The following is a 72,089-nucleotide window of genomic DNA, read 5'->3' as shown; positions in this document are numbered from 1 at the left end:
CCAGTCTAGCCTTTTCACCTCGATATAATATATGGGCTATCACTTACTCTTGTTTATTACTCCTTATTATTCATGACATTTATTGTCTGTTAGACAATTGCCTACCAACTTCCAAAACAAATGATCCATTAACCAGGTTGCATGTCCTCCTTATCAGTAATTCTGTTTCTCCTTGTCATCTTCACACTAACAAACAAAAACAACTATACACCTCACACACACCAGTTAAAAAGGATGAAAACTTGCCACCAAAGAACCTTTTGTTGTAGTCAAATAGCAATACAAACTGTCTTAGATGGTCTCATTACAAATTTCTTAGATCTGCTCATACAAAAAAAACCAAGCGGTTTTTGCAATGCTAAGTGAGCAGCTCACAAAGTTTGAGTGTTCTGCAAATACAAGTTTTTTTATTGTCCTCCCTTTGCTCAGAGAGATATTTCTTATTTAAATAGATGATTGAGGGACTGATTTAGAAGTTAGAAATATCCTTCACTGCTGGCTCACCAGGAGCAACAGAGTGCAATGAGGATCTCTATACTTCTGAGTTGAGTCATTCCTCTGTTCCTGTATATATCTAAAAAGACTTTTATTGTCTTCATGTTCAGAGAAGAATAGTTTATCTGCCTCTTTTCCATATTGTTAGTTTCTTTTTGTTATCAAGTTGTCTTTGTTTCCAAAAGGAATACCACAGAATCACAGAATGTTAAGGATTGGAAGGGACCTCGAAAGCTCATCCAGTCCAATCCCCCTGCCAGAGCAGGAACACCCAGATGAGGTTACACAGGAAGGCATCCAGGTGGCTTTTGAATGTCTCCAGAGTAGGAGACTCCACAACCTCCCTGGGCAGCCTGTTCCAGTGTCTGTCACCCTCACTGAGAAAAAGTTTCTTCTCAAATTTAGGTGGAAACTTGTGTTGCATTTTGAACCCATTACCCCTTGTCCTACCATTGGTTGTCACCAAGAAGAGCCTGGCTCCATCCTCATGACATTCACCCTTTACATATCTGTAAACATTAGTAAGGTCACCCCTCAGTCTCCTCTTCTCCAAACTAAAGAGCCCCAGCTCCCTCAGCCTTTCTTCATAAGGGAGATGCTCCACTCCCTTAATCATCTTTGTTGCCCTACGCTGGACTGTCTCCTGCAGTTCCCTGTCCTTCTGGAACTGAGGGGCCCAGAACTGGACACAATATTCCAGATGTGGTCTCACCAGGGCAGAGTAGAGGGGAAGGAGGACCTCTCTCAATCTACTAACCACCCCACTTCTAATACACCCCAGGATGCCATTGGCCTTCCTGGCCACAAGGAAGTCATGGCTCATGGTCATCCTGCTGTCCACCAGGACCCATAGTCCCTTTCCCCTACACTGCTCTCTAATAGGTCATTACCCAACTTATACTGGAACCAAGGGAAAGAACTTATTTCAGGCTTTTTATTCTACTAACCCCCCACAGAAAATTAAAAAAAAAGTCTGTTTTGGTAATCAGATTCAGTTTGGAAAGGCATTTTTTGAATATCACATTGTACAATCTTCAACCAGTAGAGGTCAAGAATTGCTCCACCAAAGACAGTAAGATCATGAAGATCTGGGATCAATAAACAGAAAGTCAAGACCCTGTGTTAGTACCATTTATCACAGCACATAAAAAGTCTAAGCATCGTCCCAAAATTTTATTCAGCACCACAGTTACTTTAACAGGAAATAAAGCTTTAAAAAGAAAAATCATGTTATACCATATTGGAATCCAACACTTACGCTAGTTTAGTCTCAGAACCACACAGATTTGTCTCAAATTCCAAATTAATTCTCTGTCAGAAGAAAACATTTGCAACTTCAAAACTGAGGCTCTGTACCTTCTTTGTTCTACACAGCCTAAACATATTTGCCAAAGCACCTTCTGGACAAGCTGGCAGAATGCCAAAGAGTACAAAATCATAGTGATGATCGGATTTTCACAAAACAGAGTGTTATTGTGTCCTTAAAGAACTCTTAGAGGCTGAGTGGGCCTCTGTCCTCATCACAGATTACTATCACACAGCAGCAGCAGCACCGCACACGTTGATATGCAGGTCACATCCAACCCTCCATCCGTCCAGAGACTGCAATCAGGTACCTGATAATAATGCAAGTCACATCAGCCGGACGGCTGCCGCAGTGAACTGATTCATGCTGGTGCCTTGATGCAAATAACAAGCACACCAGGGCCAGAAGATGTAGGATCTTGTCTTTATAATACAGATGCTGTTTTCGAGATGGAGCCTTCCAGTCTCTCACAGGTATGCGGTGTAGCTACATTTGCTCTCTCAGCCTCCGGCTGAAAAATGGCATTATGTGACACATTAAAAAAAAAAAAAGAATGCTGTGAAGTGGGGGTTGAGGAAACAAACAATTTAATCACTGAGCTGCTGCTCACTTTCCAGCGCTGTGGCACTATTTCTTACTGTAAGCGATGCATATTCCCGTCATCTTTGCCACCAGGTGAAAACTTGTCTAATAGCCTTGAAACACTGAATATAAATAAAAGGTTAGTCAGGCACACTTACATTGATTACTGATCAAATAAATACAACTCTCTTGTGTTAAGCAAGCATCTCTGGGTTTTTTCCTGTTTAGTTGTCTCACTACATAATTTTATAGAGATTTTGTCTGTAAGCATTTGTGTAACTCACAAAAAACACAAACTCTTAAGCCATAACAATTCTTATTCCTAAGTTTACATGTGATACTTGTTTATTGCCCTGGCACCAAACAGAAGTGTTAGTGCCAGATCATGCCACAGAATAATTCTGAATGGACGTAATCCTTCAATACACTCAGCAGAACCAACAATAAATTGAAGCAGCAGTGAACTAAGGTATTGTCAAGCTGCACTGAGCTACAAACACTGAGTGGGAAAATGCAATGATTTCGTTTCCCCATCACGCTTTATTTTGCCCAGATTTCTCTTGTGTAATTTGGCATGAAATGCATGCAATTGTAGTTTATAAGAAAGATTTTATAACTTTTTTTGCCCTGAGATGACTCCTTTCTGGCTTTTACCTTCATTCTTTCATCCATGAAGAAAAAAAAATGAGCTGAACATGAAAATAAGAAGAGGAAAATATTAAAATAATTTAAAATTGGCAACTTCAGCTAGTGAGATGCAGCAGTTCCTTCACATGCCCCTACAAATAAATACGTAACCACATCGGTTTGAAGGTATTAAGACAATATACGTTTCGAAAGCAGCCACAACACTGACACCACTACTGCTAACACATTTGATTCACAAGTCTTCCAACTGGAACCACCCAGCATGGCATCTGTGAGATCAAAATATTTACATCTCAAAGTAAGGACAGACAACAGACCTCTGTAGGAATAAACAATTGTTTTTTCCACTTAAAGTTCTAAGTAGTAAGACCTTAATCACAAATATTTTTACTGACATTACAAAACCTTCAAACAAACAAGCACACTTGAACCATGGCAGAGAACCCAGCAGTGCCTGGAAGACAGGCACTAACATCAAGGGAGTTATCACAACAACCCTTCTGGCCAAAATTAGCCCCAGGACCACAATGCAATAAACAGGTTGGTGAGCATAGAAGATGGTGTTCTGATCCCCAAGGCATTCTCAGTCCAGCATGTTAACCCAGATAACATCAGATAATATCCCATGAGCACCCTTCCATGGAAAATACATTTGAAATCTAGTTACTTCCATAACTTATAGAACCCTGCTGGACAAAATTCTGCTCCCTGGAGGGAAAAACTTTCTTTTCAGGAAGAGCAAATTTTTTAAACTTATGTCAGAGACCAGTTTACAGTAGGATCCTTCCACCACTTCAGTAAACCGGCAAATGCGCTTCACTGGTTGCTGTTTCTAAGATTAAAGGCCACACAGACTGCAGAGCAACAAGATCAACAGGCACACACAACGGCCTCTGATGGTGACTGTCCGACCATTCAAGTCCAGGAGTCAATGCCTTATGCACACAAAACAAAGAGAAATCAAACTCTCATTTTCAGACTTCAGTTTGCCTTCACACAGAGTAGGACTACCTTCCTTTTCCAAACCTATGTGCTTGAGGATGTACTTTGGCATAATGACAGCTTCATCCACTGAAGAAAATCACTACCTAGTTTCCAAGTTTGGCATCTGGGAGTCTGTTCTATGGATGTGTTTGTAAACGATCACACAGTTCTGGTTGTGCATACCTTGTGCATTCAGTCAAGAAACAGCTACAAAGCAGAAGGGTCATCCGAGATCTATTTTATATCTGTTTCTGCAAGAAGGACCATTTATTTTAAAGTGTTGTACATGACAAATATTCCACATATGCTATTCACAATGCCAAGAACAGCAGAAAGAAACACACAACACAGAATGACTGAGGTCCCTACATTTCCCATGTAGGGCTGGGAAAAGTAGCTGGAAAACACACTTCATTTACATCTTCCCAGTTACACCACACTACTGGTACTTAAGAAAGCAGTTCACTTCATGAAGCCTCTATTGTCAGAAGCCAATTCACAGCCTGCATTCAAACATCACAATTTTATTTGATGCTTTTGAAAATCTGCAGGAAATAAAAACAATAGTGAAATGGGATGGGAGGAAACAAAAACAAGAAAACCCAACAAACCAACACAACCCGCACACAAAACAGCACACACACCAGAGTAAAACTTCCTGTAAACTTTGTAGTAACAAATCCCTTCTCAGCACACCAATTCTTTTGCATCCCAGCCAAAGGTACTAGTGTACATCAAAAGATTCTTCAGTCTAGATGAAGGACACAACAAGAAGTCTATAACCACTTTGAATGTTATCCAAGTTCTGATAATATCGAATAACATGCCTAGCATAATATATACCGCAAAGTGATTAGAACATGGGAGTATGAGTGAGAATTCAGGGACTCCTCCCTAAAAGATTCAGTGAGGCAAAGCCACTAAAAACATGACTAAAGTGAATTTAGAAGCCTCAGATTACACTGGGAAGGTTGAACTACAGAAGTACTGTATACCAGTGAGCAAAGAGGTAACATTTTTCATGCAATTTTCTTTCAAAGTTGAAGCTCATCCAGCTACAGATTCAACAGGAGTTAAATTCCTAAGCCATTGTTTAAAAATGAGAGGTAAGCCTCTAATTCACATCAAACTTTTGAAACAGATGTGGTCTCTGGCTTAGCTTGGCCAACTGTAAAGTAAGTATGATTTTAGATTCAAATGCTTCATTATGTTTTAAGGTATTAATCAAGTAATCATAGATCACACAGCAAAATATTAAGAAAAACTTTTCTATGTACAAAGTTGCTCAAAAGTCATCCTGATTCAGATGTGCAGAAACATGCCTTTCTCTCAGGACCTGTGATGCGGGGAATGACCCAGCTTTCCAACTCCGGGAATCAGCTCCCATCTCTGCTGTACTCAACAGAACCACTGCTCCAACCAGAGGTTAAAGACTGTTTCATGCCCTCTTTAATCAAATGAGCTATTGAAATAGCTCCCTGATACCACCACCTTTGTGTGAGGGTTCTTGGTCTAGTATTAGCACACTGCCCACCCTGGTCCACACTATCCCTGCTGTTTCAAAATGCTATTTTTATACTCCCAAGATTCCTAGAGCATGTATTTACAACAAATGACCAGCTGGAATTCCCTTAAAACAGGAAAACCATCAAGGCAAGGTCTGTTTGAGCTGACATTGACTGCAGGAGCAGCTTCTGCCTCTCAGCCCTCCAGCTGGATCTGGAGCACAGCCCCTCGCTGCAGCACTGGCTTTTGCAGCCAGCAAGAACATATGGAGGAGGTGCTGCTCTCGGGAACCCCAGGGACTGCCATTGTGTGCCCAAGCAACAATTCCACACACAAAAAATCTGCCCTGATTTACGAAGTCATTTTATACACTGGGCTCTAATGCAACTCTCTGCCAGCCAACAGGACAATCCAATAACCTCAGAGTTGGTGGCCTGACTGTGCTGTAGCCAGGAGTGGTGTTAAAGGTACAGGGCCCACAGACAAGATGAAATTCTGCCTATTCAAACACACAAGGCATTTCCTCTCTTACCAAAGGAAACCTTGGCACACTTACTAGTTACCATGTAACACTTTTTTTTTTAAAAAAAAAAAGGAAAATTTACCCCCTCCACCCCTCCCATGTCTCCAGCAGCAGCTATTAAAAGTATCACCGAGTATTTTGATTAAAACATTGCTTCAGGAACAAAAATGGAAGTTACACAGACATCCCATGAATGGCCTTATAGGTGAAGAGACAAAGATGAAATGGATACAAACTATAGATTAGACACATTAGGAACTATGCAACAGGAATGTAGAAATGGGGTCCTTTGGGGATTGCAGGGAGGAGAATGTGAATATAGTGCTCTTGATAGTAGCACACACAGGGAGGATGCAAGACATCAGCTCAAGCAGACAGATCCATTTTTCCTTTCTGTTAACACCTTAAGATCCAGGCTGCCACTGCACTCAATTGGAAATTGCAAGAATAAGTACTGGGAGCTTTAGCTGCTGTGGATTCACTCACAACCACCTCTTAGGTATGCCAGGCTAATTCTGTCATTAGATACAGACACTATCACCCAAGTCACAATAGTAGTTGCACCAGACTTGCAAAAAAAAAAAAAAAAAAAAAACACAAAACACACGCTTTTTTTTTAATAAGGACTGAAGTTGAAGAGCAGCCTTTTCCAGTACTGTTGTGGTTTAGGTGGATAGATGAGTAACAGGAAAAGAAAGATCACACTGTTAAGCTTTATGATCGTTATATTTAACTTCCAACAAATTTGATATACTACAGTCAAAGTACAGGGAGGGGATAAAAGAAATATTTGAGTCCCCAAAGATCTTGCCTTATTGTAATTTTTGGCTGGTTTAATACAGTTTTCCCCCATATAGTAAAACAGAAGTTCCTATACCATGAATCAAAACCAGACAAAAAAGTTTTTACAAATGCTTCAAACTGAAAGAAAAGAAATTACAGACAACCAGCTACAACTTCATATATTTGGTATCATGCAAAGCGTTCTTAATGAGCTGAAGCAACACAACAATCCATAAGTACATACTGAAATAATGATTGATCCCTAGAAATCAATCACCAGACTATTTTAGACAGCATTGTACCTTTTAGTTCAAAGCATCATATATGGACAACACAACTGTGATTTGATTCACCATTTCAGGTAGCACCTTCAAATGGAAAAAGGACCATATGCTCTTTTGCTTACACAGAATGCCAATTATTTCCCTCAGTTCTACACATAAGAAGGTTCCTAATGCTAAGTTAATATTCGATTTAGCCATAAATAAACAAAGTGCCAAATTTTCCCTGGGAAAAATTTATATGTGATTTTCAGTCTTCCAACAAATCACCATCTGTACATGCCTATGCAATTACTTTGTTTGAAGCTTTTCTGTATACAAGTAGGACCTACAAGCAGGTACACACAAAGATGGTAAATCAGAGTGTCTCGTGAGTCTCATTATTCCAGCCTTGGAGTACAAATACACTTTGCCCACACCTTTTTAAGGTCCCAGACACAATGCTTCACCATACTCCAATGGGAAAACCTCTAACATGAGTTATCCGCCCTATCACACACTAGCTACAGGATATTGAGGTGGTTCTTATCTGTTAAACAGCATCAGAGCCTGACTAATCTGGCAAAGCTGGGGCTGATGCACTGCTTCCTTCTGACTGAACCTTGGTACAGTTATTACTTCCCCCTCAGTAAAATTAGTAGACCTGCAAAATAATTAAGGTCATATTCACCACACACAGTTTAGATACACCACCTTAATACAGTCCTGAAATTCTTATTTAGTTGCACAAAATCAAGACTCCAGGTGACTAAATTAAAGAAAACTGAGATGCAGTGAAGCCAAAGACCACTAATTGTGCAATACTACACCCAAGATGGGCAAATCCTCCAAACCACTGGTTTTCATGACACTTCAAGTGAGGTCTCTTGTAATCCATCCTGCAATACAGAAGTACTTCATATTTTCCATGGTTGATTTTTTTGTTTTTGTTTGGTTTGGTTTTTTTGTTCGGTTGTGGGGTTTTTTTGTGATAGGATAAAGATGACATGCTACTGCAGTTTTGCCAGAGAATTTCTGCAAAGCTCAATATTTAAAATACTTCATTTGCGCTGTTGCTGCTAGTGCATTTTCACCAATATTAAAAAAAAAAAAAAAAGTAGTGAAAAACCATGATACCAGTGCAGTTACTAGCTGCTTCATGAGATACAATATCCTTATGTGGCTAGTATTGCTGATTATCCAATAGGTACCTGTTCAGCACTTGTGGCATTAAATATCCCACACAAATTCACACGGGCAAGTGCAGGATGAAGCTGCACACAACAGCTGCCACGATGCACATGCTAAAACCCTTGCACACACCAAACCCTTGCAGAAATGCTCAGAGGTCAGCTGAAAAAACCGCACTGTCCAGAATGCTGACAAAACTCTTGTTTGCCTTGATCTTCTGACTGCAAAAGCTAGCTTTAGATGGGCAGTGGCTGAGACCTAATTCTTTGTGTACACTTCATGAACCATTTCTGCGCTGACAAGGCCAGGCAAACAGTTACACACATTTTCATTACACACATAGGAAGGACTTCAGCCCGCAGCCTTTACACTCATCATTTGCCCAAGAAATCAGAAAAATGGGCATCCTAAGAGAGGATTTGGGCAACCTATATCCTTGTGGTTTGTCTGCTTCCCAAACCATAACAAAATGGAAGTTTTCCTAAGGAGTTGTTCTGTACAACTTAAACACATTAACACACAGCATAAAAGAAGTATGGTCACACTTAATTACGCAACTGAGGAGCCTGTTTTCTCATTGTCTGCTTGACATTCTTATCAACTGCGCATTATTTACAGCACAGAAGTCCATGAAAGCCCAGGGCCCAACCCAGCCGGGAGGGGTGAGCCCAAGCAGGGCTCCAGCACAGGGCCAAGCACCCCCGGCAGACACAGCCTGCCCACTGCCCCCCAACTTGTGAGGCGACCGCAGCTTCCCCTTTGCTTTTGCCTCTAAGGTGGCGCAGCAGACATTTATTTACACAGCAGACCCTAAAGCCATCAGCCACCAGGACCCTGAGCGCCCCCACAGGGCATCCCTCACTCACCCTGTGCCCTGGAGGGACCCCCTCCTCACCTCAGCTCACGCTGCTGGGTGGGACAAGACATGTGGAGCCGGGTGGCAGAAGGTTGTGGTGGGGTTTTGTTTGTTGTTTTTTGTTCGCTTGGGTTTGCTTGTTTTCAACACACCCGTTATTTACTTAGACATCAAATATCCAAAATCACAGCCCTCTTGGTTTGGGTCCTTTGCTTCCCTCAACATCAACTTACAGAAGATCACTAAAGTGCAATACAGGTAAGTGAAATTTATCACTTGCCTGAGGAGAACATATAATTGCTCCTACTTCAGTTTTATTTAGCATGAAGGAAACAGCTCCTTTGCTGTTACCTTTCACTAACACAGGTTACAGCAAGGCAGACAAACTGTGTTTGTAACTGAGTCACTCAGAAGTTTGGAAGCAAGTTTTACAAGGGAACCTTCTTAATTTAAGAATACATAGTTTTCAATTAGAAGTTTTCTAACCGAATGAAATTCAAATTAAATCCAGTATACAACCTGCATATAATTTAGCTCAGAGCTGAAAAAGGAAGGAACTCCAGATTCATTTTTTGAAGCTCAAGTGCACTGCCACATATGAATGTTATTTCCAAGAGGTGCATGAAAGTTTACTATTGGTAAAATCAACATTTTTTTTTCCACTTCTGATGAGCAAATGACACTGCCGACCTTTAGAACAGGGACTATTCTTTGAGCAGCAGTGGAAAAGCTCCCAAAAGAAGCACTGGTGAAGTATGAATCGTATGTAAGCAGAAGTAGTGTACTCATTGCACACTTCCATCAAGTCAGAGTCAATCAAACCCTCCAAGGCCAGCATGGTGAAGCACTTTACAAAACTCAGCACAACACTGGGGACTCAAGGAAGGAGTCTTTAATAATGAGCAAATGCTATCTAGGGGTTGCATGATGAAAGCACACAAGCGGCTCCCAGCACTCCAGCAAGACAGCACAAACAGAGTTCCCCAGCATGTGAAGATTTTTGCCAGGGCCAATTCCCTTCATAAAAGGGGCTGCCATGTTCACAGCTGCCAGATAATTGTCTGCATTGCTGTGGATTTCAGATTATTTTTATCTTACAAGCAGGATAGGAAAACACAGAGGAAATCTAACTTATTCACCAGAACACAGACAAAAGGCTGAGAGGCTGACAGGCTCCTGGCTTACTTTATAAACATCCCTTGAGAATATTCTGCTCACAGATGCGTTTCAAAAGAACAGCAGTAGGTGGTAAACAAACACCATACACCTTTCTCTAAGGAGCTTCAGTCCTCTCATCCTGATCTCGAGCTATCAGATACACAAGAATCCACTGCTACAGCATAGCTTCTTGAAATGCATTTCAAAATAAACAGTATGCATGCACACACAAGACACTTTCTCTCTTAACATTACCTTTTCATGAAATAGGAACGCCTTTGCATAAAGAAATTAAGTTTTTCTTGCACAACAAAGAGCTAAATAAAAAACATTTTTATTCTCCAATCAAACTCTAATTATATGTAATTTTTAAGTGACAGAAAAACATTCTATTCTTTTTTACTCAACAGATCAGACATCTTGAAACCAAATAATGCTGTTATAGCAGAGTAATATAATTTCCTGCTTGAGGTAGCACTTGAAATTTTAACCAATTACCTGTATGTTTAAGCCAGAAACTTGTTTAATCAAATTATACTTTCTAGTCCTAACCTGAGAGAATCAAGGGAAACAGACTCCACAATTTTCTTGACACTTTGATCCAACAGTTAATCAACTTCACCTAACAAAAATTCACGTTTCATATTTAATTTGAGTTTTTCCTGGGTTCAGCTTTCAGGCATCTGTACTTACTACGTTTTTTCCTGTTAGATTAAAAAGGTATTTATAACTCTAGAATTTCCTCCAGGTGAAGGTACCATGACATAACCACCAAGGTACTGCTTAATTCTCCTAACCACCCTAACATATCACGCTCCTTAAATGCACCCTTGAAGACCAGACTTCTAATAAATCAGTTATTTTCTCCACCTTCCCCTCTACCCAGTGTCCTATTGATAATGTGGACCAAGCACAAAACATTCCTGGAATTTTGTACCAAACTGTACACAAAGACATGACGTCATCCCTAGTTGCTGTTCTCCTCTATTCCCCATTCAAGGCTCACAGTGGATGTTTTGCCACTGCAGCTCACTTGGAGCCCGCACCAAGTCACTAATCCATTGCAGAGACCACAGAATCACTGCTGTACACGGTACAGCTCCCAATTCAGTAACCATGGGTTAGGTAACCCTAGATGTCTGACCTTGCCAGCAGCATAGAGACCACAGTTATTTGAACAGACACAAGTTGCCACACAATATCAACTGCTCTCAAATGCTGTCCTTTTTCTTTACTGTTTATCACCATGCTGCTTGGCCCTCCTGTAGGTAAGTCCTTAAGCGTGTGCTTGAGGATTAGTCTAAACTACCAAGTGCCCTACAATTGAGCTTGCATTTAAGCAGCTACGTTTCTCTTTAATACCGGAAAGAAGGTTACTCTCAGCAGGTCAGATGATGCTCTGCGCTTCTGTGCCTCAATTGCTTCTAATACCCAAGCTCTCTCAGGCAAAGCTAGCAGGTTACCTCTGCTCTCCTCTACAGCCAGCAGTAATTGAATATAATAAGACTGTAAGCACGTTCCTGCATAAAGGGCACTACTTTGATCATGGGTCTAAGGAGTCCAGCTGAGGAATATAACCCTCCTCCCCAGTCATTTTCAATCTACCTGTGGGGAAATTCTGTTCAATTTTCCCCATGCTTCTGTATCTCAAGTTCTTACAGCCATTTCACATACTGCCTCAACCCCCTCTTCTTGCCATACACTTCTCTCTGAGTTCTTCAACATTATGTAAAGACATGAGAACACCTGGTGTAAAAAGCTCCCTGTTATGAGAAAAAAAAAGTATCTAAAGTAAAAAAAAAAAAAAAAAACAACACAATACCCCCCCCCCACACACACACACAAACACACAACAACAAAAAACACACCACCAAAGAAAACCCACAAACACAACCCTGCACAATGGAAGAGCAACTCAGTGAGCCAGGGATTCACTTGAACAGATGGCTGAAGGCAACCCCTGGCTAACTCCATTTAATCTCCTCACTTGTTTACTGAACCAAGTCAGAGAGGGACACTCAAAGCTGGATGTTTGGAGCCAGTGGAAAAAATGCTGGAAGAAATCTGAGCATTGATGCTGTTAATCTATCAAAGTAATTGAAGAAACATACATACTTAAGTATAAAATGCTGCCATTAGCAGAACAGAAGGCTATACCTTGCATGTAACAGCCTATATCACTATTGACAGAGAAAAGAGAAGCCCTACTAACCCAGCTAGAAAAGCACTGCAGTAGGAGCTCATGTTGAGTTACCCACCAGGCTGTACAAGCCTACAGGCTGTTGTTGCCTAGGGTACAAATCCACCTGCTACTGCTTCTGTTCTGCAAGATCTCAATGTCTTGTTTAAGAAGTATGTGTATATTTAAAAATGTAGCCTAAAGAGGGGAAAAAAAAAAAAAAACACCACACTCTCCTTCATGGCTTATCAAGTCTATCACTTTACTTCAAGAACAACAGTGTCATCACTAAATTCTGGTTCACACCCACCCACACTCAGCTTTCTCTTCCAGGGAAACAGCCTAGGCTCTCACTTCACTTCTACTGAAGAAAATTAGAGCATTATGAGAAAACAAAAAAGTATTCCAGACAAAGCAGTTACTTCCCGAAGATATGTGATGAGTATTACATTTTTAATGAGATAAACCAGCAAGTAAGCATAGTATCTACTCATCATTCTACAGCTCTCCAGTGCTTTGAAAACATTAGTCAGAGCTTCATAGCAGGGAGAAACAATCATTGCTCCCATGTTATCAAGTGTTCAAACATCAAGACATGCCTAGAACTTGAATTACTTTTGGTAAATCTAAAGACATACTGCAAGTCTAGATTATCTCAGTACCATCAGGAAGCAGCTCAAAGCACTTTGTGGCCAGTCACCTACCACCACTTTCTACTACATTTGAGATTACTTTGCAAAGCAGCAATACTCCAAACACCAGCTAAAGAAACAGGATGTACTTTTGTAATAGTTAAGTGAACAAGCTCCTCACAAAAGCTGTCCGAAGTACAAGGTGGCACAAAAAGGGTCCCATGATGAGCTGCACATAAAGGAGTTCTTAGCAGAAGCAGAGGAGGAACAAGCCATGACCTTTAACACAAACCCAGCTTTCTTCCTTCATACCAAAGGATGTCAGTAAACCGCCTTGAACAGAAAACAGAGTACTTCCAGTAGATGCTCAGCATCTGGAAGAAGGACTCGATAGGTCTTAACGGTTCCTGCATGAGGAAGCTCTCCATTGTGGAAGCTATTGTGCTTTTTCCAAAGTCAGAGCCCAGTAAGTTTTAACTGTCAACTGTGCTTCAAAATAATTAGTAGGTGGGTGTTTTTTTTAAATACATGCAGATACCTGGGTTCTTATGTTCACTGGCCCAAATTTACTGCAAAATCTGCACATTACGGGAAGAGCTGGATAGGTAGAATTTTGAGCTCATGGCAATGTGTAATGCCAAGAAAAACTCCTGTGGACAGAGGATCATCTACAGTATAGAGGGAAAAAAAACCAACACACATACCTTCCCCTTACAAGAATACATGTTCTGAATAAAGTGCATTAAGAAGTACTCCCAAGTGAAGTGTTGATTTGAAAAAGCATTCTCACTTTTCCTCTTCTCAGCTGTAAACAAGAATAGTTCCTTAGATCTACCACAAAATCTGCAATACATGGAGCACAGGGTAGTTTTGTCTCCTATGAAATCTCTTTACTGCTCCCAAGCAGACCTTTTTGCATACCTATGGCCAAGCTGAGGGGAGGACAGTAGTAGAATTACCGTGCCAACTAATAAATCCCTTTCCAAGAGAACTGAAGTACAGGGGACTGAATTATTCAGCAACACACTTGGCACTGGAGATGTGGAACTGCTACTTTACATTAGCATCAACCTTGTCTGTCGACATACTTTCTGTATTCGTGCATTTCTTGCCACGCAGCAGAGGTGCAAGTCACATGAACCAGCTGGGTCACAAGTGTCATCTTTATTCCCCTCACATTGCAAAATTCTCATCTTTTGGGGTCATCTCAGGAATCTGAACAACCTGAGATAAACCCCAGCCCAGAAGCAGCTACTCTTATTAAAATCAAGTCCTAGGCTCGATAACTCTGCTCATCTCAGCTCTATCACTGGACCAGAATTCCCTAAAATGACTTAAATAAATTAAAAAAACAGTTTCCAAATAAATTGAGGACATTATGGATCTCAGCAGCAGTCAAGTAGCTGTATAAGGCTTCTTGTCTCTAGACCTGGGTCTGAGGAACTATTTGAAAGCAAAATTTGATTTATGTATCATTTTTCTTAGGTAACTTCTTAAACATCTTCCGGATAAAAACAAAAAACAAAACAACAACAAAAAAACACCACACACACACAAAAAAACACCAACAAAAACAAAACCAAAAAATCCCCACACCCAAGTAATTTGACACATCCCAAGCTGGAAAGGTCATGAAAACTACAGACTTACTAATTGGCTCAATTTGCACAATGCCTTGAATGGACAAATGCAGAATCACCAGGCATGCTTCCAGCCATAGGGGAATGATTGCACACACACAAATGAGGGAATACACAGACGCACATAAGCTGTTGACACTGGTAGTGTTTTGCAGACGAAGCTGTGCCAAGTCCCCTCTTTGGTGTACCTACTATCCTTTTCCCTCATCTTTTAGCAATGACAATTTAATATTTCCTGTCTTCTAAGCCCCAAAAATTCAATAAAGCTCCACTCATTTGTAACCAAATATGGTCATCTGGATACAATAGTTTTGACATTCTTGGTTAGAAGAGATAGAAAGCTATAATTAATTTAGTCCTAATATGGCAGACTGAGGCTAATTAAAAGAACAGTGTGTATGGCTGAGTTAGAAGAGAAACTACTTCTTTATTACCAATGTCTATTTGAAAACATACACTACTTAAATTCTCTCAATCCTCTGAGGTATAAGACAATATTTTTTTTGTAATATAAACAGATATAACTATACCAGACTTATTCTAGAAACCAAGCAGACAGTAGATCTTTCTTGATGTCAGATACTTCTGCTTGCATTTCAGCTTGATAAAGCAGCACATTTTATGACCCTATCATGATTTAAGTTTTCTTACTGCCTACAGGTAAAGCTCATGCACCTACACAATATTCACAAGAATTTCTGCTCTTATCTGGGTGAGGAAGAGTGATAATAATTTCATTTCATTCCAGAAAGCAAACAAACAAAAAAACCCACACCACAAACAAATGAACACCACTCTGAAAACAAGTTTTTAAACTTTCCTTTCTTGAGGAAGTGGACAGGCAGATCCTGAACAGTTTTGGTAGAGTTATTCTGTTTATTGCCTTACCGTGACTTTGGTACTATCACAATTGACTCAGCTGCACTGACCAAATGAATCTGGTTAACTCACCCTGACAGTCCAGCTGGAGCAGAGGAACTTTGGAAGGGAAACTTGCACCATCTGTGGCCCACCCCATTAAGGTGAGTAGTTGGCAGTTTAAGGCACAATCTCTCTCAGGACACTCTCAGCTACGAACTCAGTGTGCACAAAACAAGCACAGCCAATACAGTTACACAAAACTGCAATAAAACAGTAAGAATTGCAGTCCAGAGACGACAAAGCAATTAATCCAGACACCAGTGTTCACAAGCAAGGATAAAGGATTCCACAGTATTCATCACCAATAGTATACAACTAAAATTTATATTAAAAAAGAGTTTCCATTAGGCATAGAACAAAAAAGGAAAGGCAGCTGCAGCATAGACCAGGCAGTCTTATTCAGCCAGAAACCCCACCATCACTCTCTTCCAGACCCCAATCTCTCCTGCTCCTCCCCTGCTGCTTCATATCCCCAATTGCCAATGAACCTCATTAGCCTTCCTGCATGAAGCACCTGCTAATCCACCCATCCTTGTTAGCACATTGAAAAGCATCTGGTGGTCTACAGAGGAAGTTAAAGCCTTTAACTCTATCCCTGCCAGACCCATTCACTACCATCCATGCAGGTTATAAACATTATAAATTGAAACGAGCTTCACAGAATACACTGTCTCAAGTACTGTCTCAAAATCATATATATGAATGAACACAGTGTTCGGTGGCACCTGAACCTGGAGCAGTCTCTAAGCAACCCTGGACACCTCTCATAAGATCCTCAAGAAACAGAAACAATTGCACTAATGAGCTAGAAAATGCAAATGCAAGAAGACCAAAGGCTTTTCCTACACCTGAACATTTATTTTTTCCCAATTAAGGTTCTGTGAACAGATCAACTTTTCCACACCCTCTGTAACCTATCCACATACTCCTATGGTCTGATAGCTGCAGCACTTTGAGGAAGCAGAGACAGTAAACACATTTCTTCTGTTTAGATAAAGAGCATGACTAAACGCGATCAATGCCTTGCAGCAAAACACCATTGTGACTAATATATTTGTGTTTTGTTTTGTTTTGTTTGTTTTTTTTTCTTTAAACTGTGGTATACATAGCTGGGGGTGGAATAGAAAACCAACCTATTTTTAAAGAGACCTTATAAAAGAGGGATAATGTGATTTCATGACATGACTTTTTCAAATTATTTTACATCATTTCATACAAGCTGCAGGTGCAATGAGAAATCCATTGAATTATGGAAATAGCGATTACTCAAGAAGCCACAACCTTCAACAAACAAAATGGGGAACAGAGGAGAAAGTATAGTCATACGTTCACCACTGGAGAACTGAAAGGGCTGGGCTGAGCAGCTCTCACAAGGGCACACAGGAAGTTTATGGTGCAGTCAAGAAGTAAACAAGATGACCAGCCCTGGTCTGGAGCTTTTATTACAAGCTTCAACTGTGAACATGAAATGATTTGGTAAAACCATTTTATCAAGACAGTTTGACAAAAATTTGATGCTTTGTTGCTTTAGTCTTGATTTAATAAATAGAACTTGTGAGAGTTATTTCCAGCATTTAGTAGAGATTTTATAATTTATCTGTTCTCATAGATTTTCTTTTTCAAGTTTTTTCTGGTGGCTTCTGTTTAGCCTTGTGACAGCACACACCAGGCAACATACTTCTAGTTCAAAGCAATTTCAACCACTCATCACAAAAGGGAGGTACTTTATTTCTGTGGTGAACCTGTTTGCTCCTATAGTCTTTGACAGTTGATTGCAGTTACTCTTATTTTCATTGCCTTTGTTACTGTTTTACCAGCCTTTCCCACTAGTGAAACCTCTTGTCCTGGTGACTTGAACATCCACCCACTCATTTGTGACTCCAGCTTCCCAAACAACAACTTCTACCACCTGAGGATCTGATGCAGTCTGGGTGTGAGGGAGAAGCAGCAGCGTTTGTTTTCCCATGAGCTGGTACTGCTTTGTCAATAGTAAATTGGCAAAAGGCCTCGGTATACTGCAGTCTCATTCATCCAGCTTACAGCAACAATTCAAACATTCTTGAAAGACTGACAAGGCAGATGTGTGGTCAGCTATGGGCAAGCCCAAGGACAAATAAATGTGTCTCCTATAGCTCCTTTTCATATTGTTCCCACCTCTTCCCAGAACACATTGTGTACAAGTTTCTTTTCATATTTAAATTATATTAGGAACTCAGATCTGCTTCAGGCTTGTTACAGGTAAATATACATAGCTGCTAGATCAATTATTTGTATTGTCATGCTACTTGCATATACTTACAGTGTAACCTTCAACCTGTCTTACCTTTTGCACCCTATAAAAGAACAATCTGGACACACAAGCTACCAATCCTTTCTAAGGAGGAAAAAAAACCACCTTGCTTCTTCTCACTGCTGTCACCTGAGACTTTTCTTCTTGGTGTGTTACAGCTATGCTGTAATCTTAGGATAATTGTATCCACAGATAACTTTTGTCCAGGAGTTATTTCAGACCCTTCAATATATCTGAAAAGGTCCCTAGTTTGAAGTGGTCGGTTTTGTCAAACCCAGACTAGCTCAAGAGAAACTTTGCTGACAAAGATACAGCAGCTTTCCTTCAAAGCACAACCACAAGAGTTGATTCCACTCCTAGAAAGCTACTACCTTCTCTGCATTTCAGAGCACTTCTCATTCCTTTGAAGCATCTGACATTAACCAAAAATTTCCAAGTTACTGATTCCAGCTGGATCAAACACATGGCAGTTAGGAAGATGATACAAAAAGATGATACACCAACTAGAGAAAATCAGACCAAAAAAAACCACAACAAAAACAAAGCCACCACAAACAAAAAACCCCAGACAACCAAGCAAACCACACAATGCAAAATACACCACTCACGCTGAGTCATCAGCCAGATTCAAAAATTCATCCCAGCTTACTGCTGACTGATTATGGCCAGCTGGTTAGATTCACCAAGAATGGTTCTGAGTCACAAATTGAATAGTAATTTCATTTGGGAAAAGATGCTGTAACCAAGCAGTTCCTCCCAGGGTGTTCTGCAGTAAGGCTTGGACTCCCAGTTACTACATGAGTACAGGTGCTGCAGGTTACATAGGAAATTCATCTCAAGTCACAAATCACACTCTCTAAACTGGCCATTCAATTAAGAAAAGTTATTTTTTTTTCTTAAAACAGTAAAGTTTTCATCAAATATTGGTCCCCATAGAGAATACAATGCAACTAAAAATGGTACTGCCACACCACTTCTGCAATGATAGAAATGCTGGTCACAGTCTTCAGTATCTAGAGACACGAGGGACAAACATGACTCACTGTCTCCACAGGTGTGTGGGGTTGTTTGGGTGGGTGTGGGTGGGGTTGTTTGGGTGGGTGTGGGTGGGGTTGTTTGGGTGGGTGTGGGTGGGGTTGTTTGGGTGGGTGTGGGTGGGGTTGTTTGGGTGGGTGTGGGTGGGGTTGTTTGGGTGGGTGTGGGTGGGGTTGTTTGGGTGGGTGTGGGTGGGGTTGTTTGGGTGGGTGTGGGTGGGGTTGTTTGGGTGGGTGTGGGTGGGGTTGTTTGGGTGGGTGTGGGTGGGGTTGTTTGGGTGGGTGTGGGTGGGGTTGTTTGGGTGGGTGTGGGTGGGGTTGTTTGGGTGGGTGTGGGTGGGGTTGTTTGGGTGGGTGTGGGTGGGGTTGTTTGGGTGGGTGTGGGTGGGGTTGTTTGGGTGGGTGTGGGTGGGGTTGTTTGGGTGGGTGTGGGTGGGGTTGTTTGGGTGGGTGTGGGTGGGGTTGTTTGGGTGGGTGTGGGTGGGGTTGTTTGGGTGGGTGTGGGTGGGGTTGTTTGGGTGGGTGTGGGTGGGTGTGGGGTTTGCTTGATGGGGGTTGATGGGTTGAGGGTTTTTTTAGCATGTTTTTGTTGTGTTTTGTTTTTTTGTTAAGATAATGATTTCTACATGGGGTGGATTCCTATGGAATCTTTGAGGCATCACAAAGCATTACCCTCTTGACCAACTATAAATGGCCAAGTTACACTAAACTACACTTAACATCCTCTCATCTCAGGGTCACACAACACACTACAGGCATTCGAACAGTAGGACAGCCAACACTACTTGGATAAGGAAGATGAAATGCATGAAGAAAAATCATCTATACAGATGGTTTTAGTACCTCTTCCAATTGGAGTGGAAAGGAAATAAAAAAAACCCCACAAACAAAACAACAACAACACCATCACCACCACAGTATTTTTGGGGCAAAAACCTTCTGAAAAACAGGCATTTCCTGTCTGGGTATCTGAATTCTAAACTACATCCATATGTTTGACTGCTGTGGAGCAATGGAAGCTCAAGTTTTTTAAAAAAGAAATAAGTTTGGAAACCTGCTTTCCTATGTGTTTTTGGGGGGGTTGTTTGTTTTTTAATGTTCTCATGTATGAATCAACTGAGCACTGACAGTACAGATTATTTGAAATTTCCTGGGATTCAGGGCATCACTAACATTTTATTCCTCAGTATTGGAGTTTGGAACGTTGGTAAATAGTCATATAAAAATGAACACAGGGTTTTTTCCAGGAAACTCTTCCTGGAATATCAAAGACTTTCCTTCTAATGCTTTTAGCCAAGCACCACAGATTCTAGTGTTTAAGAATTTAAACTGTTTAAGTTTTAGATATTTACCTGACTTGTAACAACAACTGCACACAAGAAAGGGTAAGAGAGTTGAAACCTCTGCTTAAATATATATACAACACTCAATAGCCCCTCACTGATACTGCAGAGCATCAGTCTGACTATTAGCCATTCTGATAATAGTTTTTAAATTGGGTAATAACTATGTGTGAGCTAGAAGCAGGGATTAGAGAAGCATTAGTAAAAATCCTATGTATATCAGCATTGTTTGGAAGAGCTATAGTTTCATCACTGGGCAAACAAGCCTCCAACTATGTTATTTCATGTTGTCAACTAATTTACCTGTTTATAGAGTCCACTTGACTAACACAGCAACATGCATTTTACCAGTTGAACATGTTTGTGCATATTCAAAAGTAAAGCACAAAGGCTTTTGCTAATGGATTATCCCAGCCTTCATTACAATGACCACCAGAAAGCCAGCCTCTTTCTCCTAACATTAAAAGGTCTACTGAGCTCAAAATTACAGTAATAATTTTAATTTACGAAACATCTATACAGAGTACATGTCTCATGGCTTTATAATACAATGACTTGATTACACAGTTCATCTAGCAAAATTCACTTGAGAATCAGCCAGTCATACTAAAGAATTTAACCCAATTTACATGCATTTTCTGTCATGCTTGAACAGCTACTACATTAGCATGAAATTTACTCCTCAGTTCAAGCAAGCTGACCACCATTCAGTTATCAATGCACATCATCTCTTCTGCCATATAGGAAGCAACTGGTGGCCAGTTGGGGCCACACTGGCCATTCCAGAGAAGGAAAACACTTAATACTAAAAGCTTCCAATAAGATGTAGATATAGTGTTTTAGACTCAATTAGCCATACAGCTTTCTCAGAATGATTGCCAGGCCTATGTGAACACTTCTAAAAGCAGAGAGATGATAGGAGTCAGGATCCATATGCTCCTGACAGGCTACAGAGACTCACTGTTATTTGATAACAAGACACCCAAGTTCTTAGCACTGGGTTTTATTACCAACTTTTGCTCAGTATTCTTTCAAAGTTAAAGCAACTGAAGAAGGATCACTGCCTTGGCACATAGTTTCAGTACAAAACATGTACCATACAAGATATATCCACCTATATGTGGATACCAAACATGCATTGCCAGCACAGTGTACACATGTTCACTAAATACAAAAATACAACTGTTTTGTCCCAGACAGAACCGCTGTAGGGCCAAACAATAGACTGGGCCTAGATCTGTGGTTCACTCCTCACCAACACTCCTGCAATACGGTACACACTTGGCAGTTTCTGAATTTAAACACATTAACTGCACACTCTCATATGCTCTTAAACCTTTTTTTAAAGCTACTTTTGAAGACTTCCCAGAGGTGGAATAACCCAGTGTGGCACTCATCTTGTGGAACATTTCCCAAACTAGTTTTCATTAAAGTTAAGGTGGACAAACTGATATTTATAAGGAACTTCCTTTAGACCTAACAGAGAAAGTAAATCACAGTCTCTCTTTGTGCTGTAACACAAGTGTTTAATGACACCTTCAGAAAATAAGCAGGCTAACATTGTGATTAAGATTTAAGAAAAAAAATAAATCGCTACCACACACATAACACACCACACCAAAAAACAAGACAAACACACACTTGTTTTCAAGCTGTAGTTCCAATTTGATATTAAATGAAGATAAAAACTTTTAGCAGAATGTAAGATTTAGTGCAGATGCACCCTATGGATTCCTCATTCGCATAGCCAAAGAAAAATAGCAAGTTAAAACTGAGCCCAGAAATAAAAATAGTGTCATATGAATATATTGTATGCTTTCTGTAGTTGCCAGTGAAAACTGGGCAAACAAGTCTTCAACTATTTCTATTTTCTGCTTTCATAACCTATTGCATCTACGCAACTAGTCTTCTAGCAGAAAATAAGGTAATTGGGCAGACACTACTAAGAAGTTGAGGAAACACTTCTCAATAACTGGAAGAAAACATGAAGCATTGCTAGCTATAATTCACCTACTGGAGGATTAGTTGTATGCAAATCTCAGAACTACAGCCTGCCCGCACCAGGGAAATATTGCATGCTTCACATATTTCAGCAATCCTATCACATGGCACATCATGATGAAGGGAAAAAATATCTCCAGGAAAATATTCTATCTGGAGGAAAAAAGTTCAGTGAGCTAGGAACCAGAAAGTTTTGAACACCAAGTCTGCCACTCAGGAGACTCCTGGTCTCATGTTTTGTTCCATTAAAAAAAAAACAACCCACCACACACACAAAACCAAACAAAAACACACCACAAAAACCACAAAATTAAAACACACACAAAAACCCACCACATACAAACTAATTAAAAAAATAACATCTTATATAAAATATCCCTTAAAGAGTAGGCTAATGTACTATTCAAATCTATCATGTACAGCATAACAAATAAAAAGTCCAAGCACTACAATTTTCATATGCCATATTTTCTTACAAGTTTAATGGTTTCTTTCGTCTGCTGGAGTTACATATGGACAGTTCTAAGCAAAGAATGAAGCCAAACCCATGGTGTCATTGAGTACTATTGCTAGGAATTATGAACTTCATCAGTAGTGTGGAACAATCCAGAAGCAACTCAACATCCCACTGGACACAAATCATCACTATTGTCATAACAGGAGTCTGTAGTACCACAACACAAAAACAACAAAAACAATGGATATTGCAAAATGCTTTGTATCCCCAAAAGAGAAGGAAAAAGTTTCAAACAGCTTAAAGAAGCCAACACACCCAGCAATGATAGATAAACCCTCAATGGTGGTTTGTCTTCTGAAATATTCTTTCATGGACATACCGTTCATCCGAATACATAAGCCAGGCAGAGCAGCCAGGTAACTCAGATAACTCAGCACTGCTAGAATTACCAGCTTACACCATACCCCCATAGCTGTGGCCAGTTACACACTTCAGGAACAGGAGCAAACCCACTGGAAGCCAAATTTCATGTTAGAGAAGAAACAATATTTTTCTGAACCTCGAAGGCAATAGCCATGGAATGCAGTTGCAATATAAGTAAAAATCAACCCAAATCCTCTTCAAACCTGCTTACAAAACAAGAGGCCAAAAGACAAAGGAGAACAATGACTTTACAGAGCTGTTGCCCATCAACCTTTTGCAAAGATTTCATTGCCAGCATGGGGAACAGCTGGCCATGTGCTCTAGCAAGAGTCCACAGCTCATCCTAGTAAACTGAAGTTTTCTTTATACAAGAAATACAAGTTATTAAAGAGGTAACTCTCCTATGACATGAAAATAAATTGAAAATATCTAAGAGAAAACTTAATACAGTGAGAAAAGTTGTACGAGTGTGTGTGCAGGGGAAAATTAATAGCTTTATTTCTTTGCAATGCCAGTTCTTCAGAAATACATTCAATGATAGCTAGCAATGGCTTTAAGTTACAGAAGTCTAAATACCAAATAAGACATGGTTAACAAGACACCATATTAAAAAACACGCACAAACTACCACAAAGACAAAAAGGTCGTATTTCTTGGCCATACACAGTATTTAAGAGGTACCCGATTTTGAGGGGTTTGATACCACATTTTAAGTAACAGACCTTTTCTCTGTAAAGACCCACTAGTTTCAAAGGAAAAAAAGTGTAAGTTTAAAGACAGAAAAATAAAATATTTCAAAACCTAATTATTTTATTCTGCTCTATTTATCTTCAACTGAAACAGACATTTATTTTGTCTACACAGTATTGAGTTTGCTGAAGACAAAAAAAAAAGTGATCAGTATTTTTCCAAAATGAACCATGTTTATTTGGGTTGGCAGCAGGGAGAGCTTTTTTCTGAGTCATACCCATGCCCTGCCACCTGTGGCAAGAAGCTTGTTTTGCAACAGAACAGTGCTAAATTGTGGATGAGTGCTGGAAAATTTAATTAAAACTCACTTCAAAACCAACACATCCTGTAAGCATCTCAGGAAATCTATAGGTTCATCATTAAATTCATTAGCAAGTTTATAAAATCCAAACCCACAAAAATCTGTTCAAATATGCATGAACACACACACAAAAAGCAACCACCCCCAGTAATGCAAATTCTCTTGGACCTTGTGCATTGTGGCGAGGCCCCCGGAGTAAGGCAAACACGAGCGACCATCTGTTATTTTTGTCTGCAAAGCAGCAACTTCCCCCCTGATGAATCTTTGATAGCAGCCAAGCAATGGCAGCGACGGCTGCGGCAGGAGCTGACAGCCAGCAGCCCCAGCCTCCGTTTCTCTTCTCACTCATCCTGCATGTTAAATGGCTGCTTCAAACCCAGGAGTAGCTCTTTACATATTAAAACCAAATATGCCTTTTCTGCGCTTTCATTTAAATTACAGCAAATGAAGGGAAGTGTCAGGGAGCAAGTGAAGGGAAAAAAGGAAGAGTCAGAGAATGAAGAAGCCCTCGGGGAGCATTCATGGTGCCAAAGAGATACTAATTTTCGAGTACCATCTGTCAAGAGCTACTTGGAGCTTTTCTTTCTTCATCTTAATACCCTCCCCCAGGTTTTACCATCTCACTTGCTATACCAAATGGCAAAAACCCCTAGAGCTCACAGAAAAACCACTGGCCCTCAATCACTTGAATGGCAAAAATGTTACTTCAGGACAGATTGAACTATGGTGAAAGTCAACATTAGGCTCCAATTCAGTGTGCCTTGGATGCAGGAGACACCTTCTCTGCTATTGACTTGTAGCTTTTTAGCCCTGCTGAGTACAAGTTTCAAGACAAAACCTGAGATTTGCCCCAAAAGCATCTATTAGGCTGGCAGCTGCACTACAACCCATGCAGCTGCTGGGCAGTGGCCCCAAAGCAGCCTCCACGGCAGTACAGGTGCCAAATGGAGGAAATCAAGTTAGCTTGTTCTGCACTGCTGTAACATTTTCTCCCATTTTATTCAAATCTATGCATTAGCTGACTTCTCACAGCAACTTAGCAGCAGAGACAGAAGGATATTTCATAACTTACAAGCAAAGCTATATTACCTCGCAGGAGAAATTCATTTAAAAATTTTACAGTGGAATTCAAATATTTAGATTAATGACTATTAGTATTGATATGCCATATCTAAATCATCTCTGAAAACTCTATGGAGAATGTAACAATCATGAGATCGCAAGTTGTTGGCCCTAAGGAGCAACATATTTATCAGCAGTAATGGGGACAGCTAGTCCAGCATAGTTCTATACCTGAAAATCCAGTATTGCCAGAAGGCCTAGCTGTGAAAACAAAGCGCATTTTGCAAAAATTCTGGGCCTTTTTCACTTTATTTCTGCAGTCTTTGGTCAGCTCCAGGCCCTTTTGAAATGTTGATGCAAGCAGAACAGAAATAGGGACAGACAGAACCATCCATGGATATCAAATAGGCAAGCATCTAGAGAGTTGTCCATCAAGATGCACTATATACACCAATTCTGGATTTGAATTCACATTCCTCCTGTATGCCAGGCAAGATCTTAGCCAGAAGCCTGGCAGCTTTTCTTTGACAAACACTATTAGATTATTTAATACAATGGGGGCTGACAAAAAGATCCTTCCTCAGGCTGCCAATAATTTGAGTCAAAGACAGAGCAGAACTTGAACCTCCAAACTAGAGAAGTGCCCTAAGCAGGTACATACAGGGAGAGAGGGACAAAAGGGGCTCAGATACTTTCTCATTCACTTCTACTGAGAAACACCGTCAACAATGCATTAGAACTAGCACACTTCACTGAAAAGGTTATGTGATAAGTGAGCCATAGGTGCATAAAAAGTCTTCCCTGTGAGGTTTTAATTGGAAGATCCCACAGTGCAAAAACATAATTTCAGATCAAGATTAAAAAAAATTTCTAAGACCAATTTTAAAAACAGTATTGTGGTTCAATTTGTCAGCTTACATCTCAGCTTTTAAGATGCATTTTTATTCTGAAATATTAGAATCAGAAAGCTTATATTTACCTGAAAACTTCAGACTTTCAGCTGGTTTACATCAAATCTGAAGGGAAAAAAAAAATCCAAGCATAGATTTGATAATAAAATAAAGCCAGAACAGTTGGAAGTAGAAAGCATCAAATCTGACCTTTCAGAAGCAAGACTGAACTTCAACTACCAACTATTTTGTCATTTCTCATTTAACCAATTCATTTTCTCAGATATTACAGACTTCTGGCCCTTTAGCAGTGTTTCTATCCTTTTCATAAAGGATTTATTTCTCCTGTAGCATTATTGTATACAATGACAGCTCTAAGATACGAAACAACTATCTACTTTGCCCTACTATTCACCTTATAATTTTCTTTGTTCAGTGAACCAGAACAACCTGTGGGAATATATCCGGATACCAGGTCAGCAAGATGCTGAATGAGACACTTAAACACCTAAAGAGTTTTAAGCATCAGTATAGTCTTGCCAACTTCAGTGAGATCATTCAAGTCCATCGAGATGTGCTTGGGCTGTGCTGGGACACACATGATTCCCAGAGTACAGCTAGATTCAGAAACAACTTCCCTCTAGAGCCAATCATGAGAAGTGGAGAATATCACTATTTCCAAAGCAAATATTTCTATGCAATTCTGAAGGTAAAAACATAGTAAATTCTTATACCTAGTGGGAATTAGAAGAAATCTTCAAATATTCTCAGCAGAAATTTATTTGCCTGGTCAGGAGCTTGATGAATTGTGGGAACTAGTCAAAATATGTAATACCTGTGTCAGAGTTAAGCAAACAGAAAGACATGGAAAGCTGTTTTGGAAATCAAAGACAACAGTTGCTATTTCTATTCTTTGCCTCCATCCCCATCAATGAATGCATTTGTATTTTGAATTTAAAAGCAGAAAGTTAATAATTGTTCAGGTTTTCTTTTTTATTCACACACCCCCACCCTTCATAAATGAGTTTCTTTTTTTATATCTATGTTTCCTCAATTTTTCTGCCTCACCAGTTTTCTTAGCCTTTCATTGATACAATTTTCCTGCACTTCCTATATTTTCTCTGTTGGGCTGTTGTGTTGTTGATTCCCCTCCTCCATTCCATTTCCTTATTTTAACATGCTAGCCTTACCTCACTCTATATAAAACCAGACCCAACCTTCATCTCAGCTAGCTTAGCCTGTGAGCAGATTCTTCCCCTACAGTGCTTGTGACTGAAGCTATAGCATTGCCAGCTCTGTTCTGCAGTATCCAGCTCACTTCTTAAAATAAAAAACCTACTTAGTTCCACTTGGCCAAGAAAGATGATAAGCAACCCAGATTCATGGGATTATTGTTCAAGTAGAAACAACTAAGCAACAAACATTCAAGATTTAGTTCTTCTTCCACCCACTGTTTTCACTAAAGGGTATTTAATTTAAAAGCCTTCAAAATTACTCCTGGTTTTCTCTAGTTTTAAACTGTACAATCTGCTCTAAAATATTCCTTCCCCCAAAGGCACAGCCAAGGAATCTAAACTACAGTTCAAGTTCAGGAAGAGAAACAGTCTGGAAAAGCTATATACTATGGGAATTCAAAGAAAGATTTAAATCGCTATAAACGCTTCACCTCCAGTATTTCTCAGTCCTTATCCCATCCCAAAACCTTAGTAAAACCTAATAATTATACTGCCTATTTTTAAACTATTTTTTTAAAAGTATTTACCATCACTGACAGCTCAAATGAATTCATATAAATGTATATTTGGACATCATGCGTGCCTATGTATATTTTAATCTATAATACACACTATATAGACAGGCATCTTTCATACAGACAATAAAAATACCAATTCAATCATATACTCTTACAGTGAATTAAAGCAGTTTAGAGATACTTCTCACAGTATTTTAGTGATTACTTCTTTATAGAAGATCTTTCCCAGGTACACAACTAAGTTTCCCTGTCCTCCCTAAAAAAAAAAAAAAAAAAAACCACATTGATAGAGCAAAAAATTTCGTCATCAACACCATCATACACATTGGACCCCCAGTGTTTGTAGTTTAATAGAGACTGTACAGAATCTGTGCCTGCTTTTGGATCTATAGAAGAAAAACAAGCCTGAAAGATAATTTAGAAACTATTAGGTTAAGAACCAAGTTGCAGATTAGAATCTGACTAATACCATCTCTAATCACTACAACAAGTTCTTCTTCCAATATATTTATCTTGCCCTTAAGTAGAGAGCATCCCAATTTTTAGGGGATATTAATTTGTTTTTATTGTGTCACACTAAAATCTTACGTAAGTGCTATTTACCCTAAGCATCAAAGTTAAGGTTTAGCTACACGGAGATTTAACCTCAGTGCTGGAATCTGCTCTTAGAGGCACAACATGCTGTGTGTCTGTACCCACCTTCTTAGCTATTGCATCTGCTTCCACCTGTCTTGCCTCACCTTAGCAAGTTCGCTATTGTGTTTGTACAGCCAGTAGCCCTAGGGTGTCCTACAGTTGGTTGGGAATCCAACTACTACCCATTAGTGGAAAAATAATAATCACCAAAGCTCAGTTTGCAGCAGATTTCTCAAGTACTCAAAATAATAATCAAGAATACAGTGATCATAAATCATCATAATATCATTACCTAACCTGGCTACCAGCCAAACCCTTGCAAGTAGTTCCACAATCATCTGTAAAATTCCCACAGTGGTAGGATTGATTCATTTTATTCAAAAAGTGACTGGACAAGAAGAAACGGCCTCAGATTGCACCAGGAGAGGTTTAAATTGGATATTAGGAATAATTTCTTCACTGAAAGGGTTGTTAGATATTGGAACAGGCTGCCTAGGGAAGTAGTTCAGTCACAACCCCTGGAGGGGTTTAAAAGACACATAGATGCAGTACTTAGGGATGTGGTTTAGTGGCAGACTTGGCAGTGTTAGGTTTACAGTTGACCTCAGTGATCTTGAAGGTCTTCTCCAACCTAAATGATCTATGATTTACAAGACATTATTTACAACAGTAAATAATTCAGAGTAATTATAGACACATGTTTAATACATGTATTGCATCAGGTTTGCAAGCATTCCTAGATCAAAAAAGATCTCAGGCAGTACATGCTGCTTATCTCCACAATCTATTGCATGAACCAGGAAACCTTGCAGCTTGTGTGGTTTTGCATATGTTTGTAGCACAAACTCCATGAATGACAGCATTTGATAAAAGCAGGAGTACACTTTGGTGTGCTTCACCTTTTCACTCCTTCTATTCAACCATTTTTTTTCCTCCAAAGGTACACATGTTGTGGCATAAGGAGCGAACTGTTGACAGATGGCATTAAAACACCACAGTCCCATAATTGAGGCTTATATTCATATATTCCTGCCAGTTTAAAATCTAATTGCCAATAAAACAAATACCATGATATTGCCACATTCAATATTATCATATTTTGCTAAAGCAACACTTGAATCTGCTAGCAAATTGTGTTTTCCCAGAGCAAAACATTTTCTCCACTCCATTCTGACACAGGACTATAAATCCACATACAGAAGTCCAGTTCTGAATGAGGACTTACCTCTCACCCTGACGTGCTCTCACTGCCAGCGCCACTACGAAAATGCTAGAGATTTGCGTATTTGGATGCAGCACTTGGGTGTTTTAGCCATCTCTTATTAAAACGCACAATGGTACAACTGACACAGTAAGCATTGTTTTTATAAAAGACCCAAGTGAACCAGGAGTAAAAAAAGGCAAGCTTTGATATATTAACTCTGCTTGCAGTCAGCAAATTCAAGGCATCTACATCTGATTTATCAGACAACAGTCATCATAAACTGAAGGAAATGGGATACTAATTTTTGTTCTGTGGCTGCTTTTAATTGAAGATACACATTTATGAAAGGTAAAAACAATCTTGTTTCAAAGATAATTGAGACAGTGGCCAATTGTTGCACTTACTACTACAGTCTGCATTGACTTCCATTGTTCAACACAGTTATCCCTAGAAGTCATTGAGCATTTCCTGGGAATTCACAGACTGATGCTGGAAGCCTTCATAGAAAAACAGGGCTTACTACGAAGAGATTTTAATTGCATTAATTTCACCAATAAACTGAAGCATTATTAAGCGCTTATAAGACTAAGTTCTATGTGAGTGTATCCAAGTGTGAATATATTTCAGTTTATTACCTAAATGTCTGCATGTAGACTGACATTCAGACACATGAATTCACCACAAATACTCAGTATGCATACACACATACATATATGCACAGATATGTACACATAAAATCCTTTTTTTACCCACTACTCAGATGTAGTCACCTCACAGCTGGACTGCAGTAGTTATTTTAATGCAGACGCACAATACCATGACTTAAGCCATTTGGGTCAGAGAACAAAGTAAACAACAACGGGCAAGTGCTGGAGAAACATTACAGGCTGCTATAGAAGTGGTTGAGTAATTGTGGATAGTTTCTCCAACAAATTTACATGTATTTTGGTGTACCGTTCTGTTCAAAGTTCTGCTAATAAAAAGGATTTGCTGAATAGTTTAGGTCTGCATCAATAAGCTTGATCACAACAGCTTTCTCAGAATGGAACAGTTACAATTGCCTGAACATTAATTTTGGGCTTTCCAGTAAATTGTGTGAAAAGGACAATGCTTTCCCTGGCTACGTCATGGTGAAAGTGAAAGGTTTCAGTTGGTCACTGAGAGCCTGGTGTAAAATAGGCCTGATAAAAGTACAAAGCACGAAGCCAGTTCCAATTTTATATACTGTTTTATAAGATTAAAACAGGAAGAAACAAATGGACAAACATGTAGAGGTAGATAACCCACAAACAAAACCACACCACTAGAGGAGCTCCAATCATATCCCCAAGTCATGGCACTACCTCACACCCTGTAAGCTTGACTTTTCACAAGTCAGATTCTCTCATCCCTCACGCCCTGGGCTTGCAATTTGACCTCAGCCATGAGAGAAGCTTGTCTTCAAAAGCCCATGGGACAGGACCTCACTTGATGCATTGGTCAGCTCTCAGATCCAAAGATGAGCAAAGCACATCTGAGGAGTTACATAGTCAGATAACTGATGGGCAGAGCACACCAGGTTATCAGCCATTCTGAGGCTAAAGGCAAGCTGGGACATCCAAAACCTGGTTACCAGTTATTCAGCCAAGTCCAGTCCTGACAACGGTAATTAGAAAAGTCACAGGAGATAGACATAAAAATCCAAGATGACCAAAGGCCTTGTAGTTGAATGATACTGACAGTAGTGACAGATATGCCTTGAAAAACTGACATATTCACTCAGAAGACATATTGCTGGATTCAGTTATTTCCCAAAGGGAAGGTCAGAGAGAAATTACAGGAAAGACTAATGACAGCTTGAAGGAAGGAAGAAGCTTCAGGATGTCAAATAGAAGGTAACAAAGCAGCAAGGTCAATTGGCAGTGGCATCAGAGACTGGGAGATGAAAGCTCTTAGTCACATCTAGAGAGACTGAAGAATGGAATACCTGAATAATTGTGAGCAACTGAATTTCTTCTCCTCCATTTCCAATGCATGGCAAAATACAGGTGTAGGAAACATGCATAGAAGCGGATGAGAAAGGTGGCATTCCTATCCTAACACAAAGAAAAAGAGGGGGAAAAAAAGTATCAAGAAAGAAAAGTTTCATTTTTAAAACTAGAACACTGTTCTGCCAGTACAGTATTTCCACATACCTTAAATGTTTTGTTATGGGAGGTATGTTTTACACGCACCGCAACAGGAAGCAGTGATCCCAGTTTTTATGTAATAGTGAACCATGACCTCTCAAAGTAAGTTCTGCTGATTCACCCCTTCTGCCAGAGCTGCCAAGTTTCACTACCTTCATGAAGCTAATTGGGCAATAAAAAGTGTCTCTGACAAGCAACGTCAGAGAAGGAAGCCTGAATATCTAGTCTAAAAGTTGTATGTTCTAACAATTCTAGACAAGACAAAGGTTAATCACAGGTTAAGTCTTAACAGTACCTAACAGGTGAGGTTTCAGTTTTGAGCACTTTACATGGATTGGCTTAATTAAACCTTCTCAGATCTTATTCAAGATTTAAAAAAAAAAAAAAATCCAGTTTATCCTGTTAATGTGAAAAAGTAAGAAATCTTATCTATTTTCTCTGTCAAGATAGTATTTTTTGAATATGCATTTAGCATACATGAGACAGCAGTTAATTTAGATGGTTTAGTACATTTATCATTTAGATGGGTTACTAAAAGTTCATTGACCCGATTTACCATTTTTCACTGATTTACACTATTACAAGACCTCAGTGAATTATATTTACCCAAATCGGTCATCTTTTCTCACACATATTTTGTGCTTGTTATTCCACTACTTCAATTGAGTGAATGCATTGTCAAGTGGACTACAGTTCTTCTGCAGGACATGAAATAATGGAAAACCAAAACAAACAAACAAACAAACCCCAAACAACAAACCAACCCCCACAAAACAAACAAACAAACAACCACCACCACACACAAACCTGGAGTGCTGGGTTGCATTAGCCTCATTAGAACACCACCAATGTGCAAAAACAGGAGCAAAGCTGTATTTTGACTGTCATATACGGAAGCTTTTGGATTCATATTAAGATTTTAACTGCCAGAATGGGAAAGAGTTTGAGTTTGTGGTAAAGATAGTAAGAGGATACCAAATCTGTATTTATACTACTGCCTATATGTGGAGACAAAGGTTGGGATCTGTGTTTTGAGTGATGTGTCATTTTTCCAGTCTCTTATTCACTTCAGTGTCTCTATATCAGTTTCAATAAAGGTTCAGTTTTCCTTTTCCCAGCTGCTCAGGACTACCTGTGAACAGGACTGTCATCAAACCACATTTTCCTTTTAACCACTGCTCTGTCAAGAGCTGAAAGAAACCAGTGCTGGTGTCAGATGATGTCAAACCACGCAGCAGAGGAAGCTTTCATCTGCTCATTTAGCAGGGTAGCTACACCATCAACGTGTAGTGCCATCCTACTGCCTTTACCTCCCCCATCCTTTCATAGCAAGATGTATTCCAATCTTTGTTTGTATTACATTGTGTTGAACAAAATATTTTGAAGGCTACATAAGAAAGCTGACATTATACAGTGCTATAAAATCCCATTTGTATGAAGTCACATATTTAAAGGATAAACTTATGCTCTAGCGCATATTGATTTTTCTGAAAATTATTCAACCATACACAAAAGGTTTGTTTATGCTATTTAAATGAAGGAGAAACACACTATGCAACAGAGTATTAAAGACCAGCTACCTGGGTGACCAAAACACCTGTAACAACCAATGTTATAGACACGCAGGAAGAGACTTACTGCTTGTGCGCAGAAACTTTTTCAAATGCATAATACTGTTTTCCTCTTGTCATTATGCGTCCAATATTCTCTGGATAAACAGAAGCATTAGTGCAGCAGGGAAAGCACAATTAGCTAATTAATGATGTATCCTTTATACTTCACACTGATGGGAAAAATTATATAAGCTGACCTGAGAAAGAGATCCAGATTTACATAGAAGTTTAGATAAGGCCTTTTGGAGTATTTCAGGGACCAGAATACTAGGTGAGACATCTCAGTCCTTTGGTCAGTAACATTTTCTTCATAAGCTCCAGACACGAAGCAAATTGAGCTTACCAAGCTTGCAGAGGGAAAGTGGGGAGATCACAGTTTCTAAGTAAAGAGCAAGCAACTTGAGGATTTAAATATGTCCGTGAACCAATGTGAGTGGGTGCCCCCCAGTTGAGCTCATAAAGCAAAATATGGTTGGACCTGATGATCCTGAGGGTTTCTTCTAATCAAAATGATTCTATGACTAAGAAAAGATCAAGTGATTCGAAGTAAGCTTTAACAAAGTACTTGGTAAAAGGAGTCTGAAAATACACAATTTGTCTTTTTTCTATAGATTTATCTTTAGAACTCATGTTTTGTAATTTCCTTCGAAAGGGAACTGCTCAGTTTTTAACAGCACACCACAAAAGCTGAATAGTGGCAAGTTAGGAGCACCTTATTTCACATTATTTCAGTAGGCAGTACTTTAGCTCATCCAGGAACAAAATATTCCAGGCCATAACAAATGGCTTGGAAAACCTTATCCTCATCATCTGTACAGGTACTGACCTATTATTAAACTCCAATTAACATAAAAAAGGGCTTGGCCCAATTGTTTCAAGAAAGCACTTGAACAAAGGGGGTTGTTAGAGATTCTCTTTGCTGTAAAGCCAGTAACAGTGCACTTCACGGATTGATTGGAGGCAAGTTCCACACAGCTTCCTAACGTGAGCATACCTGCAACAGTTCAGAGATGTTGCTATTTCTGAACTTTTGCCAGGAAATTCAGTTAATTCCTTGCATGTAGATGACCAGCAGCCAGAAAGAAAAACAAGCACTAATTTGTTGTTTAATTTACATACAGGTTTATGCAAACTAAAACCTCAATCCAAAATAGGCTTTTTGTCTTTAAATTTAGGTTTTACCATCTTAGTTGGCATATAGCATTCTTGATTCTAAATGTGTTTTCATTCCCTTCTCCATACTAAAAGAATCCAAAATAATCCATTAAAACCCAGCAGGTTTTTCTGATGATTCTTGATTAACAGACTAGTCCTAAATTCTTACAGTCCCATCCTGTCCCTCCCCAGCCCCACTTACCAACATCAAGGTTTTATTAGCAATACTACACTAAATACTGTCTCTGTTCATACAAATCTGACTCAGTTAAAGAAAGACATCACTTTAACTAGATATAACTATAGTAGATGTCAATCATGTCTCCTCCTGATACCAGCTGTTTGGCCTCTGTCTTCCCTCCGAAAGAGGGTTAGGGCATTTTACCTTGGTAATAAAAGTTAACTCATGCTTCATAGTTTCATTTACTTCCAGCCTGAAGTATTTTTTTTTCTAATTAATAAAATGCCATAAATTTTTTTAGCATTCTTACAGTAATAGGAAAACAGGTACCCCGCTCAAATATTTTCTTCTCATTTTAAGTTTCTACGGCTTAGCTAAGGTGGTGCAAAGGTAAAACCATTGAACTTTGAAAATGAGAAAACAGAAGCAGATAAAAGATCTGAAAGAAAATTAAGAGTTCGTGAAGCAGATACTGTTTCAAACTGTATTAATCCAGATTGGTGCACATTGACATGTAATATGGACAGGTGCCGCATTCAACATATATTATCCTGCTTCAACACAGCTAAACATCATAGAAAGAGATATTTATCTTTCCATTCTAAGTTCCTTCACAACCCTACCACCAAAAAAATATTTTTTCAAAAGGTTATGTCACTCTTTTTCCAAATACAATATAGTCTGTACAGTTTATGGTGATATTCATGGCAAGGAAAAAATGTTTCATTACCCTAAAAAATAAGTAGGACATATCTTGCTAATATCAACAATAAAGTACTTGCCCTTTATTTCAAAAATCATCATAAATCCATCATTTACAGGTGAAAAAAATCATTTATATTGTGTTTTCCCTAAAGATTAGACAGTCTTTGGGCAAAGCTATAAACTTATTGCACATCAGCTGATTCCACCACCCCACCCCCCCACACACCTCATCTGGGATCTATTTTAAAAATGCATCTGGCTGCATTCCTGCCATCTTGACATAAACCAGCCTGGAGGAATAATTTTTAATGTAACTTGCAGCTTCTCTGTGAAAGGACGCTGCTTGTTTTGGCAGTGTTCTCGCTTGAATATTCAAAACCAGCAAATGAATTACTATCTTGAACAGGGACATCATCACACAATTATAATATCACGTGATTTCACCCAAATACATTCACAAAGCTGGAAATCCCTGTAGGCAATGCATGTGTACAACTACAAGAACATATGCTAAGGTTAAGTCCTAGGTGCTAGCAAATGTGTGACCAATTATCTCAAATAAGACATACCAATGAAGTCTGCACTGTTCTCCTATTTACTAAAAAGATGTTAAGCTTCCATCAAGTCCTCTTGCATAATTTTTTGATTTATATAAGGCTTTCTCAGTGGATATTTAGGAACAAATAGCCTGAAAACATGGATTTCAGGTGAATGAAATACCAATCTTCTTTCTCCTTCTAAGGTCAGTGGCAAAATTTCTACCGACTTCAGTGAATCAGGTCCTACCTCTTCCAAACTTAGTTGCAATGGAGTTCACCACAGTTCTGCCTTTTATCATTACACTAAACTGTGTACAGATGTATAGTTTACACCGCATTGTATTTTTTGTGTTTTGGCTTCCTATTGTCATAATGGTACAACCATTTTGAAGTATGTGGGAAGCATTAAAATTATTTCATCGGCAAGCAGATTCATTCTTTGTTAACAAGTGCCTTCTTGTTGAGGGAATGGCTGCAGCAACAGACAGGTCACCATCAGTGGGTGTCACTGAAGACTGTGGCAGCAAGAAATGAATGCAGATTAAGAGAGATGAGCAAAAATTAAAAGATTCAGGTAGTCCTGCAGCCACCACGTGAGCTCCTACAGCTCTATCTTACTATTAATTGTCATTCAATTCCCCATAGCATGCTAAAACCTAGATGATCTGATAATAAGAGGCTGAGTGGTACGCATAACATCAAGCTGATTAAATTTGTTTACTGATAATTCTTTCAGGTTTCCGTGAATATCATGTAATTTTCAAGGTTTATTTCAAACAGATTTTATGTAATGTATTATTGACAACATCCTCATGGACCATTTCTACAATGTCATTCAGGATAATTATTTCACAACAGATTTTCAGAGTCCCTGATTCCTGTTGGGATTTGCTTTAGCATAAATTACAGAGCAGAATATTTAATCAATGTCCCCATTAGAACCCTATGGCTTATTTTTAGGAATAAGGAATGAGAGAATGGAGAGATTTCAGGAGTGGCAAGGGGAAGGAAAGGAATATTTGTACAACTGCAGCATGAATATTTTCCTCAGTAATATTCTTCTAAAGCACGGCAAAGCTAAAGGCTGTCCTGCAGCACCTTCACTTTCTTTGGAAATAAACACTGGCATTAATCTTTTCATTTCATTAAATTAAATATTTATGTTAATGGATCACATAATGTGGAGTTAAAAACTATTAACATTTAAACTGCATTCTCCTTAACGTTGTTCCAGAAAATGAGTTAGCCCCTCTTTAATAATGCCAAAACAATAATGAAACCAAGAATTATGACGACAGGATATTTTTTTTAATATACATGCACACAAAGAGTGGACAATTGCTTGTCTCCAAAATATGACAAATTCTTACACTTCAAAATATTTGTATGTGTTTCCTTATGTAACATGCTCTGTACCCTGAGCATCAGAACAGGGTGCTGTGCTCACTGCTTACAAAAGTGAATTAAGTGGGCAGACAAATATGGCCCTGCATTTTGGCAACACGTCGAGAATAAAAAAACCCTATGAATTCACTTTTCAAACTGATTGCCAGGTGCCCATTGATGTCTGCTCACAAACGGTTTAAAGAAGTTAAAGCAAAACCCAAACTTTTCTGACTGATGGAAATCTGGGTTTCCCTGAATAAGGACCAAGGAACATATTTACTGTAATCTATCAGTGAGCATACAATTATTTCAGCAAGGTAGTGCTACCTTAGAGCAAGACTGTTTCAGGCCACCGGAACATACCAAGCACTGAGGGAAAGGAAAGATGTCACCATTGCCCAGTCTGAACCAGTTCTGCCATTCTTATATTTTAAGCCTCCATCAGAGGCAAAGTGTGTTGCTGCAGCAAGGGGAAGAGGCCCAAGTACAGCAGAAAACTAAAAATAAAAAAATGGCTTGAAGAACAGATGAGTTTGTGGTTCTATCCAAAACAGATCTAGCAAAGAATCATGACTGGCTCTGGCAGGCACAGCAGACAGCACAGGAGAGACCACATCTCACTTTTCAAGCTCAAACTGCACCCAAGCTTCACCAACTACAATGCACAGAGAACAGCAATTTTGATGGGTAGGGATTCAATTTTTAGTATTTAAGGAGTCAATGACAGCTGTATGCTGGATTATTGTGATCCCAGGGCTCAGAGAAGTACAATACTTCTGTGTTGCACCTGTGATTCCTTGAGGGTCCCGTGTAGAAACCAGTTAACAACATAGTTTTGTACATTACCCAAATGTACTGCTGTTCACGGAGAGTATGTTAAGAGCACAAGGTTCATAGTTGTGTGAAAACCTGCATCCTTCACACCTTTCCCCACCAGTACAGCTCATGCATATTCATAATACCAGTAGCGTGCAGCGAAGGCTAAGGCCTAATCAAGTGCAATGATGTTAGTTCATATATGTAGATAGCCATACAAATATGGAAGCTACTGACCAATAATGCCTAATGTCAGTAAAAAAACCCATCAGCTTAAACTGTCCTAGAGACTTTACAGTCTGCGTTTGTTGTGTCTCCATAGCGCACACACGTTCTTACCCAATACATGATTTCTCCTGAGCCAACTGGATGACAGAGCTGGCATGGCTAAGGCTTGCCATAGCACAAAACCTCCTGCACAAAGCAAACATTGTGCCAGCAGCCCACTGGCAATTTAGAGTGCTAGCTAGTGGCCAGAGTCAACAGGGTTTGGCCTTCACAAGAAGCCTGGGAAAGGATCTATATCTGTGCCTGGTTTTTATATCTGTGCCTGGCTGTCCAAGGAAAAAAATGTATTCACTTTTTTTTTTTCCACCTTCCCATTGTGCCCTCTCCAGCATCTTCTCATTAATAAAAGTCAAAAGTAAGTAAATCCTTTCTTCCTCAGATGTACATATACCTTATCAAATGCACCTAAATCGTTACAAGATATTTGGGCCTAAGACTATTACGTGCAGTTGTGAATTCTGCTTGTACCCAGGTGCTAGACCCTTACCATACTATTTTCTTTAAAAGGCAGATATAAACTGACAATGACTATATACCAGAGTCCTCACAGAAGACAAAATATCCTACCTTTCTAAGGTAGCCATATAGTTTGCACTTTTGATTTATGTGCAGTACAGAAATTTTAATAAACAGTGTATCCTGCCAGTATCTAAGTTATTTTTTTTAGACACCTTATATAGGGCCTTGTGGCAGAAGTTTTAGTATGCTCATTAGTGCATACAAGGTGTGATTTTTTTTTTTATAATGCAGAACTTTCAAAGTAATCCCACAGCAATACATTCCTTCCTTCATTGTATGCAGACTCAAAGCAGCAAATCCATTTATTCATATTAAATATACAATTATATTATCATTCATCAAGAAAAAAGGCTTCAGGACTTCTTTCTCTCTGATGCTTCTTTTTCCTAATCCAGCTTTAGAGTTTGGATTTTTTTTTAAATATGAGGAGTCACCTAGACAATTAGGAAAAGTGTAAAGAAGGCTAAGCCTTTCTATGATGTAAGAAACTAAGACCTAGGGAATATCACCAATCGCAGCAGCTATGGGTCTATCCAGTACAGCAGTTCATAACCTAGAGCAGGGGTGTCAAACTCATTTTTACCAGGGCCACACCAGCCCCGTGGGTGCCTTCAAATGGCCGAATATAATTTTAGGACTGTATAAACGTAGCTACCCTCTGACCTAGACTATAAGAGACAACCATCTTTAAACCCTTCAATGGATTTAAACAGAAGCAGCTGTAGCTTGAGAAAGAAGAGCTAAACACAAAGCTGGCCTCCCCTCCTCTTCACTTCTAGTTTGGTACCAAAGCATATTGTTTTGTGCAGTCCATTCAAAAAAGATCAAGACCACTGTGCTTCGCTAGGTTAAAATTATTAGAAAAGCCTCATTAAAAAGCCTTTAAAAATATTTTTATCAAGACAATGACACGGATACTGCCTGGAAAACTCCAATAAAATACATTTCCCCACATGTACACACTTAGATTACTTTCTTAGATGCAAAACACTCTAAGCCATTTGTTATCACAGTGCAAAGGGCTGTATGATCGTTTTCATTTATGTCCCACACAGGGTGGCAGAAGAGGGAAAATACAGAAGAACAGAGTCCAACAGTGCCGGGGAGCGGGGGCACCTCTCCCACAGTTCACAGTGATCCTGCAGCAGCTGAACGAGGCAGAGCCAGGGGAGAGCAGAGGAGCCCAAACAGCTGATTAACACAGCACCGTCTCTCTTCCAGGGCAACAGAGGACACAGCAGCCAAAGCATCGTGATAATATTTTACTGCCACAGCTCCAGGCATTAGTGTGTTCCACCTCCACTATGCTGACACCAGCCTGCAGCTGGGAGATGGGCAGGCACCTGCAAGCTGGGATAAGGCCTGAAGCAAGGCAGAGGGGCCCCACATTATCTGTAGCATCTCTCATGTTAAAAAGAAAAAAAAATAAAACCACACCAAACAAATGACCACACACCAAAAAAAAAACACAAACAACCACCACATACCACACAAACAAAAATAACCCCACCGTATACAAAATCTGTAAATTATGTCCTTACTTTCACAACTCAGCTGGGGCTTTTCAGCCTTGGATAGCAGCTTCCACAAACCAACAGCTATAGGCAAGCCCCAGTGCCCCAAGAGCACAGTGCTGCCATCTCCAACAGGTTTTCCACTTACAAAGTGAGCATGTGGGTCATACTATGGGCTCTGTGTCAGTCAGCTCAACACCTGGTCACACAAGCACCCAGACTGACACTTGGACCAAATGCCTTCTCATACAACTTGAAGCACAGACTTAAGATTGTAATTCCTGTTTGTACACCAGCATTATAAAAAAAAAAAAAAGAGAAAAATACTGCCTGAGAAGCCTGTTCGTTCTCTGACATCCAAGAGACCACATGAGGGTCTGCTAACACATGATGAAGCTCACAAGGAACAAAGGTCAAGATCAAAATAAATGGGAAGTAAACATCAGTGGACAAAAAAAGAAAACAACAGGGATTAATCTTCGTCACTTGTTTCCAAAAAGGTGAAGCTTGGTAAATCTGGGTCTTCTGACAACCAGGGCTGGCTGGCCTGCACACTACATATGTGTCATTAAAGCTCATTATTGTACCTGTTTCGCACCCTGGTGACTCAGGTAATGTTTGCCAAGAGCAATGCCAGTCAGCTCATTCTGCATTTTAACCAGTAGAGAATAGCTTTTTCAGCTTTAACTTATAACAGTCTGAGAGAAAGATCAAACCAGAGACCTACAGAAGATGGGTTAAACATCAGTGGTATTAGAGTGCAAGAGAAATTGCTGCTTCCCAGTAGTGTCACAAAGCTAACCTAAAACAAGGAGTAGCTCAAATATGTTACAGGGAGTTAAATCTAAACAACTTCATGTAGATGTACACAGGTCACTTCAGGATCAAAAAAGACCAAATAACTCAACATGTAATTTTGCCATTATATCTCAGTAAGGACCACAGTATGGTGCTAAGGAGAAAACCACAGTCAACCCACAATTCTAAGTGATCTGCTTACAACACCCCACTTGTCAGCAATCTTACCACTCTTCTTGATACAGAGTCAGATTTGAAATAATTCAGAAACTGCTTTATCCTCCTAATGCTTTGAAAAAACTATAAATCTGCCATCCCAGCTGAGCATAAGCATCTTTCTAGATGTTGTTTCTACCAGACTCGAGCATAGACTATGCCGCACACATTTCACAGTCAATACTATTGGCTCCTTACACCACTAAGTATTTATGCAAATAGGGTCAAGACTTCAGTTTCTGCCTTTCACAAAATAGGATCAACTCTCTGAAGTCCTGATCTAAAGCCCAATTCAGCCAGTGGAGTTCCTTTCATTTGTTTAAAAGCTTCCTATTGTTTTATTCATCTTTATTACAACTACCAAACAGAAGCCAAACTGGGCCCAGCCTTACACCCTCAGGCACGATCCAGGGCTGCCAGGGCTCCACCACCCCAGCCAGGGCATCTCCCTGAGCACAAGGACAGACTCAGGCCAGCCAGGTACAGGGCAGACACAGCCACCGTTGTGACTGTGCCCTCCAGCCCCCTCACAGGGCTTTACGGCCAGCCAAGGCTTTTGAAATGGCACTGCCTTACCAGAGAGCTGGCCTTGCTACACCCAAGTGAAAGCCTCAGAAGTCGAAGCTAAACGAAAATCAAGTTACTTCCGCAGTGGAGAACCCAAGCAACTGTTGAGGCCCAACATTAGAAGTGCAAGAATCTTCATTTCATGGCAGTTTATTTTATATTCTATTTACACAAAGTAAAATCTTGGGAAATCTTTGGCAATAGAATATTTGAGTTCAGGTAATGGAAAAAAGAAGTGATACATTCAAACACAAAGTGATTATACTAATTGCAAGAGTAAATTATGTTATAAAATTACACCTGGATACTTCCAATTTCATTACATTTTTATTTAAAACATGTGAGGATTCTTTTTGGCTGCTCATTATAATGGGGGAAAAAAAAAAAAATCACACTATAAAAGTGACTGAGTTTGAATAACAAAAAAAATAAGGACAAAAGAAATCTCAAGAATTGTGTGAACAAATGAAAAGCATTCAGGTTTATGATGAGTACCTTTATGGAAGATAACTCCTGCCAGACTACCCCCCCAACACCACTAAAACAAAAAAGGCCATAGAACAAAACTAAACTAAAATCTCCACCTCCTGATAACCACTGTTTGAGTAGAGGAGGCAGACATCTGAAAACCTAGAACAAGAAAAACACTGTTTTTCCCGACATCCACATTTAGAGTATTTTTAAATGCATTTTATGAATTTCTACCAGCTTCTGTTATTCTCTGTAGGGATATAACAGTAATACTTCACAGAAGATAATATGAAAACTGCACACGAAAATCGAAAGAATGCAAGCTTCAATAACTGGAGAGAGAGAAGGTGGAATAAAGAATTAGTGTTAGCAACTTAGAAAGAATACAGTATACACCAAAACAGCATTCCCCCATGAATTAATTTAAAATGTACCACAGTTGTTTGTTTTGTTTTCTTCAGAGTACATACTTGTGTATGAAATAAAGTACCATTTAAAACCAGATAATACACATTAGAATTTGAGGGAGACAGAAGTTACTCTTTCTGTTAGATATATGAAACCTGAAAAGTATAATCATTTCTACTTCTAACGGCAGATTCTTCGGTATACCTTTTCAAGCTGGTTTTTGTGTGTGTTTGGGGGTTTTGTTTGTTTTTGTCTGTATATCTTTTTTTTCCAAAAGGACCCGTGTTATATGTGACCTTATTTCCATAGTCATAAAAAGTTTTTAGAATTGGACAGCCTTAATAAAGGTCTTTTAGCCTAATTGCATATATGAGTGCACACTGGCATGATTGCCAGTATAAAAAAATATATTTATATACTGTGCCTTTATTCTGGGCTCTGTTCCAGTGTTGGTCCTATAAAAAGGTCAGAAACCAGCCAGTTTGTCCCCAGTTCCTTGGGATGCACAGCCAGCACGACTTCTTCAGACGCAGCCGTCAGTCGGTGCCTGGCCAGCCTGGTAGCCATTCCATAACTTCTGCCTACTTCTCACTGCCATGTAGCAGCCTGCAAGGTCACAACCTGCTTTAGAATTAAAGCTCTCCAGGGGGCACACAGTTCCCCAAGGATCTGATGCTTAGGGGCCCAGAAAAAGGGTTTGGAAGGATGCACGTCCCAGGAGACAGGGCAGGGCTCACCAAGGAGGAGAATTTGTGTTCTGCTCCCAGCTGACATTGAATTACTTACAGAAAGGCACTTTACCTATTTTTACACCCATATTTCTGCTCCACATCAATTGACAAACACAAGAATGAGAACTAGGATGCTGGATAAGGGTAATGCACATGTCACCCAGATAAAGGCAATTCAGCAAGTTTTCACCTTTCAGTATGATTCCTGTCAGAGGAAATATGATAGATAAATCCAATAATGTAAGATAACAGTGATGCTGGCTTTCCAGCCCATAGCCAGCAAAAGCAGTGAAAAAACAGGGCTCAAAACCTGGCTTAGCCTCTTTTAGGAAGGGAATTCTTACTGCAGCTCTTAATCCAGAAACCTCAGTGCTCCTAAGACATGAGTTGCTACAGCATATTTATTTATTCATTTGCTTGTCCTGACTGGGCTTTTGCAGAGAAAACCCCAAAAATAATTTCTTTTCCAGGCTCCCTTAACACCTGTTTACTCTCCAGCTTTATTTAACTTTTTCTAAATAGTCATGAACTCTAGTTTACTATAACAAGCTCACAGTTCTTAGAAGAAAGGTAGAAGCTAATGGAATGAAGCACATCTTGAAGCAGAGCACAAAGTATCTAAATTAAAACCTTGGATCAGGCACCAGCTTTACCTGTGATCCTTCATGAGCCACAACCTCTTTCTGTCCCTGCTCCCTCTCAGCGAGATCATTAGCTGAATAAATGATAGTTAAAAACCCATTAACAACAGTCAGATTTACTAGGCTTGATCAATTAGGTTTTCCAAGTGTAAAAAGATCCCAACTCACAAGCTTAAGGAGGAAGCTGCTGAATGTATTAAGTAATTTATGATCACTGTCTCCTTTTCCAATCCCTTCTCGGTCACTTCTTTAAATTGAGGGCTTTGAAGGAGGTAGAGGGAACAGGCTGTACTTTCTGATATTTGCAGCAAGGGTTGTCTTTTTTTTCTTTTTTCAATTTTAATTAATTTTATTTAGCTTTTTCTTTCCTGATCTCAGACTCTGCGCAGAGAAAGAAAAGCAAGATGGATACTGCCAGATAAACACAACTGGATTTCATATTGCTGATTCGGTTCTTTTTCCCAGGGTTCATACCAAGGCTGTGGGGTACTGCCGGCTGTAACCATTCAAGCTCAACAGCCCAGTGGGACTAATTACTGCATTTACAGTCAAAGATGTAAGGAAATGTATCTCCCTATCTCCATATAGCCAAGTTTACTGAAGGATAACCTACTACATTACACAGATTAATACTCCAGTGAGTAAATTAATCCCCAGAATTTCACTCACTACTTGTGGCTTATAAATTTTAATTGGCTCTAAACTGCCACATGAATTTATGTGAATGTCTACTGATGAAGTAGAAGGGATCAGAAATTATTTTATCAACACTCAGAGCTCAGAGATAACAGGATATGTTGGGACCAATTTATAAACATATATAAATGTTTGCAAAGCAGGATTCAAGCTTGTTTTAGAGGTGCATCATCATCACTTACATGTAAGTCTACTGAGAAGGAAAGCAGCAGCATTAGATAAGAATGAAAGGCAGTTTCAGAAAGTGAAATACTCCCATTTTGAAAATAAAAAAAAAGCCAGATGAAAAGCTTAAGGATAAGCAGTGCTTGTACTGGTTTTGATTGTACCATTACTGATCATAGTCAATCAATACTAGCAGTACAGCAATCAGAACAACTTTCTGATATGCTGGCACCCTAGTATACCATACAAGCGGATATTTGGACAACAATTAAATATAGCACCAGACTTTCAAAGGTATTAGAAGTGCTTAACAATACAGACTGGCATCTTGAGGAAATCACACACCTTCAGAAAGTTTTATCATCAGGACAAAACTTTCCCTCCGATATGTAATTGTTTACTAAGATTCACTTCACTGGTTGAACCTTCCAATAGTGAACCAGGATATAACTAGTTCTCTGAAATGCTACAAGGACAGCCTAAAATGTGGGGGTTTTAAAACCATTTACCACAATATGGTTTGTTAATCCTAAAATATAGCAATGTTTACTTGAATATCAGTAACAGTAAATGTTCTAGTACTGCCCATGACAGCAGGAGCACCCGCTTCATGTTGTCCATCTTTGTGAAATATAGCAGCAGTTAGCAAGGTTGACAATCCAAGAACTGACTTATGCTAAAATAATTAATGTCAAGACTTCTCAAACCCAGTAATATGAAAGGCCAAGTCCATAGCCTTTCTCCTCCCCAAATGGAAATGACTTCCTGACAGCCAGGAAGCAAAATTGCTACCAAAGAACCACCTCCCATCCTTGCACTGCAGATATGTATTTTTTCAGATAACAGATGTGGCACACAAAAGTAATTCTGACACCACACTAATCAATTTCATATACTATGAATGTAAATAATATATGAAATTGTAAGAGGCTGCTTTTTTCATATTTATGCCCACATCTACCTAAGGCTTTCACAAACATGTCTAAGATGCTTCACAAATTGTTTTAGCTTCCAGTAGTGAGTTATTTGGTATGTCCCATTTTGCATCATTAGCAGTGATGCTGCTGTACAGAAGAAAAATACGTAAGGCTAAAATAACCTATTGTGTCCTTTTCATCTGAAGGGTGGGTCACTGAATTGCCCCAGCAAGTATTTCAAGAGGAAAATACCTGGTACATCACATGCTCAGATTGCCTTTCAAACCACCAAACCAAGCTCTATGAACAGACTCCTGCATTCATTATAGCTCCTAACCATAACTTTAGCCCCTGAGACAATGATATTACCTTAAAGAGATGATCCAATGTCCATCTTCAGAAGTCTTTGATACCTGTTCTAATTTGGGAAAACTGGGACTAGAAGGCAGCATGAATTTCCTTTGAACCAAACTCCTTACAAGCAGAAGTACCGATATCTCGTAGCAAACCTTGGGAACGCCTTGGAATTTACAATGTTCCTTGTGACACTGAGAAATACAACCCAAAAGGGGATGCAGCCAGCAACTTCACAGTCACACATACACTGAGTTACATAGCCATATGTCTTCATTTTATGCCCTACAGCTGTGTATGACATCACCAAGTTGAAGCACAACTTAAAAGAAACAAAGCTACACAGTTTCCAAACTGTAGGATATACCATGTGAATAAACAAAAACTGAGTAAATAGGAAAATATTTTTGTTTGCATATTTCAACTTTCACTTCCAGGCCAGCTAGAAATACTGACTAAACTACAGAACACCTTTTTTATAAAGCTATAAAGCCACCTTTTGGGTCAAAGCCCTGGGAGCTAATAAGCAAAAGTAATTAAAAACAAACTAACAAAAAAAAAAAAAACACAACAAACCACACACACAAAAATAAACCACAAAAACCCAACAACAGCACATATCAATACCTTATTTCTAGATATTTCCTTCTAATGTATTAATTCATTTAACATGATACTCTTTTTACATTTCTATATTCTTTTGTTTGTTTTTCAAACAGCAAAGGACAACTTCACGTTTAGAGGCAAGTCAAACTATTTTTGCTTTTTTATTTAAACACAGACGCTATTTCACCCACATACTTTAGTTCTTGCCCTTTAAGTGTTTCTGACTACTGAATAAAACCAGCAAAACTCATGCAGCCTTAACAGAGATCCCAAAGTTTTCCTACCTTCACCTGAGGTTCAATACTCCTTAAGGCTGCTCTCCTTAAATTTCAGGTTAAGCTGGTGATCCTCAGAGCATCCAAACACATTTCAGTAGCTCTTACACCTTCTTATCCAGAAGAAATGAGCCTCTGAAAGTTCAGCCATCAGATCCTGATCCACCTTTCTCTGGGCTGATCAGATTCTGAGCAGCCATTAGGATAGGAAGTCCAGACCCCCCTGCTGGCAGTAGAAAAAGGCCCTACCTCACCTGGCCCTGATAAGAAGCAGCTGTGTTAAACCACTGACCTGCCAAACCTCCTGCACAGAAAATGAGCATCAGCTGGGCCTGTTACAGAATCAGTACCTGCAGCTGGGTTTAAACACAAGCTCTTTGTCTTAGGACTAATGCTGATGAGCCTGTCAGGCTGTCCAGGCTGCTAGAATGAGTCTTTTGATGAACTGTCTTTTTTTTTTTTCATAAAATAAATAGGGAGGTGAGAAAAGTTATGACTAAATTTATTTTTCTAATTTTTGAGAAACAGTCTGAGCTACTTTAGTCGTATATAACACTGTTGTTTCCATTCATGCTGTACCTGTATACTCTGATATGAGCTCTTCTTGCTAAGATCTCAGCACTTTCAAGTAGCTTAGTAAGTAACACAACTCACATCTGTTACACACATGGCTTTTTATTCACTTTGGAGATACAAGGGCATGTAACAGAGCATTTTATGACCCTTGGTATATATTCCACTGCATTGTCCTCCATTTCTGCTGTCGTCTGCTACGTGGCAGCTGGAAATCAAAAGATGGCCCTTTATTTTAGTTTCACTCTCTTAGAATGTCCTTGGTTCCTCGGAAGGGACCCACAAGGATCATCGAGTCCAGTTCCTGTCCCTGCATATGACAACCTCAGGTGCTATCCAGTGCATCCAGACTGCCCTGGAGAGAAGGGATTCAGAGTGCTCTGGTTGGGATTTTAGTAGGGCAAGAGTATCATATTTTCTAGGATGCTTTATTGCTTTGACAGTCTTTAGGAAAACAGATACAGGAATTAGCCCATTCTTTTCCAAAATGCGCTGGGACAAAAATGTCAAAGAAATAGACCACAAAGTTCTTCAGAACAGTCTTGGCTAGACACGTTCCACAGTTAGACTTAGTGCATTACATCTAGGCCAATAAACTAATTAGATAGTAAATATTAGAAGACCTACTTGTTCATTAGACTAATTGAGCTAATACTGTCCAGATATTAAAATACAAGGAATGAAAGCTATATGCAAACAAACCAGTTGTAATGACTTTCTGATAAATACTTTCAGGCTGAATAAGGCTAGAGGATATTACTCAAGGGTAGCAGAAAGATTCCTTTGAACAGCAGCAATAATCTATATATCCACAAAGAATTTAAATACATGATTGAGATCTGCAGCACATTGTGTTCACTGCAAATGTAGAGGTAAAGTTGCAGCTAAGTTTCTACTAGAAACCAGCATCACTGAATTCACTTCTGGTCTTCAGGATGACAATCTGTACCAAATTTTTGGAGAAATTGACAAAAGGCGCTTGAACTAAAGGACTGACAAGAATGAAAGAAGCAGTCATTAGAATTCAGAGACTAACATATCTGTTACTTTCTCAACAAAATTTAATCCAAAGAGAGAAAATGGAGCTTCTAGGTCTTATATACCTAGAAGATCAATTTAATCCTGTTCTTTTGAAGTTGAGATTTTAAACAGATATCAATTCGGCTCATTAGCTCTGAGTTAAAATTGTTTGTTCAAGGCCAAATCTTGCTAATTTTGAATGGGGTTTTTTTCTCCGAAAAATAAAGCACTAAAGCTTCATTCACCTGTCACAAAGTTCCATCATTGACAGTACGCCTCTACTGTAGCTGTAAATGAACAGTTTCTGTGTACAGTCTTTTTCTCTAAACTGATTCTATTCTCTAATTTGTAGGAACAGTTCAGCAGAGGACAGGAGGCAATGCCCACTTTATATCCCTTTTTTCTGATATATCGACAGGAGCTTGGGAACTGTCTGACCCGTTTGCCATTCAAACGGCAGGAACACAGGTGTGGGCTTGTATACATGTCTCTATGTGTATGTGCATATTGCCATACAATGAGCAGACAATTCATAGCAAGTCAGAAAAAGCAAGGTCTGCAAATGTTATTTCCCATATTGCATCCTTGTTTGATAAAGCAAGGTGGAAGATGACAACAGTTACCTTGCCTGGGTCCATGTTCTTCTCACATGCAGGTGTGTGAGAAGTAAACACCTTCTCAATTAGTTGCTTCCTACGAGTGACATTCCTTTTCTTCACTGCTTGCCACATGGCATGATCTGGAGGGACAGCCTGACAAAAGACTTACGGAAGAATGAAAGAAGCTAGAGGAAGGGAATGTTATGTAGAGAAATGACAGAGTAAGGAAGAGTATCATAAATAGGGTGGAAGGGGAGAGGAAAGCCTAAGGACAGTGCAGTGATGGGTGTATATTCTGGAGCCAGTTTGGAGAGAGAGGAAGGTTCTCAAAAACTGAAACGCTTTGTTTCACTGCCCCTCTCTGGACTAATCAAAGGAATCCAGTTTCCAAGTTTACAGTCTTGCTTGTATCCTGGCATATGGAGATTTTCTGACTTTTGTTCAGCTCCCCTAAATTAATATTAAGAATCCATGTTCTGCCTGAAACACCTCAAATGAAATCCATCTATCACAGTGCTTCTTCCTTTGGATACTTAGAGAAAACAGTATTTATATCAATGTCTTCAAACATCTCAATGACTATTAACAACTTTTGGCTGAAACAGTTCTGAGAATTATTTTCAAGGGGACTGTCCTAAAGCAGCGGCTTTGTTACGGTGCTGGTTGCTTGTAATGCTTCACCCTTGTGAGTTATGAGACATGCACTCAAGTGATAGAAATCCCATCACTTACTTTTATCTACAAGATATCCTCTAATTTGATATGAAAGTGTAAAAATGTTTTGAGAAATAGATCTAGGCAGAATTTACTGCAGATGCCCTTCAAGCCTCTTCCAGTGGAATCATTTATCAAATATGTGAGAACATGTCAGGGTGAGGATTTCTGAGACTTGTCCTAAATTGCATTTTATATATGGATTAATGAATGAAGTAATAAATCAAGAAAGACTGCTGTGCTCCGATTACTCTCAGTTCCTTACATACAACTTCTTTTAATATCCTACCTGCAAGGCAAGAGGGGGAAGCAAGGGGGAGGGATAGCACAGAAAAAGACAAGACTGGAGAGAATCAGCTTTCCTTTTTGCAGTGGTTCTACCTAGTGCTGCTTACGCTTTTTTGATAGGTTTTGCACTGTGTTGCCTAAAAGCTGGGTGGAAAACAGAATTCTTCCCTCTCTAACAAGACCCGTGTGAGCTCTGGGAATGGGTTTCTGCATACGTACCATAATAGCCGTCTGTCTTCTAGAACGAAGTATAGGGTTTACAGCATGTTGGTTCTTTGTCTACAGTAAAGCATGGAAATACGTCCCACAAACTTAGGCATTATTATATCTCCTATTCCCCCAAAGTAATCAACTGCAGCCTTACTACTAATATCAGTAGTTAGATATTGTCCTAAAGATCTCAGTTAGAAAACAGCATTGTCTAGTCAAGCTAAGATAATGTGTTAGAAGATGAACTGAAACCAGGTCAGAACATCTACATGAAGGGGTTGTGCCTCTTAACCAATTTATCAATATTTTTAATGATGTGAATTTGCCACATATGCAAATGCAAAATGTCATGGAAATGCATTCACTTTTGTAGTCTCCCCGCAGATAGCTCCTGGCAGGTAGCACACAAGCAGAGTCCAAGAGTCTTTTCTAAGACTTCAATAAAGCAAACCTTCCTTCTGTAGCTTGTGGAATCTATGTATAATAGATTTATTTTCTCTTGGGCATTCTAATGTCTTTGGGAAGGAGTGTAAATGATGTAGAGACATTTCTGGCTTCCAACAGTGGAGGGCTGTATGACTTGTAATCACAAGTGCTCTGATGGTGTTTGCTATTCTATTGCTGGAAAATCCCCCTTGCCAATCCTGAAGCTTTTATTTTCTCCTTAGCCCTCATTTGCATTCTCTCTTTCATCCAAACAACACCACAAGTTCAGCATTTTGACAGGTTGTCATCAGCACCATTCCCACCCTGAGGACTAGATCCATGATGTACAATTGTTCTCCACAGCCTCTTTCATCTTTCCTATAGAGCGTTAAGGGGGATGCAAAAATATTTCAATGTTTTAACATCCACACTTCTGTAGAAAGGGGGGGGATAACACATTTTAGTGCTCAAAAGGGTGGATGCCAGATTAATATGACAAACCTGGAAGAAGCTGGATAGACAGCCAGGAAGATATGACATAAGGTGCAGGAGAATGGGTTTTAAATTGGTGCTGAAACAAGCCATGTTAGCACTGGTGTCACGAATTCATAGTGTGTTTGCATACCACAGCAAGTGTTTATTTTCTCCTTAGGGACAGTTTGTGTTTATTATAGCTGACAAGAAGAAAGGTGAGGAAGAAAGAGCTAGTGTGTTTTAAAGCATGATAGGAGTTGTTTGGGTTCTTTTAAAAGAAAAGTATTTCATATTTTCCTAGTGTTTGGAGAACAGTTTGCTCTCTGCAACTTAAACAGATTGTAAGTAGTGGGAGTCCTTCAAGAGGAAGGACATAGGGAAACAAAACAGAAATTGTGGGCTAAATTCTGAATGCTGAACTGGCCAGGATGCTCACTGATAGAGGGCTCTAGAAACTCAAACAGACACTGCTGACTTGGAAAATCATTTGCTAGTGATTTCAGGCCACCTATCCTTTAGTCATCCTATCGACATAACATAAAATTGCTCAGACTGTATTTGTCCTGTGGCTAAAAGGAGCAGATTATCTGCAAATTTAGCACACACACAGACTCACTTGCAGTGCAGTTTGACTCCAAAAGTATCCCAATATATTTGGTTTTTTCCTGTTACCCCGTCTACATGGAGAGTTTAGAAAACAGTGGCTGATAGCAAACACTGAACAGTCCCACTGATGACAAACAAGTGACAGTTCATTTCCCTTTGTCTTCTGGGCTGGCTTCACAGAAAGCATAAATGCTAAAATCAGAATGAATTGTTTCACTACAATGAGCAGATATACTCAATATACACAGAGATTTGTGTAAGAAAGTTGTAACATAGAGCTACATTTTAAAAATAAAATCATTATCCCACTAAGTCTTTCTCAATGATATCAAGTTTTTAAAGAAAAAATAACTTTCCTATGTATTGCATATTTTAAGAGCTCAAAATTTAGATGCAAATTAAAATCAGTATTTCAGGGTGGGACTGTCTCTCACTGCTTATTGCACAGTAGCCAGAACAGTGTTTCTGTTCAAAATCCAACATTCAAAAATTCAAATTCAAAACAGAATTTCCTGTTGAAGTACAGGAAGAAACTGCAGTGTGGTTCACCCCAGAGATAGAGATACCTAACGAATGTTTTAAAAAGTGACAGATAAATGATGAATCTTTATGCTTACAGACATGCCCAGAACTGGTTATGCCAGGGAAGCTCTAGCAAACAACAGAATTTTGAAGAATTAGAGAATTTGTTTTTCTCATGTATTAGTCTTGGTCTCCATTTAGATTTGCAGCATGAGGGAATGTTGCTAAGTATTTTATCCATGTATCAATTATTCTCTGAAGAGGGCTTCACAGTATATCTATAATATTGCACTTGTGCAGTAAAAACAAGCATCTGAAGAACCCTCATGAAAACATGTACAAGGCAATTATTGTGATTTGTGTTTACATTTCAGCTGTCTTCTAATGAGATGTTTTTCTATGAAATTAAAAAAAGAGGATTGTGCTGTCAATTTCTGGACTCTGAGATAAAGTTCATGAAAGCATTTACATACATATTTACAGTTTCAGCTTCAGAGTTGAGAGTTTTTCCTGAAAATGTATGAATTTAAACATACACTGAAGTGCATTCATGAATTAAAAACTCAATTTAATAGATGCAAGTAAACACCCAATGAGACTGAATTCAACCATCTGTTTGTAGCCATGGATTCCTTCGCAAGTAACTTCTCACAGTGCAGGTACTGACTTTCGATGACAAATGCTCCATGTATTTCAGCTCTGAATGGTCTAGACCATTCAATAGCGCAGTCAATAGGCCATATCTGGCTTCCGGGGTACTTATATTTCTACTGGTCTTTGAGCTGGGGACAGATGATAAAAGGTAAAACCTTCTTACCCAGCAGTATGTGAATCCCAGCTTTTATGAAGTGCCTCTAGTCAACCTGCCCACACCCAGGCACGAAGATCTAGAATCTGTCTGTAGCCCCCACAGATGCAAATGTCTATAAGAAAGCATCTGCTGAGGCATCCCAGTGCAGGCATCTGGCCCACACATACCAAAAAAATGAATTAACTCCTATAGGAAATGCCAAGTGAATTTGCTACTATAACATACCCAAACTGCAGCTGCTGTAATAGCACAGTGAATGTTCTCGTTTCTTAAAGGGTGTCATGCATATCGAACCTTTCTCAGTCTTAATTACAAAACAAAAAATAATATGATCCTCTTACTGTATGTCTTTATTTACCCTCTCATCTGCTCTGGCATTCTAATATCCGAGTTTTAGTTAGAAACAGATGCCTCAGCTTTAGCACCCTCTTGTAATGGCTTAATACGCGAGGTAAGACCAAAGACAGAGGAAAAAGATGCTACACTGAGCACAACTTTTGAGCAAATGGGCTTGAATATTCATTAAACAACATTTAATTTAAACACCCGGGCTCTAAAAGCAGCAACATATGGGCCTGTTTTATTTTACATAAACTGAATAGGAGGTTGTGCCATTAGTTTCTGCAGACATAATGTTCATTACAAATGAAGTATGATTTCCTTTAGGGAATACACCACCATTACTGTATCAGCTTAGTGTTGTCATTCCCCAAAAAGGTTCAGTATACTTGTACTCTTCCTGGCAATGTGCTTCAAAATGTAAACAAAAATCCCATAGATTTTCAGTGACAAAGGGAACCTGGGGCAAATTAATGCTCTAATGAGAAACAAACAAAGAATAAGAGTCCTGCCTTCTCAGTATTTTACCATGTTTAAGATACTATCTCAGCTACATAGTCTGCTACTCTCGTGATTGAACATTTTTGTATCAATAACTGCATGACATGTGGTTCTAGAGTCCTCTGCTGGCTAAATGATTGCTTTGCACCATCTCTTTGAGAACCTAAGCTGTTTTCTTGCGTGCATCTTTACTGAAACACAACATATTTGCTCTCGAAAGTGGCTAGATAAACCATTTCAATTACTCAGCAAGCTCCCTGAAAAGTATTTTACCCATGGTCCTGCACTTTACATCCCAAGGCCACTATTTAAGTGGCAAAAAAAATAAACTAAAAAAAAAAAAAAGCTGGGGCAGTACATACTTGGAGAACTAAGCTGAAAAGCAGAAGAGCAGGATTACCGCATGTGAGGCTGCAGGATCTGTTCTCTCTTTAGTGTTGCTTTAACTGTCATTAACTTTATTGAGAAATATTAATTCAAGAATGGACCTCAGAAGTATCTTGGGCTTGGTGTTTACTTGGCAGTTGTCTGCTGCAATGTTCTTCTATTTCCACTTACTAATTCTAATAAAAGTGAGGCACTGAAAGGTCATTCTGAAAGATTTGTAAACCACAGAGTGCCCCTAGTTAAGACATCAGTTATGGGTACAGCTGAGCCGGGAGACTAAAAGGGCACAAAATTACGTTGGCCTATCAAAACCAACAAAAGTGAATCTCCACACGAGCCATTGGAAATGTCGTCCTGAAACACAGAAATCTGTTTGCATGACATCTGACACATCGGAGTTTTTCTGTAGCAGAAATGGTTAAATTACTGCCAACTAGCCCCATCATCTTTGAGGAGAGCTTTTGAAGGAAGATAAGAAAGTGACCTCATGAGCTATCTGAACTCAGCAGGAAGAACTACCTGTTCCTAGGTAGGGGCTTTGCAGACTGATAGCACTGGCCAAAACATCAAACATGGACCAGTTGCTGGGCTACAGTTTGAGGGCTGCACAGCTGTCAACTCCAAGAGCACTTGGCAGAACACCGCTGAGGCAGAGCAGAGCTGGTTGAGTCTCGGTTGCATTTGGTGCTTCACACTCATTGAGCCTCTGTCTCACTGAGCATTTCCAGAGAAACAAGTCCTGCCTCTGGTTTGCCAAGAAGAAAGCCAGTCCAGCAGTCAGATGGAGCATTACCTTGACCAAGGTCCAATTCTGCAGCACAATATTTGCTTGTTTTCTGACCTAGTGACCAGTCACCGCAGGATGTATTTTGCATAATATTAATAGAAGGCTCCTTTATTTGGAAATAAGTACATTTGTACTTAGGCTTTTAAAACACTCAGGTACTTACAAAAATAATCTTTGTACTTTACCCTTCCATGCTTCACCTGTAAAGTGGAAATACTGGGACGTTCCAGCCTCAGAGGGATTTGGAAGGTTGTGGATGCCTGCACCTGCCTTCAACACTGACACAGTTTTTCTAAGGAGACACTCCAAGATTTGGTCTGTCAGCATCACATTAGAGCTTCTATAAAAGCATGCTACACCAAGTCTTTCCCCCAGGCCAGCAGACACTCCATACCAGTGAAGTATTGCCAGGAGCCAAAAGAATACTGTTAAATACTTTAAAGAAATCATTTACCACACTGAAAGGAGACTTTTTTTTATTTTTTCCCAAACACACAAGTCACAGTCACAAAGGCAGCCAGCAGACATTTATGCCTGTGAAGATTTTCCTATTTAATAAAAACTAGAACTAATTTTGATGCATGTTTTACTTACTCCATGTTTAATGTCAGATGTTTACTTTTCAGCATTTCTTTGACTCTGGAAAATTCAATTTCACCATGTTTTCTCTGCTCTATGCATTAGTACAGTGCTTCAGTGTTTGTTTAAACACTATGTAGTTCAATGCTAGGCAAAATACACTCTCATTTTAATTAACTCCTCAAAAACATACAAGTTTAATATTTGTGTGTGAATAGGAGGCAATTTCTCCCAATCCTATGTTCTTACATTAGTCTTTACTTTTATAAAGCCCTGAAGCGGGGCCTAGATCAGCCAGATTTTCTTCAATAATGAGAACTGATCAATTAAAATAAACACTTAAAACATTAATTGTGACAGCTCCTAAGCTTTATGTTACCACTTCGCTTGCCTTTAAAAACAAACAAACAAACAAACAAACAAACAAACAAGGCTGTGTTTCACTTCTGCCTGTAGCAGGATCCATCAAACTATAAAGGAAACAGTGAAAGAAATGTCAACTTTTTCCCCCTTGTAATTTAAAAATATTAAGCCCCATCCATTGTGATTTTTACATTGGCTGTTAAATCAGACAGAAACATAGAAAAAGGCAACTGTCAGTGCCATTTTTCTACTTATAGCCAATACTGTGCAGGAGATATGGATCTGAGGTCATTTGTTGCAGAAAATATTTATTATCAGTGATTGAAACCTGTTATCAAATCAACACAAATGATGCCTGGCTTAACAACCAGGCTAGTAAAAATAGTCAGAAAATGATAGCAAGGTAGTACCTCAGTACAATCAAATCAGATCATCATGAAAGGCAGCGGAGCATGTTTCTCCTAATGTGGGTCAGTTTGCAGTCTGGCAAGTTTCATTAGATAACAAGCTGTATTTTAACCCAATGAACACAAGTACAAACCATCATCATCTGCCCCAGTGAAACATGGCACTCACACATCTTTTGCTGCTTGTAAAGCATCTACTGTGTTAAGAAACGCCACAGAAGCTCCGACTGTCCTTGTGCCTCAGCACACTACTTGACCTTACTTAGGATCTCTGTGTACAAACAGGAGTAAGTAGAAAGGAAGACGGAGATTTTTTTAATTAGTAGTACTGGATGCCGATGGCCGGCTCGTGGAAGAAAACCACCATTATCTTTCAGCACACAGGATGCCTTTTAGCCACTTCTGCAGCAGTGTCATTAGCTGCAGCTTTTACAAAGAGAAAAAACAAGAATTAATAGGAAGCTTATGAATTTCAGACAAGGATAAATTCCATAGGGCTTTTTTTTTTTTTTTTTCTCAAGACATAACTGCAGTTCCCAAATATTAGCAACAAACCTCCTCTAAAGCAGAGGGGTCCAAAAGCATTAATGCACTAGGTTCTGTCTACTCCTGGCATAGACTTGTCAAATAAGTTATTTCTATGAACACATTTGTTACAATTCCTCTAAGAGGTAAAATGAAAAGTAAGATTTGACAAGATTTGACTTAAACCTTTTCATTTTACCTCTTAGAGGAATTGTAACAAATGTGTTCATAGAAATAACTTAGTCTTATTGTTAAACAAAAGAAATATTTGCCACTTATATTGGAAAGTTCTTCTGCTCAGATGAAACTTCTCAAGCATTCAGAGAAAAAAAAAATGAACTACTCATCAGGTCCCTTAGCACCACCAAAATATCTATTCAAAAAAAGCTCAATATATCTAGTTTTGCTCAAATAGAAGCACATAAGCAAGGAGCATTCACAACCAGAATTTCAAACTTACTGTATGAATCTAGTTTCAATAGCTGCTACAGAACAATGTTCTATTTCCTCTGTGTAGGAAACTAATGACATTAAAATCAATACTGTACAGAAACTGACCAGAATATGGACAAGCTATTTTCATCTGACTGTTACAAATAGATTTGATAGTGACCTGCATAGGTTATTCCCTAAATGCTCCGTTTTCTGTAAACAAAGAATCTGCATCACCCTTCTGCCCCTCTGCCTGTTGGTACTGCAGTCTTCTCATAGCATATTATGCCTCATTTATTTCAAGCCACTGACGATATCAGCTTCATTCCTTTCCTCAGCATTTGTTCTCAAGCCTCTTACAAGCTGCTTCCTAAACAAAACCACCTCATTGCCCAGGTGATGCCAAATTTTGCCGTCTTTCATCTGTATCACAGTTGTTACATTTTTCTGCGATGCCAAGACACTCATCTGTTTCCCTGGTAAATCTTTATTTGCTTCACTGCAGTTGGTCCTTTACCTTCTAGAATACAGTCTCCTTCAGACAGAAACCACTACTATCTGGATGTGCCTCACCTATCTCACTGAACATGGAGATGGAACCTCAGCAAGAAGTTGGACTACTTGATCCAGTTTCAGTTAAGTCAAGGCCAGAGGCTTCTGCACAGCTTTTCAAGTATTTCAGAGGAAGACGTCGTTTACTCTTACTAGTCCAGCTATACAAGTTCGAGTCCTTCCCACAAAAAACCTAAACAGTTTCTGTGGTAATGATACCCCTTGTAGAGAACAAACAACTCAAAAATAGTGAAGAATTAATGAAAGTCTTTCCATGTACATAAATTTGAGATTACTCATCAACATCAACATTCTTTCTCCAAAAATCCTTCACAGTCTAGTTTGGGCTCCAGACTGGTCAAATACATACAATACTTGAGGTACTCAAATATGAAGGCCAAGCCTAAAAGCAGACAATCATCACAAAGACTGCTACATATAGATGCTGGGATATGCCAAGACCAGCAGGAAATAAAAGGGTACCTTCAGCACGCAGTGGGGAAAGAATAGAAGATCCCTGCTCATCAGTGCTTTCCACTTAATTGTTTTACCTCCCACAGGAAAGGGGATTAATCTAGAGTCTCTTCACAGCATGACAACTGTGTTCAACTTCTGAATTACGGAACATCTGCTACACATTGCTTAGGCTACAGTGTATGGCAGCAAAATGTTGGCAGAACAGAAACTCACATGAAGACCTGCTGATGTCTCCAGACTGTGGAAGCACTAAGATTTCAGATGACAGCTATTCAGCTCCCTGCCATTTTCCAGGTGGAAGGATAGAGGAAAAGGATAGCCACATCAACGCAGAATGTTGCAGAAGAGTGGAAAGACTCAAACAGGGTCATCTGATTTGATCAGTTAATTCTAGATCACTTAATGCCATTTTGTCCCCTTCCTCATCTTCTGTGCTTAATGCCTCATACTGCAAGAGAATAGCTTATGGATATGTGGTTATAACCTAACCATAGCACAAGGAAAGAGTCAATTGTTCTATAGAATCGCTAGGTATTTTTGCTGTCAATCTTAAATCATCAAAATGGGGCATCAAGCACCAAATGATGGCACCAAGCATTATGATGGTCTATTTCAACACATCAGCTTCAAAAAGTTACTGTACGCCAAATGAACCTGTAATGAAAAGCACGTAAGACATTGCAAAATTGAGAAGGGAACCTTTAATATTCCAACTCCAGAAAAAAGTTCTGCTTCAAGAAGTACAAGCCCCCTGCAACAGGACTGCTTATGTAAAGTTAAAACATCAAGACCATGCAAGACATATGTACCTTTATGCCAGCACTTACTTACAGATCCTTTGTTAATTGCTTAAAACTGAGGTAAGGAGGCTTCTGAAAAGAGCAACTAGAATTTGTGCCAGAACTTTAGAGATTTAAACATTTGAAAAACACTAACTGTACGGTCTTCACTTAAACAGATGGTTTCCATTCAATTAAAAAACGAATCGGTGAAACAAAAATATCACTTAAAGCCTCATATTCTAAACACAACTAATTTTAAAGCACATTTTCAAAGGACTTGACCTCTTTGGCAGGGGACAATTCAGTTTCCTTTCAGCCTATTTAATGAAAAATTGCTATACATGTCTTCCTCATATTCATATTGATGTGTTCACACTACCCCCTAGTGATTGTTGAATTGCATTTAATAGCATGACTCTTCGCTCCTTTTATGTTGAACACTATATGTGGGAAAGGTTTACTGCAAGTATTGCCTTTAAAACACACTTGGGTTCTAACTCTAAGCCTTATGTGCATAAAGTTTTCTCCATATCCCTTACAATCTTTTTAGTCGTCAGAAATTTACTGTCACCTATTCAAGACATACATACAGACTCAAGAGTTCAGTGCACATACTGTAAGCAGCAACACAAAATCCAGCCCCCCACTTCTAATACCCTTCTAGCAATTCTTCAGAATTTGATATACTTACAACCTTTAAGAAGAACATCTAATAGGCATCTATCTTTGAAGGTCTGTCTGCCAAGCAAAAAAGCATTTTAACTTCCACAGGACTTCAGAATCAAAGCTATTATTCTGGAAGAAATTACTCAATTTCACCATCCCCTTAGTCTAACATCACTAGTTCACCTATGTTTAGAAGAAACTGCAGAACCTACTCTTTCACTAGGGCAATTGCCTGCTAATCCCAGTTACTAACCTCAATAAAGGCAGAAACCCTATAGCATGAGGTACAGAAAATTCACTGTACAGCCAAGAATGTGATGACAGCAACCCCCCTCATTCAAGACTCAGATGGAAGGTACTGGAACAGGTATTAAGTGCTTTATCTACACTTGGAGAAATTGTATGGAAGTCATTAGGACAACACTTTAACTACTCTAACTGTAGGGTTGCTGGTTTTCCCCAAAAACGCTAAAAATGCCTTACTTGTGTTACAACATTCTGCCTCAATACACAGGTAGTACATTTTTAAAATACTGTACTTACAAATAAAGTCAGATCCTTTATCAGCACAGCTGCTAGAGCTGCCCAGTCTGTTGCAGTCCTATTTAAAGTATAAAACTTCCATTTTGCTTGCTACACAAAACACCTGCACCAGAATGCCCACACTTCTTGCACAGCCTGAGGTAAGGAGGGAGATCTTTACCTAGCAGTGGGACTCTTCCTCAGGCCAAGCTGCTCTGTCTTTCTGGAAGAAGATTGAGTCTGTCTTCCCAGCAGCTAAAAAGAGCACTGTGATACCATGCTGCTTCTGGCTGGCTGATGAAAGCCATCAAAGACTTCTTCCATACCATGCTTTTCTGAGCATAAACCCCTCCAAAATCTCCCTTCAGCAAAATAACATTCTGTGCTGTTCCTCTGACATAGCCCCAACCACAGTCGTGGCCTATAGCTATTGCAGGGACTGAGTCTGTGCCTTCCTAAGCCTGATATCAGGATCTAAAGAACTGGAAGAGCTCCCCTGTGCAACTTGAACAACTCCTATGTGTCAGAGTTCGCAGAAACAAAAACACGTGTTGTGCCCAACCACTATTGCTTGGATCAATTTAACCCATTTCCCTGTCCTTGAGCCATCTGGAGTTAGAGACAAAAGCAAACATGATGTTGAAGATACCCAAAAACTGGAATAGGATAATGAAAATATCAAATACTACCCTGTCAAAACATAGTCTTCATTCACATGGTAATGAGCGGGTTATTTAACTGGATTTAAATAATTTTTATCCATTTAAATTTCCATACCGACTGGACCCAGCCTCCCAGTGTCTGCTTTCCTCTTTTACAAGGAAATATGAAACACCCATGTGAAGTGCACTGAGACTGACAAAAAGGTAAGTGTCATTTTGTCTTAAAATATTCTCTTTGAGACTTACTGTCTAAATAGACCTGTGTTTGTGTTGTCAGAGCTGCAGCTCTTGCATGAGCCATAGACAAGAAGAGCCCTTATTCTTGCTGATGAAACGGTCAAAACATGAAGAGTCCTGTTTGTTGATTACATTTGCTGTATGCAATGGAGAAGCTTCTGTCTGTACAATGGGCATAAGCAAGGGCCAAAGAACATTTTTTGGGATCAGTCGGTGGTCAGACAGGTCCCACAGTTACCTGCCAGTATTTCCATTCTGCTAAGGCACAGGTGTGAGAGGATTTCTGCGTCTATTTCTGATAGAAATGAACGAGCCCAGTGTTTTCTGCAGATGTGTCTCATGAAGCTACCCAAGGGCCAGGTGGTGCAACCTTTAGACTCAAACCCATAATTACAGGTGAGTGGTAAAACCAGCTTTTTTGGTAAACATCACATCCTCTTGTGCTGGCTCACCTGAACTTCTTGAGAAACACTAATGGAAATGGCCCAAATACAAAAAACAAAGCGGCCTTGACCCAGCCCGAAGAGCTTGGAAGTAGCAGTGGCTCAGTGGGGAGGTGGCCCTGTATTTCTGCATTTCTTTAGCATTGTTCTTTGTTTATAGCAAGTCAGTATTTTTAATGTATTTTTTCTTTTTCACCAGGTGGCAGTAGCTATCAAAGTCTGAGAACTGACGTATTTCCTTTCTCAGTTCAGCCCTTGGACAACTATACTCCAATAAACACTCCGAAGATCTCTGCCATTATCTGAGGAAACCCTGCATATCAACATTTTCTCTGTCAGTTTCTCTGTCACAATCTTCATGAAAACGCCGTTTGGTTTTTGTTTCCCTCAGCCTCTCAGAGCTGTTGAGGTGACCATTAAGCCTCTCTCCTCCTGCAGCTCCCAGCAGGAGGATTTCCAGCTTCTCCCAGGTATTTAATTCTGAGTGCGGGAACCCGCCGGTGCTGAAGAACTCCCGCCTCGCCACAGCCGCAGGGCTCGCGGAGACCTGTCCCCGCCCCGCTGCGCAGGCTCCGGCGGCGGATTGGTTGGTGCGAGCAGCACGTGCCTGCTTGCCGCTCTCTCATTGGCCAGCAGCCCAATCCGTTCCCTGTGGGCTGGGCCAGGAGGCTGAGGTCGGGGGGAGAGAGCGGCCGGCGTTGCCGCGGTAACGGACGGGCCGGGCATGGCGGCGGGAGCGGGCGTTTGCGAGCAGCTTTCTGGTCCTGAATACATCTGCCTGTTTTTTTTGTGTCTCAGTTGGTTTCTCGTTAACATTCACTTCTGGTCTAAGTTGACATAATGCTTTTTTTTAGCAACAGCATTTCCCAGAATTCCAGATACCAGTAGTGGGTTGAAAATTGCTTTATTTGAGGCAAGGAGAAAATTCCAGCCACGGACAATTGTAATTAATTTTCTAAAACTGAAATTACCCTGATTAGGTATTAAGTACCTTCCTCCAAGGTTTTTGTTTGTTTGTTTGTTTTGGTCTGTTGGGTTTTTTTTTCTTGCACATCCATGTATAATCACACATGTATGCTATTTGTATATATATGTATGTATATATACTGGAGCTGGAGATCAACATCCATTGGCTGCATACCTTGCACTTCAAATACATTACAGAAAGCCTTGCAGACAAAAGAAACAATTGCATTTGAAAAAGCAGAGTTTTACCGGTAACAATAAAAATACTTGCACCAAGGTTAGAAGTTAAAAAAAGGAAGAAGAAAAAGAAGAAGAAAAAGAAGAAGAAAAAGAAGAAGAAAAAGAAGAAGAAAAAGAAGAAGAAAGAGAAAAAGAGAAAGAGAAAAGAGAAAGAGAAAAGAAAAAGAAAAAGAAAAAGAAAAAGAAAAAGAAAAAGAAAAAGAAAAAGAAAAAGAAAAAGAAAAAGAAAAAGAAAAAGAAAAAGAAAAAGAAAAAGACTGAGCTTGCTAAGAAAATCAAGTTAAATTGTAGCTGTGTGTTTTGTGCAACATGCAGATAGGTTTTCATGTCTACTACTGTGATTTTTTTTTTAAATACAGTAAACCAAAATATTTCAAACACCTTGACAGTTTAAAATACTGGATATGTAGCCACTAATTGGTTTAAGTGTTTAATATTAATTTGTGTTTTATTAAATTTGAAACCACTGTGAAGATGTTCCCGATACCAACTTTATGCAGGTCAGCCCTTGGCTTTGAGGATATTTGCCGCCCACACTTTGATGATGATAATATTAAAACTACATATAGACTAAAACTGTAGAAGACCAGTGAAGAGCTGTAGTTCCTAACACAAGCTGTCCCTCTGCTTCTCCTCAGCCATCCCCAGCACAGTGACACGTCCCAAACTTTGCTCATTAGTGCACCAGGGCTAATGAGAGCACCCACATGGCCCCATGCTGGTCATGCAGCCACAGCCCAGGGCTGCTGCTCACAGCAAGTGGTGCCAGCACAGCTGGTTCAAAGCATGGATTGGAGCTGCCAAGGCACAAGCACACACACTTCCTGAGCTCAGCCAGCACGGCCAAACACAGAGAGCTCCAGAGCAGAGACAGTTAAGCACTGCTGAAGGTTGCCCAGTAACTGGGAGTGCAATAGACTAATGCTCTTTCTGTGAGCTTGTACTTGGGTAAATATTTAGGTTTTAAAAGCTTTAAATGACACTGGATATTGCATTGGGACACTGTGCAAAGCCCTGGACTATGTTTACTCACAGATGGTCTATTACCTTTGCGTCCATAAAGGCTTTTCAGTCCATGCAGTCATTCTGCAGAGTGCAGTGCTCTTGGGGTTCAGCGGTGAGTCAGTCTCTCCTAGGACGGCATCCACAAAGACCAGCCTCCAAAAACCTCTGGCCAACCACAGCTCTTGGTCAAGAGGTGTGAGACAGCAGTATCTCAAGCTGGCCTGGCTTGCCTTATTCATTAAATCCAGGTGATTTTTTTTTAATTGGATTTTTACTGAAATCAGACTGGTAAGGCTTCAAACCAGAAGGAAAAAAAAAAAAAAGGTAATAGAAAAGAACTATTGTCTGGCAATGAGAAACACCCAAAGACCAAGGTAAGAGCACTCTGAATAAGTGAGTATCAGGGCCTTCTATTGACAGAGGCAGCCCCATGTGGGCACCTGTCTGGCTGCAGCAGCAGCAAGCAGCAATCTCTAATAAATATTTCTGTCTCCTAGGCAAGAAGAGTGCCCATTTCTCAGGCCTAGTTACTGAGATGCATCATGGTGCCATCTCCCACGTTGGTGCTTCCTGTCAGATTTAGTATTAGTGCTGCAAGCGTGCATGGGGATAGAGTGTTTGATTTTTGTCCCCAGGAGATTTAACAGGAGATGTGTTGTTGATAAAAAGAAATCTGGACTGGCAACAGATGGCCAAGGGAAAGGGTGAGGGTGGACACCACAACTCCCGGTCACTCGCAGGAACCACGGGGCTCCTCCACGGTGTGGGGCTGTTGGTTTGCATTTGTCTGTCTGCCAAGCTGCAAAATGATTCAGTACTCACTTCCCTGACAGGATGAACCTTGCTGAGCTTTTCATCAGAAAGCAAAAGAGATTTGCAAGACTGTGTGATACTTCACTGAAAGCCTAATAAAATAACAATAGTGTATAACCAGGTGATACATGGGTGGTAGAAATCTTACAATACCTTTTATTTGTCCAAATCAGAAAACACAGCAAATGGGATGAAGCGAACAACTGACATGAAATATAACACCAGCTTAACTTCTGATTACTGGAAGGAAACTCAGTTTCATCATATGAATGTCCTGGTGTCCCAGAACATGAACGGTTTCATTTGGTTTGTAAATACACTTAGTAAATGTGGCAATAACCATTGTGCAGGGCAATAGCATTGCTGAAGCCTTAAGAGCCATATTGAAGATTGTGAACAGATGTTACAAGATGTGCTAAAATATGTACTTTTTCCTTGAAGAAGAATAAAGCGGCCTTTTGCCTTAAAATTTTGTATTTGGAGAGAAAGAAGTTATCCAGGTCTCAAACAGCTTTCATTTTTCTACACAAAGGAGCAAAGAATTGCAGACCAAAGAGAGATTTTTACATGCAATACTGTTTGCTTAAATTAGCATCATTTCTTAAATCCACATTTTTTCCCAAAGCCAGACATTGCTTCTGCAGCTTGTCCAGTTGCTTTTTCTACGCCATCCTGTGCTGCCTTGGAAGCCTTGTCAATAGCTGCAAGAGAGGGAAAAAAGATAAGCAAAAAGCTTCAAAAACACAACATGGTTTCATATTTATGATGGAAGGGGGAAGCGTGAAAGTTATTACATTATAAAAAGATAGGGTTATATACATATATATATATATATGTAATTTTTTTTAAATAAAAGGTTCTCCGTGGGTGATTATAGTTGGGTTTGAAAGGATGTATTTAGGAAAGGCTGCAAAATAGGAGGGGTCACTTGGAAGTTTTGGGTGCTGAGCTGAAGAAGTACGAGATGAAAGACAGGACAAAGCTGGAATAGATGGATTTTGGTCTAGGTGTGGCCTGCCTGGTAGAAAAGGGTGCTTTGGGCCAGGGAGTGCTGTGAATAGTGGGATGTTTGGGAAAGACAACCTTATCAAGCGATAGGGAAGGTGGACGATGCTTTCCCCTTGATTCCTTTCTCAGTTGTATATTTGAGGCACCACCCGTGAGGGCTGTGGGCGCAGGGTCACTCCTGCAGGACCCAACGCCCGCCGGGATGGGAAACTGCAGCAGGGTCTTAGCAGGAGGAAGGAGACACTCATAAAGGGGGCACAGCCTCTCTCCCTTCTCTGGGATCCCAGCTGTATTTTGGCAATTTTGCTGCCTCCCCATCTAACATAAACAAGTGGCAATGATGTGGCATTATGGAGCTGTAGAGGATATCTGCTCTAAGGAGATATTGTCAATGCATTTTGGCTTTCAGTAAATATTTTAGACCCTGAAGTCACTAATTTTCTCCTAATTCTTAGAAAATTATTAAAATTAATGAGGACTGAGCTTAGTTTTTAGTTTATAATGTTCTCATTCCCCAAAAATTAGACACCAATGCATTCCTGATGGCACCTTCCCAGCTGTGGGATCATTACTGTTTGACCCCAGCTCCGCCTCAGCAGGCACTGGGGGCTGGTGTGGGCTGGACCCAGACGCACCCCTGCCCTCACAGGGTTACTCAATCATCAAGAAAGAAGAGCAAAGTTCTCTTCGTGCTCTTCCCTCTTCCCACAAGTTTTCTATAAAGGAAGCCAAAATCTGTGTGTCATGCATGGGACTTGGTGCCCAGGGAGGAGTCAGCTATCATGGTATATCTGCCAGTAAAGGTACGGAGCTAGTAAAGGAACAGATCCTGAAATTCTGTCCCATGAGATTTGTAAGAGGCCAAAAATTGTCACTGAAACCAAGGGCTTTCAGTCTGACAGCATGGGCAGGACAGAGAGGAATGAGCACTGCCCGCTTGTGTTGAGCTGCTCCATTACTTCTCGATTTGAACATCATTTCTCTTACCTTTCTGGCTTGCATCTGTAATCTGGTTGACTGCATCCTGAGTAGCCTGTCCCAATGTGTTTGCTGTAATTAAGGACCAAAAAAATTCATTTCCACATGTTCATGTTTATACTTACAGGAATTCCCTATATCAATTGGCATTTCTGCATGTCCGCAGAAGGTTGTGCCCCTGGCAAGAGCTAAGGCTGGTACAGAGCAGGCTGAGGCTGTGTGCTTCACTTGCAGGCACCCTGGGAACGACATGTGTTGCCAGAACAGCTTGCTAAGAGATTAGCATTCACCTGGCACCTACAGTCAGCCAAGCAAATCAATGACAGATAAAAAGATAAAATAAAAAGGAGATAAAGAAGCAAAGATTAGTGGTGAGTTTGAATTATGACATCTAGCTGTACTTATTTTACATTACACCTGCTTTTATTTATTTTTCTAGCTTATTCTGCTTGGAGAAGTTTGGCCATCTAGCATGCATTTTCTTTGCAGGCAGTTTAGGTGTAATGCCTTTCCCAAAAAGAGAGCAAAAACATTAAACAGAGCAGAACAAGAACAAGGATATTTTACAAACGAGACATTATATAAACAGAAGAAGAGGAGCAGAATCTAAAAATGGAAGGGATCAACTCCAGAATACAAAGCATTGAAAAAGTGAGATGCCATGTAATTGTAAAATGTCTGATAGCTTACAATAAAGTGATAGCCATCCTATCACTTTTGCTAGAAGTAGTGACCCCTCAATGGCACTAATATATTCAGGATGCAGCAAGGGCTGTTTTGTTTTCCAGGAAGGCGTACTATCATGTTTCTCAGTCTACTACACATTTGTTCCCAGGTGGATGGAAACTTACTGTAACTCCAGAGAAATCAGTGAGGTTACTCATGTATTTCGGCTATACAACAAAGTGTTTGTAGGATCAGAAACCAGGACTGATACAAATCATACCCTGCTAGGAATGGGCTACATACAATCACTGTAAGGAATATACTATAAAATGCTGGCAGCAGCTCTACACATATCAAAATTTTTCATTTAAAGGAAAAGTTGTTATACTTTGCATTGAAAAATTGTTTTCCAATGCACAGGGCTAATAATAATACAGCACTCGGCCCTACAACATTGGAAGAGCTACAACAGAAATGTGGGCATGGATTTTTTTTAAACCATGCAAAGTCTGGTGCTTACTGCTAGAGAAGAAGACAACAGAAACGTACTTGTACTACTTATTACAAACAGTCCATTGCAACCAATACAGTTATTACCAGAAAGCTTTGATAATCAGGCCAAGTAGCAAACATTAATCAAAAGTTAACTCCAACTTCTTAGAACAGTATAAAAACTCCCGCAGAGCAAGAGAAAAGTCCACCCTGACAATGTAAATGTTAGATAAAAATGGTTATTACTTCCCAAACAGGCTTCAGTGCTCTAAAAACACTAGGTTTAAAGCTCTGTTTGGGGAGTGATAAGGGTTGGATGATGCTCAGCAGCTGCTGAGGGAACTCTGGGTGGCTGGAGGTGGTTGCCCACATGGAGCTGAGAGAAGTGGCCAGTGTGGGGCCTTCTCCAGGCAATGCCCAAAACTTGGGTCTGGGGAATATAAACAAAAGGGAAAGCTGTGTCCTGGTAGCACCGATGAGGCTAGTAGTGCAACTTCAGATTGTAGTTTCTGTAAATGAAAGTAACAGCTAAGCCCCCCACAATTACACAAGGATATTTAGTCTTTCTTACCAGCATCTTTTGCTGCACCTTCAGCCTGTTCCTTCAGTCCCTGGAAGTTTTTACCTGACATTGTGGCTTCTGACAGCTGTTAACACTCCTTGGATTCAGGAAAATTAAGCACCTGGCGACATATATCACACTATGTGAGGGTTTGCCCTGACCTGTCCTGGTTTTATACATGTGCCAGGAGACCTGCTAATTCTTTTGGGGGTGACTGGTACAATGGGTGGAGTTTGAAAGTGAGGAAAGAGAGCTGAAAACACATACAGAAAAGGTGTTTATTTACCCACCTCAGTGAGAGGGTGTGCCCAGGTAGAGATTTCTGCTTCATTGCACTGTCTTCGTTTATAAGATTATTTTTTTTCAATCAAAACCACACACAAAAAAAAGCCCAACCTGTTCCACCACTGCAGACAGAGAAAAAACACTGAACTGAGCTTTGTGAAGAGTGCTGGAAAACTACTGAAGCAGCAGATCCTGGGCATGGCCAACTTCCATCCCCTGCAGGGCTGGCTTCTTTCTCCTTCCTTCATCCCCTGAGCTGAACCTCCTGAAAACAAAAAGCAGTCCAAACTTCATTCATTTCTTAGCAGTTTTAACCACAATCCCCTTTTCTTGTCAAGTGGGATACTGCTAGATGGTGAGAGTTGTAATTTACCTGTATTTTTTACAAGAAACTGCAAATCTGGCCATCTTTCCAGTTGCCTGCTCAAGTCAGACTGCAAAAGCCCAGCGTCACTGAAGGCCTTGCCTAGGTTAGGCAGGTAACCTGTGTCAGCACTAGCAGCTCTCAGGTGAAGGAAAAATAAAAAAGAAGACAAATTAGCAAACCCACATTTTCCTCGTGTGGCAAAGAGGAGGCTCCCCAGCACCCACCAGGCAGCTCATCACGGCTTGAGAGAGGACATGCTGAGGCTTCAGCAGCAAACCCCTTCCAGCTGCACTCCCAGTTCTTCTCTGTTGCTGGATTTTCAGGTTAAGGGCCCTGGTGCCACTGGCGGGGTATCTGCCTGAAAAGGAAAACAGGAGTTCGGCGAGAGCATTTCAAACAGACGCACAGTTACACTGAGCATTAAACATGCACCACAGCAATATTTTAGAGGCTCCTTAGCAGTTCAGGTAAATATTGTTCTCTAACTCTGCACTGGCAACCACCTGGATTACTCCAGCTCCAACTATTTTTCTTCCAAGTGGAAATCTTTGGCACTTTGAACTCAACATGCTTGTCTGATCTGTGCCACTGCTTGCCTTACCTCGGGCTCAAGACATTAAGTAGCATGAATTTGTGAGTAAAACCTACACCATTGTTTGCATAGCAGTGTGACTCCTCATCTAATGTAATCTTATCCTTATCATTAAGATAATTATCCTGATTCCAAGCAAAAAAAAGCGAAGAATGCAAATTACACTTGCCCAGCAGACTGGATGGCGTGATCATTATAGTGCAGCCCAGAGCGGAGGAAAAAAAGGACATTTGGTATAGCATTTATTTATCCCCTATGGTGGGACAAATGGTCTGTGCATCAGGTGGCTCACAGAGTTACAAAACCAAATCAGAAAATTAGTGGAATGTATTGCATCATCTTTATTAATTTTCTGAGTTAACATTACTTCTAAAAGCTAACATGAAGCATTTTGAACTGATGTTAGATACAGATTAGAGCACTCAGATATAAAAAGGATGATTGACCTGAGCAAAAATAAGGATTGGAATTTCATCTGCTCAGAAATTTACAGTGATTTATCCCTGAGTTTTGATTTTGTTCTGTTATGAAACAACTACTTGAAACTATTAACGTATATCTGATCTATTCCTGGATTTTGTAAAAAACACTTCTCAAAATAATTTAACCTTCTCTTGGTCTCTAAAGAGAACATCATCACAAAGCTGTTGAAAGCTTTTCCTGAGACAGACTGTTCATGGAATAGTAAAACTAAAATACTAACTTACTTCTTATAGATCAATGAACTAAGCAACTAAACATATGGCTTTGAATTCATTCTTGTCCTGGTCCAAGCTATAGGTCATCTGATTTACATTTCACTGTGTGTCTCCTGATACGAGGTGTTCATGATGGGCTTCCATGGGTCCCTCATAAGTGTCATGGGAAGAGTTCAAGCTCATGATGAGCTGGATACCCCACCTGGGCATCAGCCTGTCCTGTGACTTCAGCGGGAATGAAGCACACTCGTGGCTGCCCTGGGAAATGAGTGGCTACATTTTCAAGCAAGTCAGCTTTCAAACGTGCGCCTTCTGCAATGCGGTGTCTCCGCTCTCCTGAACATCTGAGGAAAACATGAGCTTTTTCAAGAAGTGTTCTTCCTCATGAATCCCAGTGTTTGCTTTCACTCTTTTGTATGCTTTTCAATAGTCTGTCACCCCTGGCAGAGAGGATCTCACTAACACTTGATGGACCTGGCTGGCCTGGCAGGTATTGTGGCATTGTTCTTTCCACCGTTGTCAGTTCTCAGCCACGTTATCTCATTACAAGATAGGGGTGGGAGATCATAAAATATTTTGAAAGCTAAATGCCAAAAACACTACAGCCTGTGTGCTCCTTGTCTCCTGACATCTCCGTAAGTATTGACCCAAAGCTCCAACCTCTAAGTGCATCTATAGTTTCTACTCCTGTTCCTCCCATGCATTACCTCTTTTCAAATGGATTTCCTGGTCCTTGACTGGTGTGTCCTAAGGTCAAACCAAACTGCCTACAGGTGGGAAGTTAGTTTGGACTTTTGCTTCATTCGGGTCTTGGTATCTGCTGAGACTGCAGACAGAAAGCCTGGTTAACACCAGCTGGGGTAGGTACCACAGTGTGCAGGCAGAGCCACATGCCGAGGTGCCTCTGAAATTTCAAGCTATTCCAAAAGTTACTCCACCTGGTAACACTGGGGCACATCACTGACATTGCTGGGCC

At 39.8% G+C, this 72,089-nt stretch overlaps 1 protein-coding gene across 1 annotated transcript; it reads right to left on the bottom strand.

Moving 5' to 3' along the window:
• Positions 1 to 66,059: 66,059 nt before the first annotated feature.
• Positions 66,060 to 69,290, bottom strand: ADIRF (adipogenesis regulatory factor; the record flags this gene model as incomplete). The annotated part of the gene is made up of 3 exons (XM_082054419.1): positions 69,181 to 69,290; positions 67,461 to 67,523; positions 66,060 to 66,166 (listed from the first exon to the last, which is right to left on the bottom strand). Exons 1-3 carry the CDS (start codon positions 69,239 to 69,241, stop codon positions 66,060 to 66,062), a joined length of 231 nt encoding a protein of 76 aa, XP_081910545.1. The 5' UTR covers positions 69,242 to 69,290.
• Positions 69,291 to 72,089: the final 2,799 nt, after the last annotated feature.

Source organism: Streptopelia decaocto (assembly GCF_964273445.1).
Source record: "Streptopelia decaocto genome assembly, chromosome: 5".
Classification (NCBI taxonomy): domain Eukaryota; kingdom Metazoa; phylum Chordata; class Aves; order Columbiformes; family Columbidae; genus Streptopelia; species Streptopelia decaocto.
Note: the sequence above shows the minus strand (reverse complement) of the source record. Positions and strands in the feature narration are given on the sequence as shown.